The sequence below is a fragment of the Notamacropus eugenii genome, chromosome 3 (assembly GCF_028372415.1).
Source record: "Notamacropus eugenii isolate mMacEug1 chromosome 3, mMacEug1.pri_v2, whole genome shotgun sequence".
In the NCBI taxonomy this organism is placed as follows: Eukaryota; Metazoa; Chordata; class Mammalia; order Diprotodontia; family Macropodidae; genus Notamacropus; species Notamacropus eugenii.
The window spans coordinates 341,974,705-342,046,793 of record NC_092874.1 but is presented as its reverse complement, the minus strand read 5'-3'; the positions used below and the strand labels follow the sequence as shown (position 1 = coordinate 342,046,793).

Genomic DNA, 72,089 nt, shown 5'->3' with positions numbered 1-72,089 from the left:
GGAGATCTTTAGGCATATCCCATACGCTGCTCCTAAAGTGAGATCCCATCTGTTTTCTTGTTTTGTTTTCCTTACATTTTCCTGCTACCAAGGAGTCACTATCTGCTTTTGAGTCTGAAGAGCCACTGCATACATGATGTTGAGTGCTAACCTTTGCCTCTCTCTTCATGTAGGCATCTTTCAAAAGGTGCAGGTTTTGGATCCTAAAATAATGCTTGAAGTACACTTTTGTTAGCCCTGAACTGATTCTAGTCAGTGCTAAAACAGTAATCATAGTGGGTGGACTTGGACATACAAAAGCCATCATGTCTGCCACCAAATGACAACAAACCCTTAGGAAACTTCAAGTTTATACTGATGTATCTCAAATATGAGTTTTCTTTCTTACTCAATACAGCAAGTCTTTGTTTTCCTCAAATGCTCTCATGGAGTGACTCTCATGGAGTGGTCACTTGAGATCCATTTTCCAGGAAATCAATGCAATCCACATTCTCAACTTTTACTATTACTTCTGTCCAGGATCCTATGAATATGGATGGGAGAGACAGATATGGACACAATGATAGGGTCATGCTTATGCTTTTCTTGGCTACGCATATCTGTTACGAGAGTTTCCTATTTTTTATTTTCCCTATAATGGATGGAGATTGGAAGACAGAGAAAATAATTGCTTGTTATTTTCTTAAAGAATCAATTTAAAAGGATCAAAGCAATTAAGGAATATTTTGTAAGGAAGTAAGTTTGAGGAGGTGTTGGGGAACATCTGTTATGTCAAAAACAAATCAATAATATTTTTTTAAGTTAGAAATCTTTTGATCTTCCCTTGATTGGCTTATGAATGTCTTATAATAATCATTTAAAATTCCCATGTAAGAGAAAACTGCATTATGCAGCATTCTGTTCTTTCGTTCACTTACCTACATTATAATAGTATGTGTCATTGCTTTGATATTTATACCATCCCCCTACTAGACCATGAACTTCATAAGGGCCCAAATCTTATATTATCTATGTAAGATATTTCCCTGAATCTCTAGATTAAATTTATAAGGAATAAGTTTGCTCCACATGTAAAATTCAAGTGTCTCTTCTCTGGATACAGGACATCATTTTCAGAAAACCACATGCCATATCCCTGGAAGAAACAAGTGGCACCACTCCTTTGCCTGTCTCTAAATGTAATTTCAAAAATGTCTGGCATGCCTCACATCTCTAATTATATATTCCTATCATATTATTGGGGGCAGGTAGATGACACAGACCTGGAGTCAGGAAGATTCATCTTCCTGAGTTCAAATCTGTCCTCAGACACTTATTAATTGCATGACCCTGAGCAAATCCTTTAACCCTATTTGTCAAATGAGCTGGAGAAGGAAGTGGCAAACCACTCCAATATCTTTACCCAAAAACACTCAAATGGGGTCACAAAGAGTAAGACATGACTGAAAAAAAACAACAAAATTATACGATTGGTGTCCATGCATAAGAGCTTAAGAAATGTTTTTCTTCTCTATCCCATAAATAATCATAGTACAGTTCAAATTCCAGCAGGGTTCTTCTTTCATCCTAATAACCTTCCAACTTATTTATCCGTGGTAACTAAATTCATGCTACAATCATCTCGACCTGGTTCCTGCTGATTCGACATGCTTGTGAGCTTCTTGACTATATTTTCTTTTCCTATTGGTGATTCCTGTGGTGTTTGACCTGAAAATAATGATACTCATTCTTGCCTTTCATCCTGGTTCTCCAATACCCTTTTGATAGCATGTTTGAAACAGTATAGTCTTAAAACAAAATAAACAAGCTTATATTGGGAGGCAGCACAGCAGAGTGAATAGAGGGGAGTCAAAGAAGCCTGACTTCACATCCTCTGTCTGATTCATGCTGGTTGTTTGATAATGGAAAGTCATTTATCTTGTAATATCATAGGTAACTCTCTAAAGCTCAGGTTCCAGGTCAGTTCCTAATGTGGGCTGGTGGAGGGTTTTTTTTGCACTGGGAGTTCCCTAACCTGAAGAAATCACAGGTTCAAATAAAAAATAAAGCAAAACAAGAAAGAAAATTAAGAGTGTTACAAATACAATTGATGGGCTTTCTCCTTCACAACCTCATAACTGAATCAGCTTCTGCCTCATCCCCACATATCTCAGACCTTTCCCATTTTGACCTTTTTTACCCTTATGGGAGTGTTATCTAGTAAGTATATGACATATTTAAAATAATAATAACACTAACACAAGCAGAGCAAGATAAGTACTTGAATTACCATACAAAGCTATACACAATATGGAATAAAAACTATAATTAGGTGATATACAATTAACAATAATTTTCTCCAAAGAACAGGGAAAACTCTTAAAACACTGTCTACTACCAAATTTTCATCATAATTTTTTTAGTTTTTTATTGTATTTTTATGGCTACTTTTCTTGTTCCCTGTTGTGATGACCTTGAAAAATACCCTGCTCTGGATCCTTGGCTCCAACCTTTCCTCCTTATTGGAAAGATTCAGGTCTCTTCAGAACTTCACCTCAAAATTTAGGGAACTTTCTACTTTCCTATGGCTCCAGTTCAGGTAATTGATTTAGAGCATGAGTTTTTCCTACTTTTCAGAAAACAGAACCATTCTGGGCAATTAACATTGGCTCTTCAAAAGCATCATCAACATGGCTCCCCACTGGAAACTTGCTCATTGGGTTATCTCAAACCTAGCATCTGTCTCATCATTCCTAGCCACAAAACTGATGGGTACTGACATATCCTTCCTTCACTCACAATACTTGGACTATAAAAAGGAGTATGTTATAGTGGAAATAACCCTGGATTTGGATGCAGAAGAGTTGGGTGGACATTTTGGCTCAGCCATTTACTGTAACCTATGTGATCTTGGGAACCTCTTTGGACCTCAATTTCATCATCTGTAAAATGAAGGGGTGGGCTAAAACAATTTCTAAGATTTCCTTCTAGTTGTTGATCTCATTCACTTATGACTTGTGTTATATTAACTTCCTCCTGTCCTGACCCAGTTTTGGGGACTCCCAGAGAAGAAGCTATTATACTTTTCCACATCTTGACTTCAGTTCCTGTCTTAATTACCCAAGTGATGTCCAATGCTTCTAGTGATGCCCATGGTCCCCTTCCCCCCAATTATCTCACCTTTCACCTGTCTAGAATTCAGTTCAACAAACATTTAAACACCCACTTCATGCAAGGCAATGTGCTAGGTCCAATAGATACCAAAGGAAAAAAACCATAATCTACCCTGAAGGAACATTCCACTGGCATCTGGTAAATGCTGAAAAAACAGCCAAGTTGTCCAGTGGGAACTACTGCCCCACATTTCAGATCTATTCCTTTTATCCTCTTAATCCTTACCTCCTCATTTTCCCTGTTACCATCTGTCTTGCCTTCCTTTTTTTTTTTTTTTTTTTTTACAATGGGCTCCTTTTCTTTCCCAGACTAAAAGTGCAGCAGCCACTCATGGCCCCAACCCCAAAGCTGATTATCATGGCAGCTTTGATCATTTCTGACATGGACCAGTTTGCCCTTTCCTAAACAGCTCCTGGGGTCCTACCACATTGACACAGTACTTAGTGCACATACCTGATCAGTTTTAGTCCTACTGTAGCTTTGAACTCCTGTGTTTAAGTGATCCATCAGTCTCTCCAGCAGCAGATACTATAGGACTACCCCACCATACTCAGCTGTCCTGGCCCTCTTCACCCAAAACTCATATCCCACATCCTCAGACCTGCTCTAGTTTTCATATTCTGGCATTGGAAATACTAAATCCAAGAAGGGAAATCCAGTTAGGTGAAATTATTCATTTTTCTCTTAACTTGGGATCAAGCTAGTAAAAACCATTCTGTATCCTTTACTCCACATGACTATAAAAGTAGAATACTGCCCAAATGGTAAAATTATTCATCCCTCTGCTATCTGTACTAGAAAATTGTGAAAGTTGAGTTGAATACTTATTGTCATTTTCTTTTTTAATTGCATTGCATTTCATATATTTCATTTGCATAAAAATTCAGTCATATGAATAAGTGTCCTGGTCCAGGCACAGCAGGGTAGAGGAGGCTGAAATAGGATTCTGCTTTTCTTAGGAAAAGTCCTTTAATCCCACTGACCAAAAGAACCCTACTAGATAAAGAAGAGGGTAGAGTAACACAAAGAGAAGAATAGTCACCCTAATTTTTTTCCTAATCCTATCAATTTTAGCAGAACAGAAAATAGGAATTTCTTTCATCTATACAATGGTTCTTTAAGGTGGTCAATCATCATAATCCCTACTTTACAGATGAGGAAACTGAGGTTCAGAGAGAACAAACAACCTATTTGACAACACAAGATCAGTTAATGTCAATATTAGGAAGGAAACAAGAATTTATTGTTTCTTATATAGCAAGAACTATCTTAAATGCTTTAAAAACATAATATCGATCTTCACAACCCCTGGGAGATAGGTACTTCTATTACTCACATGTTACAACTAAGAAAACTGAGGGGGTGGTAGAGCCAAGATTTGCCAGAGTGCTCCTCCCAAGCCCAGCCAAATACCTGCAAAAAGTGATTCTAAACAAATTCTGGAGCTGCAGAACCCACAGAATGATGGAACGAAGCAGATCTCCAGCCCAAGACAGCCTGGAAGGTCAGCAGGAAACATCTATTGCACTGCAATGGGAGCAGAGTGCAGTCTAGCATGGGCCATGCCAGCACAAACAGGACCTGAGCAGGGGAATGAATCTCTGGCATGGTAGTTTCCAGTCTTCAGAACCCCAAAATTGAAAGGTGAGTGAAAAAAAACCTGTAGGACCTGTGTGAGAGAGTAGAGTGGTCTGGCCCCAGCCCCAGGACAGCAGAGGGGGCAGAGGAGCCCACAGCAGCACCGGGGGGGGCAGCAGTAGTGACTGTTTCCAAAGCTCTAGGCTCACAGACTGTGGGGGGATCGAGCAGCTGCTAGGATACCCCTCCATACCCTCACTGGAAGCAGAGAACTACCTTGAAAAGAACTCAAAAATCTAGTAAATTGTTGGGGAAATTAGTAAAAAAAAAAAAAACAGAAAAGGAATCAGACTATAGAATCTTACTTTGGTGACAAGGAAGACCAAAATGTACAAGCAGAAGACAACAAGGTCAAAGTTCCTACATCCAAAACCTACAAGAAAAATATGAATTAGTCTCAGGCAATGGAAGAACTCAAAAAGGATTTTGAAAATCAAATAAGAAAAGTAGGGGAAACTGAGGCAGAAGAGATTAAGTGAATTGTCCTTGATCACAAAGCTAATACATGTTTGAGGTTGGATTTGAACTCAGGTCTTCCTGACTCCAAACCTAGTGCTATATTCACCACACTTCCTCACTCACACTTCCTCACTCCCTCAGACTTGAGTCCTTCTCTGGCTCCAAGTCCAGTGAACTTTCCACTGCAGCTATTCTGCAGTTATCTCCTTCTTGGCTTCTTCTAAGACCTAATGCAAATGAGAAGAAAAGATCTTAAATCTAGGGCTAGAAAGAGCTACCCAATCCAACCCCTTCATTTTATAGATGAAGCTAAGGAATTTGAAAGTCCTGACTAAGGTCACACAGGTAATATTCACCAGAAGTGACCCCTGAAGCCAGATTTTCTCTCTTTCCAACTAGTGTTCTTTGCAGCCCAAGTCCTCATCTTTACCTCATTTTCCTGCAGTTACCCCAGGGACTTGTCAAATCTAAGGAAGGACTTCATTCACATACCTTAGCTCCTTCCCAAAAGCAGGCAATCTCAAAGAGCCTGTCCAGTCTTTTTCTCTTTCTCTCAGGTCATTTAGAGCTTTCATAATTTCACAGTTGATGAGAACATTTGAAAAAAAAATGCTAGCACAATAATGATCTACTGAACTGACAGTAGGCAGCAATTAAACATTTCTGACTTCAGAGATGCCTGACACATTAAATGAGCTGCATATTGAAAGGATTTATGAAGGATGCTGTATGAAAATTTGCAGTCATACCAGGATATCCAAGAGTTCTTTCCACATGATCCATCTGATAAAGGAAATTTTTAGTAATTGGGAAAAAAATCATCTGGAGTTTTCTCTTCCTATGCTTTAAAAGGAACTGAATTGGTACAGTTAGTGGGGGTGGGGGGAGGAAGGAAAGGGAAGAGAAAAGAGAGAAAAACAAGGTGGTTACTAAAGGTTCATCTCTTTCCAGTTGTGTTTATAGGTAAGTACATGGGAAGGTGGGTAGGTGTGCATGCTTGTGTGTGTGTGTGTGTGTGTGTCTGTGTGTGTATACACACACAGTATATGTACATCATATATGCATTATATACATATACACAGTATAGTATTCATAATATATGTGTTGTATCCATGTCAGTCAGGCAATTAACATTTATTAAACATCTACTGTGTGCAAGATGTTGTGCTAAGTAAACAAAGAATGCCAGAAGATCTTAAGGAGGTCAGTATAAAGGATGTGTGTGCATATTATTTGTAAGCATTAATTTTGACCTATAACACTTTCTCCTCTACCTAATAGAAAAGAGCTTTCTTCTTTACAGGAAGACAATACTATCCAGGAAGCTAAGCAACTTGAGTTAATTTTGCACTATTGGTGATGACTTTGCTTGAAATGAGATGTTCTCAACATGTAGTCTGGGAACACTTGGGCCTCCCTGAGACTTTTTAAGGGGATCCATGGGATCAAAACAATTTTCAACTATGCAGTGCAGCAAATAGAGTACTGGGTCTGGAATCAGGAAGATCTGAGTTCAAATATGGCTTCGGGCACTGGCTGTATGGCCCTGGGCAAATCACTCAACTACTGTTTGCCTCAGTTTCCTCTCTTATAAAATGGGGGATCATAATAGCACCTACCTCTCAGAGTTGTTACGAACAGCAAATGTAAACATAATTACAAAGTGCTTAACATAGCATCTGGCATATAGTAAGCACTATATAATGTTGGCTATTATTATTAATAAAGATAATAAAATAATAAGGTGTTTTGATTTTTAATGTAGTAAAAGCGATAGATATAACCTAAATAAACAAAAACTCTTGAGTTCAGGAGTCCTCAATAATTTTTAAGATCATAAAGAGACTTAAGGCCAAAAGATTTGAGAACTGCCTCTCCAAATCATACACATCTTCTCCTAGCTCTCTTTGTGACCAATAATATTTATTTGTGAAAAAATTAAGGGCTCTGAAAAGGAGAGAACTGGAATCTTTGTTGAATGAATCTCTATGACCTCATTACTATCAGGTTACAATCAACTAAACCAGCCATATTAGACATTGATGCTCAGAATAGATATTAAGAGCAAACACTTTAAAAGTTTTTGTTGATTAATTGATATATACTATTTTAAGGAAGCTCCTCAATTGCTAGATATGCGTAGTTGTTATTTGCTCCTATTTAGTTGAAATTATCATCTTTCATGAAGGTTTCATTTCTTTCCTTGAAACATTATTAACTACAACTGTAGTTTTTGAGATTTTTTATTATATCCTTTAAGATACAGCGTTTTTATTTTCCTAAGACTTCACTGTCTTAAAAGATTATGTCTACTCTTACCTGATAGATTAGTACTAAGTTATGGAAATGTATGGAAGGGACCCCAAGGAAGATAAGGGTCAAGCAATCTAGCCCCAAGTCTCACTGCCCCAGTTTTAGCCAATTCTTAGTTTATGATCTCTAAGAAACTGGATGACTGCCGAGAAATTGCCAACATATGTTTTATTCTTCTTCTCTGAGGCAAGCAAAATCAGACCCTTTTGTGTTGTTGTCATCTCTTAAAATAAATCTTCAGTCACTTGACATTTGTGCGGCCAATGACAATTGGCACAACATTCAATTTATAATTATAATAAAAGGACACATATCTTATCAGGAAGCATCTTAGAGAACCACAGCAATTGGGTTGCCAGCTCTTACTCTCTGCCAAAGACTCATTCAATTGTACCTTTATCCTTCAATAAATTTCACTAGATATATAAGTTCTGTGCTTGGGTTATCTTTTCGTTTCTTGTTTGAAGGCATATATCACATCCCCATTTGGAAAGGATTTGGTATTAAGTGATGGCAACCAGACGTGAAATGCTGGTTACTTCTTCATGCTCTATCCCATCCATCACTCACTGGGATTCTATAGTTCCAGTAGGCCAGTGGGACATCAGAATCAAATCCACTTCCAAGTTTTCATGTTCAAACCTCTTTCTCCAATGATAATAACATCTACCATATGCTGGGAATTCTGTCACGTGTTCTAAGTATATTCCAGGAAACATTAACCTTGCCTTCATCAGCCTCTTGGCCAGCATACATTGGGAAATTTCTATAGGATACATATGATTTCCTTCTGTTCCATTTCAGTCTTCCTTGAAGAACATTTTTCTTTCCCTTATAATTCTTGAAGTAGTCTGGTTTTCATTTGGCTGGGATCCCTTTTAATATTTCCTTGCACTACAGTATGGAATATCCCAGTCACATTTACATGAGATGAAAACAGGTTTTAAATATCCCAATATTTAAACTGATACATTATGGTAATTATTTAGCAACCACAGAAATGAACTTCATCAGCTTTGAAAGAGAAAATAGTTAGTGAAGAATATTGCTTGAAGGCAAGAATGGAAAAAATACTTTAGCCTTTAAATGTTTATTTTCAAAGCCGATGGCTGGTTCAAATCTCTATTTATATAAATGTGTTCATCTTAGCCCTGTGCACTAGCTTATTTCCTGAGTTTTTACATAATTTTTACATTCATTAACTTTTTAAAGACAAAGTGACTGTAGGCTTTTTCAATCTCTTTGTTCACAGAAAATACCAGGGGAAAATTGTTGTTCATTCTTCTCTAAATCTTTGTTATCCTACTTGGTGTTTTCTTGGCAAAGATAATGGAGTAGTTTGTCATTTCCTTCTCCAGCTCATTTTACAGATGAGAAACTGAGGTAAATGGGGTTAGAGGACTTGCCCAGAATCACACAGGTAGTAAATGTTTGAGGCCAGATTTGAACTCGGAAGATGAGTCTTCCAGTCTTCAGAGCTGGCACTGCATCCACTGTGCCACCTAGCTGCCTAAGGAAAGTTAGAAATGTTCCCTCAAAGTCTACCTCCATTTTACTCTTTCCTTTCTTTCTCCCTAAAGGATATGGAAATAACCTATTAGCTAAAATAAAAAAATGATTATGTGACAAAAAGTTTAATTATTTAAACATGCTTCCACGCAAAATATAGCCCCCATCCCCAACACTATTCCAAGTTCAAAGCACACTGTAATAGTGGATAAGAATATATTGAAACCCATAGTTCATGGACCTCATTGACGTGTTTCCCTTACCAATTAACTTTTAAAAAGCACCTGTTATGATGTTTCCTAGAAACAACACTAATTTCAGTTGACTATTAAGGAGGATGACTTATTCTTGTTGTCCACAGTTTTCCAACTTAAGGCTGAATATTTTTACACATACTTTCCATCAAAATAACCTTGTACAAGCTCAAAATTCAACATCTACATGGAACAAAAGACAAATTATATACTGGTTCCAAGGCTTTGACATGACATTTCAATCCCTAATTATGTTTTCCATTCTTTTTTCTCTATCACTTTGAATGCTTATTAACAAAGCACAATGATAGCTCAATAATAAAAAAAATCTCTTTATTCTTTTTCTATTCCCATACTTATTTATTAGATTTTTACAACTGAGCCCTTACTCAAAGCAAAATATTTGAGCAAAATATTTAAAGTCACCAACAGTGTCAATAATACCAAAATCAAAATTTAGCAAAACAAAACACATTTTTCCAGTCTTGCCTTCAAGCAATATTCTTCTCTAATTGTTTTCTGTTTTAAAGTTGATGAAATTCATTTCTGTGGTTGCTAAATAATTACAATACCAAAATATACTCTGGTATCACTCTAGCATTTTTAAAAGTTGAGTTTTAAATCTACATATCAAGTACAGGCTCACAAATAAAGACTTCTGTTCTATTAATGGCCCACTGACATATGCTTTACTTGTACTATCTTGGATGATCCATTTGTAAGACACAACATACCTATCCACAGAGGTGTGCTAGAGACTGCTTGTATAAAACTGTTAAGAATCAATTGTTACATTTTCGGCTTGAGTATTTACACCTGGAAATCAGCAAATGTTAAAAATTAGGAATGGATGTACTGATTTGTTGATTTCTAAACTTAAGAAAGCAATGAAGAAGATGTTAATAGTGCAGATTAATCATAAAACTGTATTGTGAGTAACTTTTTGTTAAACATTTGCAATAGAGATCAACTGTACCAAACTAAACTGGAAGCCTGCAAAACTCCCTAGCTATCATCTACTTTCAAAACTACCAAGTTCTTTGCCAGCTGAAACTTTGGAGGGGTTTCTTACTTAGTTCTTCTTTAAAGTACATTGCAGTACTTCAGTTTAATATGATATGTTTATTAAGCACTTTCTATATTTAAGGTACTGGAGATACAAAGAAAAAAATGAAAAAATCCCTGCCCTCAAATTTCTTGCATTCTGTTTATGGGTTTGGGGGGATACAACATGAACCCAAGTAAAGATAAAAAATGTACTGGCTGTGTGACCCTGGGCAAGTCACTTAAACCTGATTGCCTCCAAAAATAAAGACAAAGAATATATAAATTTATACATCATAAAAAAATAATTTAATTTCAAGAATCCTATAGTGCTAATGCCTAGAAGAATTAAGAAGAGTCTATGTAGGAAGTGGCACTTGAGTTTTCCATTGAAGGAAGCTGGAGAGACAATCATTATCAGAGCAAGGTAAAGTAGTAACAGCAAAAAAAAGTTGCTCAAATATTTGGGGTTTCTTTAAGATTCTTTCTTTGCAATTAAAAATGAGTTTCCACGTATCTACGACAGCTAAGAGGTAAAGTGGTTAAAGGACTGAGCCTGGAGTCAGGAAGACTTGAGTTTAAACCTATTTTCAGATACTTCTTGGCCTCAGTTTCCTATTCTGTGAAATTTGGATAATAATAGCTGCCTATCTACCTTATATTACCAACCTCCTAGGCTTACTGGGGACAAAATGAAATAAGATTTATAAAGCAATTTACAAATCTTAAAGGACTATGTAAGTGCTAGCTATGCTGCTGCTGCTGGTGGTGATGGATGATGATGATGATACTGAAATACTGATTGATCTATTATTAAGCCATTAAATACTTTACAGATGTTTTATCAATGGATGCTCACAACAACCCTGTGAAGTAAATGCTATTATGATCACCATGTTACAGGTGAAGAAACTGAGGCAGGCAGGGGTTAAGTGACTCTCTCAGAATCACACAGTTCGGCAATGTCTGAGACTGAGTTTGAACTAAGTTCTTCCTGACTCCAGGCCCAGAACTCATCACCTTGCTGCCTAATGGACAATGTTATATGTAGTGAGAGGTTGATCAGGAGTGTCCTTGGATAACTCTATCAGACATCTTTTGTTAGCTATTATCTCTGAGAAGTTCTCAGTAGATTTGCTAATGGGAAATTTCTTCTCTGTCAAGTAATAAAAGACAAGAGTATAAATATAATGCTGCTTGAATGTACAGCTTAATAAATATGTATTTAAATATATATATATATGCCCCATATCTGAAAAAGGAGCTCTATAGAGTGGTACAAATCATCATATAAGTCAGACTCCACAAATTCAGCTCCTCATTGTATAAGATGACATCATGACATGAATCAATCAAGCATATGTTGGTTAGAATTATGACATTTTATTTTTCAGAGCATATTTTCCTCCTCTCAAACCAAGTATTTAAACATGTCCACATTTTTCTTTATTTTATCTTGATTTATGAGGAATTTACTTGCTCATCAAAGGTAACATCAAATTGACTCTTTTGCTTTTTAAGGCAGTAATCATAACATGAAAATGATTTTTTCATTTATTATCTTTAGTGTCATTTGTTTATCTCTGCTCATTCCCATTGAACCTTTCCTTGAAACTTCTGGAAGCAGAAAAAATTCACTTGCTTCCAAAATCAACCTCTCAACCCTTGAGCCAGTGAGAGTTTAAAGTAACAAGTACTTGTTGTAACACCAATTTCAGAGGGGTTAGAGTGTTAGAGCTAGAAACGTCCTGGGAAATCATCTAATCCAATCTTCTCATTTTATATATGTGGAAACTGAGATTTCTGAAATGATTTTCTCAACATTCAGGACAGAGCTGGTTTAAACACAAAAGTCTCCTAACTCCCAAAAGTCCAACACTCTTTCACTGCTCCGCTGATTCACCAGTCTTCCAAGATATGCTGTAATAATTCACTCCCTAAGGAAATTATCCTCTTCTATAGGTGATAAATTCCAAATGAGCCAGACTTCCACAAGAACATATCCATAAATTTTCTCAGAAGATGGGAGATATATACATATTCATGCTTTTTAAATAAACTTTACTTAATAAACTTATAAACATAGAATTCCCTCCCAAATCAAACCTTTGTCACTGGCATCATTTGTGAATTGGTTTCTCTATACTTCTTTTTTTTTTACTTTCCTTGTATGAACCAAGAGCAGTGAGTAGAAATTGAAAAAATAAATAAAAAGATACATTTAGACTTGATGTCAGTAAACTCTTCTTAACAATTATAACTATCCAAAAATGGAATAGGCAGTATTAGGGAGTTAGTGGGTTAGAAATGGTCATTAGAAATGTTAAAGCTAGGGTAGCTAAGTGGCATAGTGAATACAGCATAGCACTGGAGCCAGGAAGTCCTGAGTTCAAATCTAGCCTCAAACACTTGATGCTTGACACTTACTAGCAGTATGACCTTGGGCAAGTCACTTAACTCTTATTGCTTTGCCTCCCCCCTACAAAAAAAAAAAAAAGAAGGAAAAGTTTAAGCAGTGGTAGATGACCACCTTTGGGGATATTACAGTAAGAAATTTCTGTTTTGGCATGTGTTGCACTCAATGGCCCTGGGACACCTTCCAACTCAATAATTCTATGAGTCTATGAAACAACACTATGATATGGTAGTCATTAGTGATGCAATTTTGGGTTGTATTAAGAAAAGCATGCTGTCCAGAAATAAGGTAGTGACCACACTGCGTTACCCTGCACTGGTTAGATCACATCATGAGTACTATGTTCAATTTGGGGCACCACAGTTTAGGAAGGACACTGATAAGCTGGGGAGCATTCTTTGGAGGGCAACCTGGATGATAAACCTCAAATCCCCATTTTACAAGGATTAGTTGGAAAAACAAGATGCTTCTTAGTCCAGAGAAGAGAAAATTCAATTGAAATGTGACTACTGTTTTCAAGTAGTAAAGGACTTTCTCTGGAAAGAGCAATGACCTACTCTGCTAGCTCCCAGAGGGCAGAATCAGGAGTGATGGAGAAGAAGTTGCAAAGAGGAAAGCTTGTGATTGATGCTTCTGTCTTCATGATTTATTTCTAAAAGCTTCCTTCTTTTTCAGTTGCCTCTAATCGAGCAAAATGGTATTAAAGGCAACAGGGTGGTATTATAGATAGAGTGCTGCACCTGGAGACCGAAAACTCAAGTCCAAATCTAGTCTCAGACACTACCTTTGTGACCCTGGGCAAGTCACCTAATCTTTCTCTGCCTCAGTTTCCTTATTGTGAAATAGAGATAATGATAGCACCTATACCACAGGATCATTTTGAGGGGAAAATGAGGTGATATTTGTAAAGCACTTTGCAAACCTTAAAACAAGGAAGGGAGGAAGGGAGGAAGGGAGGAAGAGAGAAAAGACAAGATAAAGGAAGGGAAAAAGAAAAAGAGGTAGGGTGGGAGGAAGTAAAGAAGTATTAAGTCATCTACTATGTGCCAGGCACCGTGCGATGCACTGTACAAATATCACCTTGCTTAATCCTCACAAAATCCCAAGAGATAAGTACTATTACATTTGAGGAAACTGAGGCTTACAGAGATTAAGTAATTTACCTAGGGTCACACAGCTAGGAAGTATCTGAGGTCAGATTTGAATTCAGGTCTTTCTGACTTCAGGTCCAGTATTCTACCTATATAAATGCTAGCTATTCAAGATATCTCCTGCAAAAATAGTTAGCTATTTCTGCCACCTTGCAATGCCTTTCTGTGCATCTTGAGTAGCTCTTTCAAATTGCTTCTGCAACTTGATATTTGATGTTGACTTTTAAGGGTATTCCTTGGTAGTCCCATCTTTCTTTCTTTGAGGAACCTTATCATGTCAACATCCAAATACCATGGAAGAAAGCATTCATGTATGATGATATTACAGATGCCAGCAGTATCATTTTCAATTATTTTGCTTTGATATAATTGGTCATCTAGTTGAGTTTAAGATGTTATGCTAAAAAAGGGGTTTCCACAATTCTGTACTGTGTGCCCATATCATTTTCAAAGTTATTTCAGACTTTAATGATGTTTTTGCCATCTCTTAATTATTGGGGTAATTTCTGGATTTTGTATTAATTGGAGATTTTCAATTACGTGGGGTTTCTTCAGATTTTCCCTGTTCAAACTTTAATAGTTCCTCAATATCATCTCTTATTTTGTCTAAATGAGGATCAAGGTTAGGGTAAGTTTCATGATTGGCCTGTACTAGTCAACAAGTTGCTTTGTGAACTCAGGGTACCATTGAAAAGGGACAGATTAAGCCCTTGCTGGTAAGATGTGTTTCAGATTGTTATGAAATATTTTGGTATTGGTTCATAATAAAAAGATTCATGCCTTCAGACTATCTCATGAACATGAATAGTGTACTCACTTTAATAGTCAATTCTGTCTACATTGAAATGTTTTCAGGAGCTGGGATATTAGCATTTCTGATTTGCTGCAGTGTTTCTTGCTTTCTTTTGATATTAGAATCTTAGGGAAGCCACTCCCTCCACTATCCTATGTCAAGGAGATCATTAGAAAGGATTTGGTTAGGGTTAACCTGAAACCCTACTCTACCATATTTATTTCTTTGACTCTTAGAAGTAGCTATTTCACATTGTCTGTAGTGCTTAATACAATCAATGGCATTGCCAAGGCTTAATTTGCTAGCATTTCAGTGTTCTTTTATTTCCAGACCTTCATGGCTATTATGACAATCTTAGAGCACATGAAATCTCTACTGGCTGGCCTTCTCTGTCTTTATAATTGCTTGTCCCCAAATCCCTCACATCATGGACAATGAGTTAGATTCTGAGGAAGCAATAATGATGTTGATTGAAATCAAGACTTTTAACATTTTTTTTAATTTATTGAAAGTAAATAGAGATATTGCATAATATTGTGGATAAAGATCTAGGTTTCGCATCAAGAAGACATTGTTTCATATTTTGCCTCTCACAATTATCAGCCATGTGACATTGGGCAAATAATTTAACCTCCTTTTGACTCAAGCAGCCACCTTAGCCTTAGCTACTTACTTTCTACTGCTTTGTTGCAGATACTTGCCATAATGGCGCTTCCCTATATGAGGAATCCACAGATCCTTTGTATAAAAGTCACTCAGGCAAAAAGAAAAATAGATAATAACTAGTATTTATATAGTGCTTAAAATTTACAAAGCACTGTACATATGTTATCTCATTTGATTCTCACAACAACCATGGCAGGTGGGTGCTATTATTATCCTTATTTTGCTGATGAGGAAACTGAAGGTGAGAGGGATTAAGTGATCTGAAACAGGATTTATATTTGGATCTTACTGATTCCAAGTCCCTTGATCTACCCACTGAGCCACCTAAAGCATCGGTGGTTAGAAACTTCCAGTTCAAGGATTTATCCACACAAAGCCATTCAATAATCAATCAATCAATAAATGCTAAGCACTATCCTAGTCACTGGGGATACCAGTGAAAAAATAAAACAATCTCTGCTCTCAAGGAGCTGAGTGAAGCTGGTAATGGTCACAGAGAAGTACTCATGACATTGGCACTGTTTGACATCAATGTAAGCAGAAGTGAAATTTCGCTCTTGAATGTTTTTACATATGCTGCCTCTTGTAACAGCACGTTCTAATCACACAGTCAAGGTAGCTGTCAGAGCTAAAAAGAGTCGGCGGTGGATCCAGAAGCATCCATGAAAAGCAATTAATTATAAATGCTTTTCAACTGATCATACAAAAATGGTTGGACTTTGTCAGTGAATCAGATACCTGTCAATCTCTCATCTCCAATGTAATGCTTCTGTTCTAATGTAGCTAGTTCAAAATGTATGTTTGGTTTTCAGTTAAAAATTTCTTTCAAAGGAAAATGATGAGGCTACAGGGTAACAACTACTTTCCGTCTTTCTCTGTCATGCTGTTGGAAATTGATGTTAAACTTTTATCAGAAAATATTTTAATTTGCATGTAATTAAGAACAAAATGCAAAGGTCTATGCCTTCATTCAAGCTGAAAACCATGGACAAGTTTCACTACAGAGAATATGGTGGATATGCTGAACGCTCAGATAAAGGCTCGCTTCTAAAGGCCCTCTGCCAGTCCATCATCTAAGTCAAAGCTGACCTTCAGTTCTTAAAGCCTTCACCAGTGAAGCTCCAGCTGTGACAGATCCCACCAGCTTGAAAGACTTAAATAAAGGCCCAGTAATGAGGTATGAATCAGTCTTGCTTCTAATATAGAAAAACATTATGACCAAAAGGTTGGACCCTGAGTATTAAGGCACAGAAACTCTCAAAAGACTGTTTACTAAGACATGGAAAATCTATTAAAGGAATGAAATCATAGGTCCTGAAAGTATATAAATATGTAAATTAAGAATGATACTGTGATCAGTCATGATATTTGGAAGAGTTATAAGGTCACTATAAAGGTACTATGAAAACCATTTAAGAAATATTCAAAAAAGATTTTCCTACTGCAATTTACAATACAAAGGCCACTCATAACTAACTGAAATGTTAACACTTTAAAAAAAAAATGTTTCCTTCTTTCTTTTCTCTTCTCCAATTATCACCTTCCAAGACCAATCTCAAGACCTCCACTGAATTTTTTTCGGTCTGTTCTCCTTCCAATTTTCATAGCACTTTACAGTTGTCACTATCCACAATCATTTGAGTGTTGACCATACATAGGGCACCGGAAATACAAAGACATGGTTCCTACTCTGAATGGGGTTTTTAGTCATTAGGCAGAGAGGATGTGTACATACAAATGGTTTTCTTAAAATACTGTTCTGGCTACAGTCCCCCTCTCCTCCCATAAAAATTTGAACTCACTTCACCAATTAGTTTATTTCAGCTAAGATGCATAGCAACATAACAAAAAAATATATTTTTACATACGTTGTAAAAAGCTGTATAATTACAACTTTATTAATAATTCTAATGCCCTTGACTAACCAGAAAATATCTACAAGACATGAAAAATAGAATTCTCTGGTCCTAAAAATATGTATAATCTTGGAATGTTAAAAGTCCTTTTGTGAACCTTCTTCCCCATAGAGTTGCATGTAGGGTGGCTACCTACTTTGACAACAATTAAAAATTGTGTTAATTAATATTGTTCCTTATACGCTTCATTTGGAAGGGAAGTCATTGGTTGGTATGATTGGAGAAAGTTCCCATATCAATGAGATCATCAGTTCAGATACAAACAGAATTATTGCTCTTGTCTGCTTAACTAAATCAAAGATCCCTAAGATCAGGGAACGAGGATCATATTTCTTTTCTGGCACAGAAAGTAAAGAAAGAGACAGCATAGTAGGATTGGAAGAGTGCTATATTTGGAGCCAAGAGATTACAGTTTAAATTCTATCTTTGACACTAATTATTTGACCTTCAGTAAGTCATTTAATCTTTTTGAGATTCATTTTCCTGGTGTGTAAAATGTAAGCTATAAATTTCCATAGAAATATGAACCATTCTTAAAGGTGTGTCTCGGCATTTAAGCCAGCCACATTTGCATAAGAATCTCCTCCCTGGTAGAGCAAATGGCTACTCAATACTTTGTGCCTTCATAAAGGGCAAAGTTAGTGAAAGATTAGGAGAAGGGAAGGGCAGCTGGGTAGCACAATGGATAGAGGATGGGACTTGAAATCAGAAAAACTCATCTTCATGAGTTCAAATCCAGCCTCACGCACTTATTAGATATGTGATCCTGGGCAAGTCACTTAACTCAATCAGCCTCAGTTTTCTCATCTGTAAAATGAGCTAGAGGAAAGAAATGGCAAACCACTCCAATATCTTTGCCAGGAAAACCACAAATGAGGTCAACAAGAGTCAGAGATAACTGAAAAGACTGAACAATAAAAGAAGTTCCTTCTTGCTTCTGACTTCAAGAGAGGAAACCTGGGTTCAGGCTCTCTTCAGGGAGAGATGTACCTAGAGAAGAATCAGAAGAAGGAAGCAGCACTTCAACATGTTCCTGATTTCCAGCTTGCCACACTAGAGACTGTGGAGAATTTCCCCTTGGGTAAGTCCTAGGAACTCTTGGTTGAGATCATTCATTTTGTGTGTTTTCCAGCATACTCTAATCTATATAGCTTCTCTGATTTTCAGCTTGGATAAATAAGTTTATTCACTATTTGCTTTTATTATAGTCTTTGTGTAACTGGCATTTGGTGAACAAGGAGTCAAACCTTTGGATAAAGTTTGGAACTCTTCTTCTCTGTTAAGGAATAACAACCAAGAAAATAGATTGAGCCAAGAAATTATTTCCCCTGGATTAGCATTACTTAAATTTTAGTTAGATATAATTGCAGACTAGTATGCCCTCTCTAAAGAGAGCAGAGCAGTCAGCCTACTGGCCCCAAAGTCTCTTAGGGAGAGGTTGATAAGATTTCAGAGATATTTATCAATTCAGACCTGCCTATGAGTCACATTTAGATAAATCCCTGTAGACATATACATAACCTACATGAACAACACACACCCTAAATCTGTCTGTCTGTATTCATCCTTTGTTTTCAAAGAAGACCACAACATTAGAGAAATGATGACATGATTTGCACTTGACTTTGTTTTAAGTGAGGGAGGGCTGTGCAAGGTCACCAGCCTCACTTTTCCTCCTGGGTCATCTGGATCCAGTGAGCAGATATTCATCAGGATGAGTGGAAAAGACCCAGGAGGTGCTGGGAGAACTTGGCCTATTCAGGTACTCACTTAGAGTGAGGTAATGCAGGGATGGCCTCTTTAATGAACCAAAGGAAAAATAAATAAATTCAGCTGGGAGGGAAAGTGCAACAATTACTATTGATAGTTACTCTGAAGCCTAGAGGGGACCCAAAAGAAGCATTAAGTAGAGTCTGGGCAAGGATCTATATGCAATGTATGGGCTTCAAAGTGTACTGTGTTTAAGGTTTTGACAAAGGGAAGGAAAGAAGGAAGGAAGGAAGGAAGGAAGGAAGGAAGGAAGGAAGGAAGGAAGGAAGGAAGGAAGGAAGGAAGGAAGGAAGGAAGGAAGGAAGGAAGGAAGGAAGGAAGGGAGTCTGGCCCATAAAACAATTTCACCAAAGGGGAGTTTGGTTTTGTAAAAAGAGACTTGAACTCTGAGTTAGACCTGAATTCAAGTCCCAGTTTTTCTCTCGTGCTCCAAGTAACCAAAAGCATGTTACTTTTACATCTCTATGTCTTTAATTTCTTACTGAAAATGTAGAGATAAGAGACCATATGGCACAACAGGTAGATAGAGTGTTGAACCTGATATCAGGAGGACCAACATTCAAATACCACATTTGATCTTAGTCTTGTGCTCCCAAGCAAGTCACTTAACTCCCTAGGGAAGCCTTGTATTTACTTAATCAGAGGTAGGATGCTATTTGGTGGCATAAGGCATTCCGACAAGTTCCCTATACTAAGAAAATCTCAGATTTCTCAAATATTTTATTGCTGAAGTGTGGAAATAGGATATAGATATAGATACACATACGCATACACACATATATATACATATATATACATGTGCATGTGTGTATGTATGTGTATATGTGTGGGTGTACACATATACACATACATATATGTATACATATGTGTGTGTGTGTGTAAAAGCAAGGATCTCAAAATACACAGAAGGGTCTGCTGTGCAGTTTCTTAAATCTGTTTTTTCTAAAAGGAAAGGCAACTTTTGAGAGGTCCACAATCACTTCAGTCAAGCACATATATCATTCCCTTATTTCAGGGAAAAAGTCAGCACCACGAACTTCAGGGAAAATACAAAGAAATAGTAATCAACAGACAAGGATTCCAGCTGTCTGACCTTAAGCAATACATACATCACAGATCAACAGACGGATAACTGTCTGATCATACAATACATAGTTACCAGAGAAAGAAGCACCAACATCTGTGTTTTCAGACCCTAGGAGTCTCCTTAGTAGTTGTCCAGATTCTCATCTGGACAAACACTTCCATTGAGTAAGCCCCAAAGTAAAACCTTACCTCAGTGTATACATACACTTTTCAGAGCCAGAGGGCATCAGAACCCTTGAGAACCAGTGCTTTACTATCAAAAGATGTGGACCTTCCTATAAATCTCCGCTAATCAAACTGCCCTTAATGGGCAGGCCCATTAATGGGTGGGGAAGATCTTTAATCTCATTAGTGCTACAATATGCATATTGTACACATGTATGTATGTATGTATCTTCACAGGATTGTTTAAAATTCAGTGCTTGAAGTTGAAAAAGTAAGTTGTTTTTTATTATTATTGCCATGGGCTTAGATAATGATGAATATCTCATAAAATAAGTGTCTTGAGAAGGGGGTAGGACTCACATAAATGGAATTTGAATTGTGATTGAATTTGAATTGTGTTCCAAATGCAATGTAAAATGAATACTGTTTCAGATGACGTCTGGAAGCTGTTTTTCTGTAGTTGCCCTGTTTTAGTGCTTTACCGCCCAACCTGAGCTAAGTACCATCAGAGGCTGTATAACCTTCAGAATGAATTCCAGTTAGAGGAATTGACCTAGAAGGGTTTTGATGCAGAACCCAAGGATGCAGAATGCATACTATGGCAAGATTGACTTTGCAAGGAGTCAGGAGCTGGAATGTACCTGGAAAACTTTTGGTCATGCCCTTTTGGTTTTGGATTATTGACATTGAGAATTCAGCTTGCCTGTGTACTGATAGTAGCAGAAGACTGAAAGGAAGGAGGTGGAGATTCTTGCTATCCCTACCTGCCACTCAGTGGAAGATGACAAATTTTCAGTAGAGTTATCTGGTTTCAAAGTCAATTCTATCATACTTCCAACAATTTCCTAAACAACATAATAAGTTACTAAACTAATAAGCTACTAAACTAAATGAATTACTCAACAGATTTAGTATTATAAGACATTGACTGCCACTTTTCCCTTTCATTAAGGAAACAGCAGAAGCGTGGGGTAATAGATGATCAGACTCATAATCTTCCATCCTAGGGGGTTAAGACGAGAGGAGGTGACTTGCTCAGGCCATGGGTGTTAGTACTGCTGCTGATCTATTTTCTTGATATCACAATGCTTATTATTTTAACTAAAATTGTTCTTGTATCTTATTACTGAGATGAAGTATTATATTTGTTAATACAGCTGGAACAAATAGGAAGCAAGAAATTTCAACTGGGATAAAAGCAACAAAAAAATGATATTTCAAGCCAAGGAGTACTAGGGGATACCAGTCTTCTTAGTAAGGGCCTCATACCATCCCCAGTACATCAAATTTAAAAAGTTAGAATTTTTCCTGTGAACAATATACCACACAATTTAGTAATAAATTATGTAGAGCCACTAACTTCTTAGTGCAAGATCAACTGTACACACACAGCTGACTTGGAAATAATTTTTAAAAAATTTTTAGTAATATTGCTAACTATTCATTTCCAAACTACTGTTATATAATTATTTTTATATGTTATATATTACTCACCACATCTTTTATCTTCTAACTCTCCTCTTGAGGAAAGTAATCCTAGCATATAGGATTGAAACAGATATTTGTAATCCATAAGTCATTGGCATTTGTCATGACTCACTTGTGTATCATATTTTCCAATGTATTTGAAACATCTTCAAAAACTTACCTTTTCTTTGAAGCCATCAAGTATCAAAATATATGTGATTTCATTTGATCATTTGAGGAGTTTTATCAAATTGTTCATAAAATGTCTTTACCCTGTCATACTCTATTTATAAAAGGTACATATATTCTATACATAGTTTATACTCTATGTACAAAATATAGCATGTATGGTTATGTGTAGTTGGTCCATAAACTGCAATTATCTTCATGGTTATCTTTTTCAAATTTCTGATCATAAGCACTAAACTTGATGGGCAGGTGAAAAAATGGAAAATAGACAAAAGAAAAAAATTGACATAATCTCTCATGATTACCCAAGAAAGTTTAAAAAATGTAAATCAATCATCACAATGAAGAAGCAAAAAGAACCTAGAAATGCTTCAGAGAGCAAACATTTTTCTCCTTACTAAGCAGTAAAATATGTCAGACAAGAAACAATGCCAGTTTAGAATATTTGTTAAATATAATGGAAGAGGATAATGAAAGATTTAAACAGTACCACCTCACAGAATGGTCAGCAGCAGGGAAAAGAAAAATAGACAGAAAGGGTGGTAAAAGGCCTAACTAATCCAGACTATTTAAGTAGGGAACTGGAAGGAAGAAAAATAACAGGACAGAAAGAGTGGAAAAGATTCACTGGGATTTCTACAACATTTTTCTCCATTAGTGACAATGGAGCTGCCATATTTGTACTATTAATGTCATACCTTCAATATGCTGTATTGCAGAAGTGAAAATAGCAATAAAACAAATGAGGATGATGAGAGCAATTTGACAAGACAGAGTAGAATCATGTTGGAGATTACATAATTTTGAGGAATTGTGTCAGCATTTGAGATTTATTTAGAAATTGATCCTTAGTTATTTGAAAGAAGCAAGGCTCCCAAAGGTATGGAAATAAACATGGTTCTCAGTAGGACTCAAAAAGGAATATGCAGAGAATAAAAGATCCCCCATTGTACTTGTTATTTTAAGTATTTATTGTTTGCCTTAAAAATTATACTTATTGTTTTTTTAATGAAGAAGTATTTGATTCAGAAGGGCAAAACTTGATTTGGCAGTTTTCCTGCAAAAAGACAATTCCCAGGTATCTGTTAAAAATATCATAGGTGATTTATTGAAAAATGCAGCAACTATTCTTACTTTAATGTACTATGAGTGTTAATATAAAATGCATAAATTCAAGATGTATGGTTTCCAAAAAGAGTTTACCACTGTCATAAAAGACATCAGGCATAGAGTACATATAGAAGCAGGATTCCCTAGATGATGAGGTCTTCCAGATGTTTCTGTTTATGCATGACATTACAATAACTATATCAAGACTCTGAATATTATAGTTTCCTCAATAAGATCCCTAATCATTCAGGAAGAAAAGTATATAAAGAGTATCTATTGTTCAGGAGATGATATGAAATTAGATGAATAACACATAGAATTAGTACAGCAGTACATATATCTTATACAGATCCTGAAGACTGACATTGAACTGATTGTAGAATTAAAAAAGAATTAGAGAAAGGGTTGAATTACCTTTGTGAGATTATGCAGTCCTTTTGCGATCCAAAGCTTCACCCCCAAAAAAGTCCCATTCTTTTAATAACATGATGATATTGTGCAATTATGAGTTATTGAATATCAAGGCCTATGAAAAATTAAAGTTATAGATCATCCAAATGGAAAATGAGAGAAGTATGGTAGGTGGAAGATGAAATATTTTACCAATGATAGATTATGCAGGAGAAATAGACTAAAAGATGTCATCAGAGAGATGTGTGACTAAGAAAGGAAGTGATAAAATAACAAAACAAGAGCAAGGCACAGCTTGTGTTACGCCCGTGTTCCCTTTGTTTTCATGAATTTTCTAGACAACTAAAAAAAGTGGGGGACGCCAGACCACCAGCCCCTATGGAAAATTTATGAGTGGATATGGAAAGAATAAAAAAAAATGAAAAGATGTGGGAACATAGACTCATGGAGAGTATTACAGAACAATTAAAATACCTCCTATGTTCAGCTAATACAAATAGGCTACAACAACATATTAGAAAGATTATACATTACAACTAGTTTGGATTTATACCACGAATGCAGAGTTGGTTCAACATCAGGGAGACTATAAACATGTTAAATCATGTTAAAATATAAGCAATGAAAACCACGATTACTGAAAAGACTAAAAAAATTCAATACCTGTTTCTATTAAAAACCATACAAAGCATAAAAATCAATGGGCTTTTCCTTTAAATTAGTAAATAATAGCTATCTAAAACAAAAGCAAACATTAAAAACTTAGTGGTCTTTCAATCAACTGATAAATCAATAAACATTTATTAACTATCTCCTATACATCTAGCACTGTTCTAAATACTTTGCAATAAGATCAGAGATAAAGTAAAGCTACCTGTTATTACCACCACTATTTAGTATTGTCTTAGAAATTATATCTATAACAATAAGACAAGAAAGAAAAATTGAGGAAATAAACGTAGGCAGAGGAAATAAAATCAACACTTTTGTAGATAATATGATGATTTATTTAGAGAGCACTAAAAAACCAACTAAAAAGCCGACCAAAAAATGAATTGAAACAATTAATAAAGTGTAGTATATGTGATATATCCACATATTTCACGAGCATCCCTGTATATCACCAAAAAACTCAACAAGGAAAACTAGAAAGAAAAATTACATTCAAAATAAGTACAGAAAGTATAAAATACTGGAGAATGTGACTACCAAGAAATATCCAGGAGTGATATGAATTGAATTATAAAACACTCTCTGCTCAAAGACAGACCTAAATATTAAGAGAAATATTAATTGCTTATGGACAGATTGAAACAATACAATAAAAATAATACTGACTACATTGATTTACTTATCCAATGTCATATTGATCAAACTACTAAAGAAATACTTCTATAGAGTTAGAAAAATAATAATAACATCACAAGGAAATATCTCAGATGGCAAAACCAATGGTCAAAAATCTAAAGTGTAATAACGAAAGTAGCAAGCAAGGAAAACAAGAGTGGCTTACAGTACCAGGAAAATGAATAAAGGGACAATTTTGACACGGGGTATCCTAAGTACCAGATCTCAAACTACATTACAGAACAACAATTATTTTTTTTTAATTGGTACTGGTTAAAAATTAGATCAATCATCAGAACACATTAGATGCACAACATACAGAAAGAAGTGAACACAGTAGCATAGTATTCAATAAATTCAATGAGTCTAGGTTTTGCATTAAGGACTATTTGACAAAAAATACTGAGAAAACTAAAATTTTGCTTGGCAGAAACTAGGTGTTGACTGACATTTCACACCACAGGCCAAGATAAACTCTAAATTCAGCTAATATTCAAATGATTGACTGGAACTAAGTAAACAACTCTTCAAATTTAATGTCTAGTTTTAAAGAAACTTCATTCAATAAAGCTTTGTTTTACCCAAGCTATAGAATTCACACAGATCAGAGAAAGAAAGCAAATTGAATAGTTACCAGTATGAATTTGAGGAATTCATTTGCATGAAATGAAGATGTTAGATTAAAGGTTGACCTCTACTGTAGGCTGCTTCAATGGTGGTGGTTGTTGTCTGTTCTCAAAGAGGACCAAAATGACATCATTATGATAAAGTCAAGTTTCAATGTGTACAACTGTGGCTGATCAGACCAATAAAGACTTGATATGTTCTACCACAGACTGGACACAAATAGGCCATATGAACATTTGGAGTAGGTACTCTAAATCTGTGCATTCTGTGTTTCTTTTGAGCTGTTTCAATTCTGCTTTGCTCATAGAGCACAGCACCTTCTTTGATGTGGGCATGATATGCTAAGAAACCCTGTGCCACTATCTCTCATGTCATTCAGCTTCAAAGTTCTTGAGAGTATCCTTGTATTACTTCTGACGAACGTGTAATCCATGTGAGTTCTCCATAAAATAGTCTTTTTGGCAAGCATACATTTCGCACTCAAAAAATATGGCCAGTCCATCTCTGAAGCAGCGTTTGAATGCTTGGCAATTTGTTTTGAGTAAGGATCTCAGTGTTTGGTACCTTATCCTGCCAAGTGATTTTCAGAATCTTCCTAAGACAATTCAAATGGAAGTGATTCAATTTCCTGGCATGGCGCTGGTAGACCGTCCGTGTTTCACAGTCACACAACAGTGAAGTCAGCACAATGGCTCTGTAGACCTTCAGCTTGGTAGTCAGTTTAATACCTCTTTTCTTCCATTCTTTCCTTCATAGACTCTCAAATACTGAGCTAGCTCTGGCAATATGTGCATCAACCTTTGTCATGTCTCAGGGCTTCTTTAACTCACAGGGCCATGTTTGCCAACAATTTTCAAGTTTGGGGCAGAAAAAAAGAAAATAATGCTATACACATGCCAAACCTTTCCTCAATCTTCTTCTTTAAGAGATTTTTTTTCCCTTTCTGCTAAAGTGCTCAGAAGTTAAAGAGGCAACACAGATTATGAGAAAAAGAATAATACTTCAAATTTCGTGTAGCTAAAGTATTTATATTTTTTATATCTTATAAAAGTCATGTAAATGAGTGATTGTATTCTGTTTACAGGAAAGTGAGTTAAGGGGCATATAGTAGCCTAAATTGTCTGGGAACATATTGCAAGAGGCTGAGAAAAGAATGAAATCAGTCCCCTGATTGGCCCATAATTCCACATTGTAAATACTATGGTATTTCAATTAAGGTCTGGCAGTATCCTTTTGCCATTCAATGCCAGGGAGAAAAGAAAACTGGATGAGTTCCAACTGCACGATTAGCATGCGACAACCCTTTGAGACTTAGCTGAAACTCAATCCTACACTAAAGTAGGTCCTTTAAACTGTAATTTGTTCATTTTATTTTTTTTTTGTTTTGTTTTTATTCTTGTTGCTTGACCTGTCAGCCTGTATTCTTCATTCTTTAGGCTGGTTGTTCTTCTTTAAAAGCCACGCTTTATAATTCAGAGTATGCCTCAAAAACCACAGAATACTAGCAAATTTTCAAATGTCAATAACACATCTCAAACTACATCCAAAAGGGTTGCTACTTCCAGTAGGAAATTCCCAAAGTTTTTATTGAATGTAAGGGTGGAACTATAGATGATTCTTACTTCAGATTTAGACACTCCTTCCCAATATACTAATAAAATGTTAAAAGAGTATACTGGGTCAAGAACTCCACAAGTTATAAAGACCCTGCTACTCTTGACCTTACTTGATTTTTATCCAAAATTATTCATCTTTTTCTTCCATTTTCCTTACCTCAACCATACCAATGAAAAAAATCTAGAAATCTCAGAAATTAAAATTTTACTTCTAAAAGTATCTTCTTTTTAACCTAATCTTTCAGCCTTGAGTCTAGTTAGTCTGTGTTGTGTTTTGCCAACAATCAAATAGAATTTAATTAGGATTGGATTGCATAAATGTCTTCAATTTATGTTTTTCATTTCAATGTAATAATAACTTAATCAGTGTCTTGCTTTTTCCTTAAAGAAAAAGAGAGAAGAAAGATAAGAGAAAGGAGAAGGGGGGTTATGTACAAAATGATCATTAAGTATAACCCAAGAAGTACTTTCCAAGGAAAATAGAAATGTTGTGAGCAGGGGAATGTGTGTGGTCATACATATTCAAGAGTTCTTGGATCAATGACTTATTTTATCATAATTTCAAGATAGACAAGGTGACAAATCACCCCACACCTCCATGTTCCTCCTTCTGGAACCATATCTACAAACCCACCATCCAGTTTGATTCCTTCTGCTAAATTGATCTGTCATTTCAATCTTGTGGTAGAGTGGTGGAGAGGGTCATACCACCTGCTTGGTTATCTGCAGGATAATCAAAATGGGGATGGAAATGACTGTAATTCATTTGGAGCCTGCTATTTGAAATATTGCATTATTACTTATTTGGATTCTCATACTAAGTATGTCAATAAAATACTTTACTATTAGCAATTAATTATCAAATCCTATGAATTCAAACTCATGATTTAGAAAAAGCCTTGGGAAAAGAGGCATTTGAGTCATGTGAGAAAAGAGTAAGCATTTTTAATATATTCCAGACTATAACTCTAGACTGTCATTGAGCCTGTATCAATTTGGGATGAGGTAGCTTGAGCCCTATATGATCTTAAGATACAAAGGGATACAGTTGCCATTTAGTGTGCCTATTAGTCCTCCATCAAAAACCACTAATTTATTACTACACAAATATTATAAACAAACAAAATTAAGTGAAAAAGGGAACAGCTAATAATAATGTTTTGGCCTAATTTGTCAAAGAATAAATGGAGGGAGAGGAAAGAGTAAATCAACTGTTCAAGGGGTGGAGCCAAGATGGTGGAGTAGAAAGACTCACATACACCAGCTCCGAACCCACAGCCCATAGAATATCTGTAAAAAAGAACTACCAACAAATTCTGGAGCAGCAAAAGCCACAGAACAACGGAGCAGAGGAGATTTCTGTTCCAGAGAGCCTGAAAACCTCTTGCAAATGGTCCTTTGCACTACAGACCTGGAGCGGAGCCCAGCCCTGCCTTGGCTGCACGGTGCCCAGAGGAGCGGATCCAAGCAGGCTTCAGGGACAGAATCTCCAGCAACCACGCGGGTCCCCCCACCCACAGGTGACAAGGGTCGGTGAGAGGGTCTCTTTGGTGGGTCCAGAGGGGAGTGGGGTGCCCCCATAACTCAGGCCCCCTCGGGAGGCAGCAGCTGAGGCAGGAGCAGATCGGGGTTCCCAGAGCAGGCAGGAGCCCAGATCCATTGTTGAAGGTCTCTGCATAAACCCCCTGAGGGAATTGAGCCTGTGAAGCGGCCCTGCCCCCACCTGAGCACCTGAACTTGATCTCACACTGAATAGCAGCCCTGCCCCAGCCCAAAGCCCTGAGGCTGGGAAGCTGCATTTGAATCTCAGACCCCAAGCACTGGCTGGGCGGATCTGGAGGTGAAGTGGGTGCGAAGAGAATATTCAGAAGTCAAGTCACTGGCTGGGAAAATGCCCAGAAAAGAGAAGAAAAAAATAAGACTATAGAAGGCTACATTCTTGGTGAACAGGTATTTCCTCCCTTCCTTTCTGATGAGGAAGAACAATGCTTACCATCAGGGAAAGACACAGAAGTCAAGGCTTCTGTATCCCAGCCCACTCAATGGGCTCATGGAAGAGCTCAAAAAGGATTTTGAAAATCAAGTTAGAGAGGTGAAGCAAAAACTGGGAAGAGAAATGAGTGACATGCAAGCAAAGCATGAAAAACAGGTAAACACCCTGCTAAAGGAGACCCAAAAAAAATGCTGAAGAAAACAACACCTTGAAAAATAGGCTAACTCAATTGGCAAAAGAGGTTCAAAAAGCCAATGAGGAGAAGAATGCTTTCAAAAGTAAATCAACTGTTCACTCCATTCAACAAATATTCAAGTGTCTTCTGAGCTCACGCTCTGTATTCAAATAATCAACTAGACAGAAACAGAACAAACAACTCAAGTGCTTTGAGGTTTTAAAGAAGTGTTACAGTAAACAGCATTTCTGAATACAGGCAAACAAAGAAAAGAAACAATTATCAAACACAGATGGGCGGATAGACACAGAGAAATAAAACAAAAGACCCATATTGTAACAGTGGCCATATCTACAAACCCACCACCCAGTTTGATTCCTTCAGCTAGCCTGATCAGTCACTTCAGTCAAGAAATCAGTCAAGACATCACTTTGTCAACTGTCATCCAAATTTGTTGTGTTCAGACAAAGTATAAATCTGAATGCATAAAACATTTAGTCACACTATTCAAAAAAAGAGGAGCTTAAGGAACTTTAGCTCAAATTCTTTTTTTCAACAGATGAGATCAAAGCCCAGAAAGACTACATATTAGTTATATAAGGTTACACAGCTTGGATTTAAACCTGCATTATCCAATGTCAAGACCAGTGCTCTTACAGCCCCACAAGGCTTATGTTTTCCTAATGACACTAATTTTGCTGATCATAGATTGAGGGATCTCAGGGATAATGAGACTGATAATAACTAATCATTTCAGCCACTGTAGCCGTGTGCATGTGTTTATTTGGAACAGGTGTGTGTGTGTTTTGTGTGCACATGCATGTGTGCATTTGGCTATGCAGCACAGGGAATTCAACACATTCAAAATACATTTTGATGGGGAGAAATGGAAATTGTGAAAGACTAAATTTGAACAACTTAAGGAGAAAAAGGGAGTGGGATAATTGCATGATATATTCAAGTCTATAGGGGTAACTAAGTAGTACATCGAATGGAATGTTCGCTTTGGAGGCAGGAAGAAGAGTTCAAATTCTGCTTTTAACTTTTATTAGCTGGGTGACCCTGGGAAAAATCACTTCATGTCCCACAGCCTCAGTTTTCTCACCTGTAAAATGATGACACTATTTTCTTACAGAGTTGTTAGAATCAAATGAGACAACATATATAAAGTTTTTGCAAATCATAAAGTGCAACATAAATGCTATGTTTTTTTAATACTTAGCATGGAAAGGAAATATGGTCAAAGACTTTCCCTTGTGACATTAATGATCAATCATATTGTCACCAGTTAGCCATACTGCTTAGTAAATTTATAATGTATAACCATTAAGCAACAAATAAATTGGGCCATCCTGATTTACTTCTGATGAGATATTTAAAGAAGTAAAGAGGTATTTGCTTACCCTACGTTTGATGCTTGTGAAGAAAAACATACTGGTTTGCTTTGTTTACTCTTATGTACAAAAGTAACTCCCAATCTTTGAAGTGATGGTCAGGCCGAGCTGGTCAATTCCTGCTTGGACCTCATATGCTTGACATGTACTAGAATAAGGGAAAATGTAACCCAGGGTGTCTAGGTCACAGAAAGTATATGTGTCTTTATGATATCCTTTATTATTAGACAAATAAATTATAACTAAGTTTATTAGGCATGAGTATATGTTTCTCTCTCTGGTACCCAGAAAATCAATTGCTTTATGTTTGGCCTTTGCAAAAGATTTACCAACTCATTCAAAATGCACTTTTAAAAATTCTTTCAATAAATATTCTTTTTGTAAACTGTTAAATTTTGTAATACTCGCAACCAATTTCAATAAGCATTTAGCAAAGAAATAATCTTGTCTCATTCTGGTTAAAGCTTCCCTTCTCCAATATGATAGGCTCATGAAAAGACCAGATGATCTCTAAGATTCTTCCAATTCTAAATCTGATGATCCTGTGAAATGTCATCCTTCATGTCCAGGGGGCTTCAGAAAGACAAAAAGTGATATGTTAAATGTTTTTTTCCATAAATGTTAGAAATTTTCAATAATGAAAAAGAAAAGGGAACCATAGTGTTAATGTCTTTTGAGTTACTATGACTCCTTAATAATATTGTTCTTAGAAACTTGCATAATTTTTATGAGAAAACTTTTATGTTTTTTAAACTACATGTAAAAACAACTTTTACTTTTCATTAAAAAAAATTCTTTTCCTCTCTCTTTATTCTCTGACCTCCATGAAATGTCAAGCAGTTAGATATGGTTTATGCAAGTACAATCATGCAAAACATTTTCCATATTAGCCATTTTGAAAAGGAAGGAAGGAAAGAAGGAAGGAAGGAAGGAAGGAAGGAAGGAAGGAAGGAAGGAAGGAAGGAAGGAAGGAAGGAAGGAAGGAAGGAAGGAATGCTTTGATCTACATTCAGACTCCATCAGTTTTTCTCTGGAGGTGAATAGCAGTTTCATCATGAATTCTAGTGTTATTTCCTCATTGTCTAGTCTAATTTCTTTGGTTTCTTTCTCTTGTTTCATTTCTAGCACAATATTTAATAATAATAATGGTGATGATGGACATCATTGCTTCACCCCATCTTATTGGGAAGGCTTCTAGCTTATCTGCATTACAAATAATGCTTGTTGATGATTTTGGATAGATACTACTTCGCATTTTAAGGAAAACTCCATTTACTTCTATGCTTTCTAGTATACTCAGTAGGAATAAGTGTAACATTTTATCTAAAGTCTTCTCTGCATTTTTAAAGATAATCACATAATTTTGTTAGATTTGTTATATTATATCGTCAATTATGCTGATAGTTTTCCTAATATTGAATCAGTCCTACATTCCCGGTATAAATCCCAGCTGATCATAGTGTATGATCTTTGTGCTGTATTATCTTACTAGTATTTTATTTAAAATTTTTATACTGATATTCATTAAGGAATTGGTCTATAGTTTTCTTCTTCTGTTTTTGCTCATACTGGTTTACATATCAGCACCATATTTGTGTCATAAAAGGAATTTGATAGGACTCCTTTTCCTATTTTTAAAAAACATAATATTTAAAAAATACTACATAAAAATATAGTATTTGAATTAATTTTAAATGCTTCATAGAATCCACTTGTAAATCCATGTGATTCTGGAAATATTGTCTTGAGCAGCTCACTGATAGCTTCTTTGATTTATTTTTCTAAGATGGGGTTATTTAAGTATTCTGTTTCTTCTGTTAATCTGGACAAATTCTATTTTGATAAAAAAATCATCCATTTCATTTAGAGTGCCAGATTTGTTGGCATGTAATTGGACAAAATAGCTCTAATAATTGTTTAATATTTCATCTTCATTGTTAGTGAGTTTACCCTTTTCACTTTTTGATACTGACAATTTGTTTTATCTTCTTTTTAAAGTCAAATTAATCAATTGTTTATTTTATTTTTTCATAAAACCAGTTCCTAGTTTTATTTATTAGTACAATGATTTTCTTACATTCAGTTTTATTAGGCTTTCCTTGGATTTTTGATTTAGTAGATGACTGGGAATTTTTGATTTGTTATTTTTGTAGGTATTTTTAGTTGCATGACCAATTCATTTATCTGCTCTTTCTCTATTTTCTTGATGCAGGATTTTAAAGATATAAATTTTCTCATAAGTAAGTACTACTTTGGCTTCATACTACATATTTTGCTATACTGTCTTGTTTTCATTCTCTTTAATGAAATTATTATTGTTTTTATGATTTGTTCTTTGATTCAGTCATTCTTTAGAATTAGATTATTTACTTTCTAATTAATTTTTAATCTATCTTTCCATGGTCCTTTATTGGATGTATTTTTTTTTTGCATTGTGACCTGATGATTTATTAATATTTCTCCTCTGCATTTAGTTGCCCTGACATATGGTCAGTTTTTGTGTTGGTGCCAACTATCACTGGAAAAGAAGTAGATTCTTTTCTATTCCCATTCAGTTTTGTCCAGAGGTCTATCAAATTTAACTTTTCTAAAATTCTATTCATCTTAAGAACAGTCTTTTTTTTGTTGTTAGATTTGTCTAATTCTGAAGGGTGAAAGGTGAGATCCCCCACTAGTATAGTTTTACTATCTTTTCTTTTCCTTCTGTAACTAATTTAACTTGTTCTTTAAGAATTTGGATGCTATACCTTTTGGTACATATATGTATTGGATTGATATTACTTCGTGCTCTGTGGTGCCTTTTAGCTAAATGTAGTTTTCCTGCTTATCTCTTTTAATTAGATTGAATTTTGCTTTTGCTTTGTCTGATATGATTGCTAACTCTTCTTTTGTTTTTTTACCTCAGCTGAAATGTAATATAATCTGCTCCAGACTCTGTGTCCTTTACTCTGTATGTATCTCTCTGTTTCAAGTGTGTTTTTTGTAAATAATATATTGTTGGATTCTAAGTTTTAATCCATTCTGCTATCCACTTCCATTTTATAGGTGAGTTCATCCCATAATATTCAGTTATGTTTACTAATTGTGTTTACCTCCATCCATTTTCCCCCTGTTATCCTTCTCTCTCTCTCTCTCTGTCTCTCTCTCTGTCTCTCTCTCTGTCTCTCTCTCTCTCTCTCTCTCTCTCTCTCTCTCTCTCTCTCTCTCTCTCTCTCTCTCTCTCTCTCTCTCTCTCTCTCCTTTTACCCTGACCCTCTTCAAAAATCTTTTGCTTCTGTCCACCATCTCCCCCAACCCACCCTCCCTTTTATTATTCTATCTCCTCTTTTTTTAATCCCCTTCATTTCCTAATTTTTGTGCCTCTTTTACCAAGCAGTTGACTCTCTTTTCATGATTTTCTTGTATCATTCTAATTTCTTTTCCCACTTTTTCCTCTACCTTTTTCATTTGACTTTTAAATTTTTTAGTTCTTCCAGGAATACCATTTAGGTCTGTGTCCATTTCCTATTCTTTTTCTTTCAGGCTTTACATGTAACTGCTTTGATTTTATTGTCTTCTTCTGGGTTTATATCTTGATATTCCTTGTCACCTAGTAACTTTCTATGGTCAGGTTCTTTTTTGTTGTTGCTGTTCTCTTATTTTTTCAACATATTTCTTGACTTTTATTTTTATGTTAAAGTTGGGATCTGCTCCCAGGGTGGAGGGAGCACTGTTCCAAGCTTCAATTTTTTCATGCTGCTGTTTTCAGAGCTAACTCTGGGCACCTGTAAGTTTTCAATTCTTCCAAGGTGTTATGATCTAAGGAGAAGTGTGAGCACTGCTTCCTAATCTGTGCTCTGGTTTGGGTGTGACCACAAGCAATCTTCCAACCTGGAATTGCGACACAGTTGTCCAAACCTTTACCCTCTGTAGACTGAGAACTCCAGAAGCTGCCACCAATGCCCACACCCTCAATCCCTGCTCCCGGCTTTCCTGGGCACCATACTGTGCTTCACTCTTATCCCGGTGAAAAAGACGTTTCCTGTCAATGTTCTAAGTTCTCTTGGGCTAGTAAATTACTACACCTCAATTTTTTGTTGTTTCTACCACTCCAAAAACTCATTTTGAGACATTATTTTTAAAATTGTTTGAAGGGGAATTGGGGAGAACTCAGGTGAATCCCTTCCTTTATTCCACCACCTTGACTCTGCTCTTCCAGAAATGTGCACAATTAATATCTGCTAGAATGTCTTATTATTGAAATAAGCTGAAAATTTGTTCATTCTTATCTGAGTGTTTCTGGAGCATTAATCACTAGTGTTTGAACTTCACAATAGTGTAGGACACTTTGAGACCAATATTTTATCTAGATTTGAGTAGAAGTGTTACAATCAAATTGAGGATCAGACTGTCCAAATATAGTTATGCCCTGAAATATATCAGTGAAACTGGAGACTCTCCCAATGGATATGGAGTCTGGAGAATCAAGTTGACCTGTCTGGCAAAAGTAGCTGAACACTGGTAAGTGCTCATCTCCAGATTTGCCAATCCAGTTCAGTGTATCAGTTACCTGCCCTCCAAAGCAGGAACTTTTATTTTTACTTTAAGGAACTACTCTTAACAGATCTATTTGAAGTTGATTCTGGACTTGATTTATCTCCCTAGTCAGAGAATAGTCAGAACCAATGCAATTAACTGCTATTCACTTAAGGGAACACCAAGAACAAGAAATAGAAGCAAATATTCCTATCAGAAGTCTCTTGTTCCTAAATCAGACCTCTGCCTATGAAGGAAGGATCATAGGATAACAGATTTATAGTTGGAAGAGACCTTAGAAGAGACTGAATTTAACCACATCATTTTACAATTTGAGGAAACTAAAGTCCAAAGAAGTTAAGTGAAGGTCACAATTCTAGTAAGGTTAGATTTGAACACAGTTCTTCCAAATTTCAAGTCCAACATTTGATAAATTATGCTTCTTCTAAGGAACTGCCTAAACTTAGACTGCCTTAGAATTGTTTCAACTTATTTAGACACATGCCAAATCTGAGCTTAGGGCTGATAGAATCAGAGTATGACCACAACTGATTCAAGTCTCTCAAAGAATCTATCCCCACAATCCACAGACAGACAAAACTAGAGGAGGCTCTTCAAAGACCCTCAGTTTCCTCAAGGTATATGTAAGCAAATTAGTTCCCTATAAATCCAGAAAGGACACACAAGGACCCACACAATGCATATAAGGCCAACTAGAGAGATATAAAGTTCACTAACTTTCCTGGTTCACTTTTCTCTGGATGAAATATAGTTTGTCAGGGTCCTCCTTAAATGTGGTCGAACCAAGACTAACAGCAATATTCCAGATGTTCTCTGACTAGGACAGAATACACAGGGGCTATCACTTGTCATATCTAGGATACTGTGCCTCTGCTAATGGCAGCCATATCACACTGTTGACTCACAATGGACTTGAAGTTCACTCTTACTCCCAGTTTATTCACAAGAAACTGCACATTTCTTCAATTGCTCTTTTCACCCAAGTGCAGGATATTACATTTATCCCTATTCAAATTCATCTTAATAGGTTCTTAACTACTTAGATTTTTTTTGAATACTTCTAATATCATTCAATGAGTTAGCTTCTTGTAATCTACAAATTTGATAGACACGTTATCTATTTCTGAATACAAGTTATCAATAAGACTGAAATAGAATGGGACTGAAGGTGGATCTCTTTCTTTTGAATAAGATGTAGCCTTCCATTTTCATAAAATAACTATAGAACCATAGCATTTAGAGCTAGAAAGGGTAATATAGTAAAATACCTTTATATCAAAAATCAGGAAACTGAGATTCATAGGAATATGTATCATGAGCACATCACATCAAATGAAATAATTCGGGTAAAGCACTTTGGAAACCTTAAAGTGCAATATAAATGCTAGCAATTATCACGAGTCACGTTCCACAAACTCGCAGTGATAACAATAAGGCAATAGTTATCTCCTTGTATTAATATGTTTAGTTCATTTTTTCAATTAACTGTATGAGTCAACATGACATACAGTTTTAAAACTTGCTCTTTAAGTTAAGAAATCCTAAGTTCAACTCCTGGTTCTGATACCTACTAGATGTATCACCAAGGGCAAGCAATTTAATTTCTCGATTCCCAAGATGTCTCTAATTCTCTAATTCATAGAAGAGATGTTGATCTGCCTTGATGAGAGGATTTTTCATACCAGTACTTTCCCCACGGTGATCAAGTCACTAGTCAAAACCAAAATACAACATAGATATATACACATATATGCATATATATACATAATATTTCATATATATGTATATAGGTACATATATCTATATACATATACAAGACTTTTCTTTATATATGAGGCCATGATTATCTTAATGATCCTATTATTAACTTTTTCCCATGATTTACTGAACCTCTCCATTGATCTTCTATGCTATTCTCTATGGCATCTGCTTTAGTAAAAGCAAAGTAAATGAGTAGCTTTCTTCTTCCCTCTATTTCTAGATTAAAGCCCTCTTGATAAAATCTACAAGTCTTCAGGCAAATAAAGCTTTACCTATCTTGTTAGATACACTTGATTCTTATCATTCCTCCATCTTAAACCCTAGTCCAGAAACCCAAATCCTATTCTCAGACATCATCATCTTAAAGAGGCTATTAAATCTCTTTACAATGAAATCCCCTAGGAACACAATCAGCTCTCTTTCCCTAGTACCTACCAGAAATAAGGAAAAAAATCTTCTTCTATAAATGTTCTGAAATCTTTTTATTCTAAAACAGCATGGAGTAGCATTTCTCAAAGATTGCAGACCCGTAACAGTTCCCTGAAACTTTTTCAGGCATACATAAGGTCAAAACTATTTTCGTAAGAATATTAAGATACTGTTTTTTTCTTAAAATGCTCCTCCTTTTTCCAACTATATCTGTGTGAAGCTATTCTCTTCATATATTTCACCAAAACAACAGATTGAATATAGAAACAAATATGAGAATCCAGTCCATTACTTAAGCTAGATATTAAAGAAATTTTTAAATATGTAAAACAGTGCCACTTCTCATTATATTTTATTTTTTAATATTATGTGCAATTCATATTATTGTAATGAGTTTATTATTTTTAAACAAACTAATCAATAGATATTTCAGATTTTTATTGGTTTCAATATCTAATAGAGTAAATAATGATAGCTGTAAGTCCTATAAACAAAAGGTTTTAGGAGTCATCAACAATTTTTAGGAGTATAAAAGAACCTTCAACAAATTGCAAAATTGTAAAGGAGTCCTAAAACGAAACGTTTGAGAACCCATAAAGTAACACAAGAGGACGTTGCTCCCCAGATTCATTATACTGCTAGCTGAAGAAGATGACCCATCTCTTTCCCCATCACTCCCAGGCTATTGCTAGTTTTACTGATTCATTTTCCTTTAACTAGGAATTCTGTGAAGTAAATAAATAAAATAAAAAGTAAAAGTAAATAAATAAATAACTGAAGACACTGAATTACTTCTCCAAATTACTCCTCCAAAGAACTTCTTTGTTCACTCTTTTATGTAATATTCTACTCAACACAACTGTTATCTTGGTGAAATTGTATGGTTTTGAATCATGGAGCACTATAATCTTTGAAGTATCATTGGCAACTCCAAAGTTAATGGATGGGTCCAAACAGGGTCATGTGAATGCAAATGGTCTGAAACATAGTTCTGATAATGTACAATAAGCAAAGTAAAGCATATAATTCTAATTCATGATTGAGAAAGGAAATGAGAGAAAAATGAAAACAGATGGCCAGTTCATTTGCTGAAGTAATGCCTATACAATATGAAGTATCTTGGATAGACACTCTGTGGATGCCTGCAGGAGAATATGAGTAAGAATCATGTGTGTTCATGTGTATGTTCATCCTTCGTAGCCAAAGAAGACCATGCCATCAGAGAAGTAATGACATGACTTGCATTTGACTTTGTTTTGAGTGAGAAAGGGCTGTGCAGGTCATCAGCCTCACTTCTCTTCCAGAGCCATCTGGATCCAGTGACCAGATATTCATCAGGATGACTGGAGATGACCCAGGATGAGGCAATTGGAGTTAAGTGGCTTGTCAAAGGTCACACAGCTAGTGAGTGTCAAGTGTCTGAGGTGAGATTTGAACTCAGTTCCTCCTCATTCCTGCACTGGTGCTCTATCCACTGCACCACCTAGCTGCCCCATGAGTAAGAATCACCCAGGCTAATAAGGCCTTATTGGATTTCAATTTGCCACAAACGATGGAATATTCATTCTGATGACAGCGCAAATCTATTGGAGCTATTTGAAACTAAACTAGTAACAAGGAGGAAGTTGTTATACCCCTAGATCTAGACTGAGGAGATCAGAGAAGGAGGGCTGGATTATACATCTGGATTCCAATTCTAGTTCATCCTCATACTAACTGGGTAATGGACTTTACATCTCTAGGACTCAACTCCCTCATTTTTCAGATAACATAATAAAAACAATAATAATTCTCAAACTTGCCTCACAGATTTACTACAGGGAAAGTACTTTATAAATCTTGGAATGTTATATAAATGTATCACTACTAGATAGAATACTCTTCTGGTTTAAGATGTACACTGTACAAATACTTAGCAATATTGAAAGATTAAATGGAAAAACCAGTGGACTTGGAATCAGAACCCTTGTACCACAATTTACTAACAGTATTGTCTGATTTAGCTCACTTAATCCAGGTAAACCTTGTTCTTTATCCATAAAGTGAAATAAAAACTACTTACCTGCCCCACAGGATTTTATAAGGAAAACATTAAAGCATTATAGAAATGTAAACTATGATTAGAACTCCAGAATTGTTCCAGGGTATGTTTTAACTTGACCAGACATATTTCCCATTAGGAGAAATGATTGGATTTTAATCCAGCACTTAGAGACAGCCAGACTCTAAAGAAAAATTGTAAAGAATTATATAGTACCAGGTTAGTGAGGCAAGTTTAAGGATTTAAAGTATTCATTAGACAGGAGATAGAAGACATAATGAAAGGTAAATATTATTGACAATTTATTATGCTAGATACACACAAATGAAAGAAAGAGGCTTTTGAGATCTCCTTAAAACTTTTAAAAGTGTCATTTAATAAAAATGTTAGCATAGGAGCTCAACTTTTTAAAAAGAAACATTAATACTTGCTTTGCTTTTTTGTAAAAAACAAAATGTTCTGTCTGAATTTCTACCTGAAGGTTGTAAAATTCTTTAAGTTGCCATAATAAATGACCTGAATTTGAAAGAAAGTCTCCTAGTGGTATTGCTTCTATATCTGAACATATTTGTTATTAATTATTATTAATTAAATGTATCCTTTACTTCTCATTCAATATTAAAATAATCTAATGTAAAATTCAAGAGAAAGTGGCCTTATGGAAGGGGAAGAGGAAGCGGAAGGATGTTATGAAAAAATGTGGTGATATAAAAACAAAAGATACCAATAACTTCTTTAATGAAAAAATTGAGGGAAAGGTACTACTCCAGTTGCTAGAGATACAAATTGTTCCAACAATTATGGAAAGAAATTTATAATTATGTTTTATAAGTGACCATAATATCAGTACGAATACTAATTTAGCACTAAATAACTAACATATTTAATACTAATACTAAAATATTAGTAATTCCTTGAATATTGGTTGATTACTAGTTGTTTCATAAGTGCTTATTAAATTGATTTTAATTCAGAATTTGCTTCCTAAGACAAATATATTTGGGTCCCATCCACATTTTCTTCCTGGTATAAAACAGGAACATTGAGAAATTTTTGTAATTCTCTCAGAAATTAAAAAGAAATTAGAGGTGAGAAGTTGGGACCATCTCCTACACTGCTAAGTTCTGATCAGAGTGCCTTTGGTATTTGCGTGGAAGTATAACGTTTTTTAGTTTTCTTTATACTTATCCCCTAAGGTCATCCCATCACTTGGCTAGTCAGATATTTGTTTCTGACTCCTTCCATCTCAGAATTATACAACTTAACCTACTAGTTAACTCACTTAACACTCTATGTTAAACTCAAGAATTTAGTCCTCCTAAAATGCTCTAAATATATAGATTCTCCTTGATCCAACTCTGCTAGCTAGAAGAGACTAGTGCCTAGGAAGTAGGTGAATGACTATTTTCTATATTTATACAGTTTCATAGACTGCTACATTGCAATTCTACTAAAAACTACGCAATTGAGAAACATTGCCTACCAATGTAGGATTCTGCTTTTGACAATGTATAGAAAATTAACCCTAGGTACTATTGTGCAAAGAGAAATATGGTTTAAGCAAATTCATCAAACATTTTTTAATCACCTACTATGTGCTGGGGGTACACAGACAAAAATGAAAAACATGCTTTTTATTTAAGGAGTTTACATTTATTTTATGGATATATAACATTGGCTTATTTCTATGAGGTAGATTTACAAAATATGACCCAAATTCATCCTAATTTGGTGCTTTAAAGGATAGTTATAAAAACTTGTCATGTTTATGGCCCCAGTTATAGTTCAAAAACTTTCTGACAATGAGCTAGGGATTAAGAGCCCTCTCTTGAATGTGACTCCCATTGTTCCTTTATCCACAAACAAAGGGACACCAGCCCCACAAGGTCTTGTTCAACCACAGGTGTTTATAACAAATAATGTTAAATCGAGCAAGTGTATTCTTTAACGGAAAAAAATTTATTTTTTTTTATACTGGTTAAATTTCTATTTATTTATTTATTTAACTTTTAACATTCATTTTAACAAAATTTTGGGTTCCAAATTTTCTCCCCTTTTGTCCCCTCCCCCCACCCCAAAACACCAAGCATTCTAATTGCCCCTATCACCAATCTGCTCTCTCTTCTATCATCCCTCTCTGCCCTTGTCTCCATCTTCTCTTTTGTCTTGTAGGGCCAAATAGCTTTCTATACCCCTTTACCTGTATTTCTTATTTCCTAGTGGCAAGAACAATACTCGACAGTTGTTCCTACAACTTAGAGTTCCAACTTCTTTTCCTCCCTCCCTCCCCACCCCCTCCCTTTGGAAGGCAAGCAATTCAATATAGGCCAAATCTGTGTAGTTTTGCAAATGACTTCCATAATAGTCCCGTTGTATAAGACTAACTATATTTCCCTCCATCCTATCCTGCCCCCAATTACTTCTATTCTCTCTTTTGATCCTATCCCTCCCCATGATTGTTGACCTCAAATTGCTCCCTCCTCCCCATTCCCTCCCTTCCATCATCCCCCCCACCCTGCTTATCCCCTTATCCCCCATTTTCCTGTATTGTAAGATAGGTTTTCATATCAAAATGAGTGTGCATTTTATTCCTTCCTTTAGTGGAATGTGATGAGAGTAAACTTCATGTTTTTCTCTCACCTCCCCTCTTTTTCCCTCCACTAAAAAGTCTTTTGCTTGCCTCTTTTATGAGAGACAATTTGCCCCATTCCATTTCTCCCTTTCTCCTCCCAATATATTTCTCTCTCACTGCTTGATTTCATTTTTTTAAGATATGATCCCATCCTCTTCAACTCACTCTGTGCTCTCTGTCTCTATGTGTGTGTGTAATCCCACCCAGTACCCAGATACTGAATAGTTTCAAGAGTTACAAATATTGTCTTTCCATGTAGGAATATAAACAGTTCAATTTTTATAAGTCCTTTATGACTTCCCTTTGCTGTTTACCTTTTCATGGTTCTCTTCATTCTTGTGTTTGAAAGTCAAATTTTCTTTTCAGCTCTGGTCTTTTCATCAAGAATGCTTGAAAGTCCTCCACTTCATTGAAAGACCAATTTTTCCCCTGAAGTATTATACTTAGTTTTGCTGGGTAGGTGATTCTTGGTTTTAGTCCTAGTTCCTTTGACTTCTGGAATATCCTATTCCACACCCTTCAATCCCTTAACGTAGAAGCTGCTGGATCTTGTGTTATCCTGATTGTACGTCCACAGTACTTGATTTGTTTCTTTCTAGCTGCTTGCAATATTTTCTCCTTGACCTGGGAACTCTGGAATTTGGCCACAATGTTCCTAGGATTTTCTCTTTTTGGATCTCCTTCAGGCAGTGTTCTGTGGATTCCCTGAAGACTTATTTTGCCCTCTGGTTCTAGAATCTCAGGGCAGTTTTCCTTGATAATTTCATGAAAGATGATGTCTAGGCTCTTTTTTTGATCATGGCTTTCAGGTAGGCCCATAATTTTTAAATTGTCTCTCCTGGATCTATTTTCCAGGTCAGTTGTTTTTCCAATGAGACATTTAACATTATCTTCCATTTTTTCATTCTTTTGGTTTTGCTTTGTGATTTCTTGGTTTCTCATAAAGTCATTAGCCTCCATCTGTTCCATTCTAATTTTGAAAGAACTATTTTCTTCAGTGAGCTTTTGAACCTCTTTTTCCATTTGGCTAATACTGCTTTTGAAAGCGTTCTTCTCCTCATTGGCTTTTTGAACCTCTTTTGCCAATTGAGTTACCCTATTTTTCAGGGTGTTATTTTCTTCAGCATTTTTTTGGGTCTTCTTTAGCAGGGTGTTTACTTGTTTTTCATGCTTTGCTTGCATGTCTCTCATTGCTCTTCCCAGTGTTTCCTCCACCTCTCTAACTTGATTTTCAAAATCCTTTTTGAGCTCTTCCATGGCCTGAGCCCATTGGGTAGGCTGGGATACAGAAGCCTTGACTTCTGTGTCTTTCCCTGATGGTAAGCATTGTTCTTCCTCCTCAGAAAGGAAGGAAGGAATTATCTGTTCACCAAGAAAGTAACCTTCTATGGTCTTATTTTTTTTCCCTTTTCTGGGCATTTTCCCAGCCAGTGACTTGACTTCTGAGTTTTCTTTCCACACCCACCTTGCCTCCAGATCTGCCCAGCCAGCACTTGGGGTCTGAGATTCAGATGCTGCTTCCTAGCCTCAGGGCTTCTGCCAGGGCAGGGCTGCTATTCAGTGTGAGATTAAGTTCAGGTGCTCAGGTGGGGGCAGGGCCGCCACACAGGGCTCAGTCCCCTCAAGGGGTTTATGCAGAGACCTTCAACAATGGATCCCAGCTCCTGCCTGCTTGGGGAGCCCGGGTCTGCTCCCACCTCCACTGCTACCTCTTGAGAGGGCCTGAGTTATGGGGGCACCCCACTCTCCTCTCGACCCCTCCAAAGAGACCCTCTCACCAACCCTTGTCACCTGTGGATGGAGGGACCCGCGTGGCTGCTGGAGATTCCGTCCCTGAAGCCTGCTCAGATCCGCTCCTCTCGGCGCCACGCGGCCAATGCTCGGACCTTTTGCGAGAGGTTTTCAGGCTCTCTGGAACAGAAATCTCCTCTGCTCCATTGTTCTGTGGCTTCTGCTTCTCCAGAATTTGTTGGTAGTTCTTTTTTAGAGATATTTTATGGGCTGTGGGTTAGGAGCTAGTGTATATGTGTCTTTCTACTCCGCCATCTTGGCTCTGCCCCTAACAGAATAAATTTTAAAAGCACAATTAAGTAGAAGACCAATGTAGGATAGAGCCTGCTCATTCATTCTTCCCATCTGACTTGTTTCTCACAGTGCTCTGCTACTAGAGTGAGTACCTACAATAAAAATACACAGTCACACACATTTCCCAGCTTGTCCATTTTGATGCCATCTCTGCATGCTCTAAGAAAGAGAACTGAAGATATGGGAGACACAGGCTCCTTCCATGGTCACTCTGCTGTCTTGGAATGACTGGTCACCTCTTTCTTCTCCTCATTCTCCTTAAAAGTCTCCAAAGGTCTGGTTGCTACCATGCATGAAAACTTCATCCCATCTGAAGGCTTCTCTTGGAAATAGGGTTTTCTGTCTCTCCAAACTGGAAAGAAATAAACATTTCAAGGGTTTTATGGCCAACTAGCTCCTTGCCAAAAGTTATTACAGATACAACAAGTAAACAAATTAACTAGGAGAATCAGAAAAGACTTCATGGAAGAAGCAGACACCTATATTGAATCTGAAAAGGAAGCCAAAGTCAAATAGGACCAAGTTTTCAGAGGAAGGTGAAAGGAAGCCCAACTTTGTGTGCAAGTCAAGGTTTGTGTACTAATGTTGCAAAGATGGGGCTTCAGTTATTACTTCAGGCTTTATTTAGGCAGAGTGATTCCTGGGATTTAAACCTGCCCAGGGCTTCCTCCTTTAGCTAAGTGGTGAGGTTACTAACTTTACAAGCTCCCAAAAGAAATTTCCAAAGGAATCCAGTATCTTACTCCTTAAGATTTTAAAGAGCATGAAAATCATTGTTGATTAAGCAGCTTTGGGAAGGAGGGAGAGGAGGATAAAGAGGAGCAGTTCTGGACACCATTTCCATCCCAACCTCCTAGCCTTTGCTGTACCCTATAGTGCACCCAATAGTCACCCTATTAACTGTAAATTTGAAAGGGAAGTAACTCAAGGGGAAAAGATCAATTGTGTGCCTATTATAATAGTCCAAGAAGTAATAAGACCTAAACTAGAGTGGTGGTTATGTGAGCAGAGAGGAGAAGAGAGTATGTGATGTTTGGACAAGGTTTGGCTACTAAAAGGAGAGGGAAGAATTACAAATGATTCAGAGATTTTAAACCTTAGGAGAATGTTGGTACCTCAATTAAAATAAGAAAGTTTGAAGAAGGGGTAAGTTCAGGAGGGAAAAGGAGTTCCATTTTGACATGTCAAACTTGAAATGCCTATGGAACATTTAAGAAGAGCTCTTCGACAGGCATTTGTTGATGTGGGATGATTGCTCAGGAGAGAAATTAAAATTAGAAATTCATACTTGGAAATCATTTCCATGGAAAACATAATCAAACTCATGAGAGATGGTAAGAACTCTCATGAAAAATGTAAAACCTACATAAGATTTTTATTTTTGTCTTTGTCAATCTAACACTGTACCTGAGAACTTAGTAGGTGTTTAATAAATGCTTGAAGATTGATTGAAAAGAGAAATAGATCCAGGACAAAGTCATAAAGGGCATCCATCAAAAGGGGATATGAGACCAGTTCAGCAAAGGAAACAATTCCACATGGTGATATTATCTGACAAATTCACTTCAGTGTTTGGATTCCTCAACAGTAAAATTAATGGCATCCTAATTTAGGTCATTTTAAAAACTCATCTTGCCACTAACTATCAGTAGATCTGCAGATATACATTTAAATAGGCTATCTAGTTCTAATTAGATCTAAAATGAGAAGGGAAAGAGCTGAATTGTCCACAATTTATGCTCTATAAACTATAGTAATTAAATTATCTAAATAGGTCTTTGTCTAGAGAAGAGCTTCCTATTAAAAATGATGTGTCCCTTCTTGATCTAAGGCAATCGTAAAGGCTCCAAATAACTACTAATAAAGTCATTTGTTATCTACATATGACACAAACTGGGCACAAACTGTTTGAACTCATTTCACCTCTAACCTGGATGTCTTACCAACAGATTACAACATCTTCAATGGCTATTACCGATATAGTCTTTATTTCTCATTTGCTATGATGATTTTTTTCAAAAATCCTAATAAGAAGTGTGCCCTTATTTTAGGTCAGAGAAGTAAAAGATAAATGTAGGCTTTCCAACTTGTTTGTCATGTACTTTGCATTGCCTCCGAAGGGATTTTCATCACACATGCTTTTCCTTCATTTATTCTAATGTTCTTACAAGATTCAAACTCTCTCCTATTTGCATATTTTACCTCCACTATTCCAATTCCTGTCAAATTCCAAATTAATTCCATTCAGCATTGTTATTTTCTACAGTCAAACAATGCCAGAATATTGTCTAAATGCTAATCTGCTGTTTATTCATAGACTTCTTGTAGCTTCAGAACCCCTAAGAGAGTGACATTTCAATAAATCTTTTGAAAGACATAAAATGCCTCTTTGCTATATTTTATTTTCCCAAAGAAAATAAACCAGGAAACTTCTCCACCTTTAACCCTTCAAAAATTAGAAAGAAGAATACTTTTCTTCTCCTAGAAAATGGTTTTGGGGTTTCATTCATTGTAAGTACCTGGATTATAAGAAGTCTCATGATAACCAAGGATGATTTCAGTGGATTCTGAAAGTATTTTTTTCTATGACTTGTTTCCATCAAAACAACTTGATCAACCCTCTTCGTAGGATACTGAAAACAGGGAGCCCTTTTACTTTACATAATATTTAAGCATCCTTGAATTATTCTGTGGTTTTAACTTCAGCCCTTCAATTTCTCTATTGTACTGTCAGTCATGAGGGCTTATGGAAAATTATGGCAAAATTTGGTTGCCCAGGAAAGTTCATCTGCATTTTACATTAATTTAATGATGGCATGCTTGCCCGGATTCTGGATAATGGACAATGCTCTCATGCTTCCCTAGTCATCAGTGGAGTCAAATAAGACTGTGTGTTTGCTCCCATGCTTTTTAGCATCATGTTTTCAGCCATGTTGTCAAATGTCTTCAAAGAGGACAAACACAGCACCAAAGTCAGCTACCACACTGATGGTAAATTCTTCACCTTGAAAAGGCTAGAAGTCAAGACTAAATAAAAGGAGTGTTGGTGCATGAATTTTTGTTTGTAGATGATTGTGCACTCAATACATCCTCTGAGGCTGAGGTGCAATGGAATATAGATTTCTGCTGCTTGTGCTCCATCACCACACTATCCATAGGTGGAACCACCAGTTCCAGAAAATGGAGAAGTTTTGAATGTTGTGGATAAGGTCATTTACCTTGGTAGTGTACTTTCTAGGGATGTACACATTGATATTGAGGTTGACACATATGTTGCCATAGCTAGTTCGATGTTTGAGAGGCTCTGAAAGAAATTATGGGAGAGAAGAGGTATTAGACTTACTACCAAACTGAAAGTTTATGAGCCATCATGCTGATCTCATTCACATGCCTGTGAAATGTGGACATTATAATAGCACCATGCCAGAAAAAATGTATCGCTTCCATTTGAACTGTCTTTGAAAGCTTCTGAAGATCACCTGACAGGATAAGATAGCAGACAACTGAAGTCCTTTCCCAAACTAAACTGCCAAACATTCAAACTCTACTTCAGAGAGTGCAACTCCAATGTGCTGGTCATGTTGTTTGAATGCAAAACATACTCTTGCCAAAAAGACTGTTTTTATGGAGAATTTACATAGAGCAAGTGTTCACATGGTGGTCAGAAGAAGTGATCTCTCTTTAGAACTTTGGAATTGTGTGACATGGGAGACACTGGCACAGAACCACTCAGCATGGAGTGCCCACATCAGAGAAGGTGCTATACTTTATGAGCAAAGCACAATTTAAATAGCTCAAAAGAAACACAAGTTGCACAAATTTAGAGAATCTACCCCAAATGCTCATATGGACTATTTGTGTCTGACCTGTGGTAGAGCCTCCTGAGCTCATCAGATCAGCCACAGTCAGACATACTGAAACTTGATTCTACCATAGTGATATCATGTGAGTCCTCTTCAAGAATGAAGGACAACCACCTTCAAACTGTGCACATGCAAGCTGTGCCAAGAAGTACAAGATTTGTTTCATCATCAGTCTTTCAAGATCATCTTTGGTCACTGATTTAAGTCAAAGTTCTGAAGTCTTTCAGTACTATCCTCACATTGGTCAGGTTTTCATATTATTCCCCTGGTTCTGTTCAGTTTGCTTTATATGGGTTCAAATAAGTTTTTCCAAATTTTTTCTGTCATGTGCATCATTTCTTAAGTAATAGAATTACACTGCATTCATATACTATAATTTGCTTACCCATTTCCCAGTTGATGGACAACCATTTTGTTTCCAGGATTGATTGGTTTACTCATTTTTGCAACAACAAAATGAGTCACTATAAATATTGTTGAACATACAGTGAGTCCCAAAAATGTTAATGCATTTTTAAGCTACTAATGTTTAAAATTGCACTGAGACTTTGGGGACACACTATTTCCATCTATCCCTGACCTCCTTTGGATACAAGCCTAATAGCAGCATAACTGAATCAAAGAATTTGTATAGTTGTATATATAGTTTAGTCACCTTTACAGAATGCTTAAACCAATGTACTATTCTACCAAGAATGTGTTAATATTCCTGTTTTCCTATACCTCCTTCAATAATAGCTAAATTCTTTTTTTGTCACATTTGCCTGTCTAATAGGTATGAGATGAAATCAAAGATTTGTTTTCATCTGTATTTCTCTAATTATTAGTGATCTTGGAACATTTTTCTATGTTGTCATTGTTGAGAGTCTGCATTTCTTCATTTGAAAACTGCCCATTTCTTTTGGCAACCTTTCTGTTCGATAATGGCTCTTATCCTTATATTTTTGTATCAGTTTTATGTATCTTGTATATTAGAGCCTCGTTAGAGAAATTTGCTGTGAATTGTTTTCAAAATGAATTATTTCTCTTTTTATTATAACTGCATTTATTTTGCTTGTGCAGATACTATTCAATTTTATGTAATAAAATTGAATTTTATCTTTATGATCATTTTTATCCCTTGTTTAAGTAAGAATATTCTCCCTTGCCATAGGTGCAAAATATATCTTCCTCTCCCTTCCAATTTTTTTATGACATAACCTTTTATGTTATGTTACACTTTCATGTGGAATTTATTGTGGTATACAGCATAAGATTTTACTCTAAGTCTAGTTTCAGCAGACTGCTTTCCCATTTTCCCAGAAATTTTTATCAGATCATTCCTTTACCCAGTAAGTAAAGTATTTCCAGTTGATCAAATACTATAATATTATGCTTGAATGCTTCTGAGTTTTATTTATCTATTCCACTGATATAATTTCCCATTTTTAACCAGTACCAAATTGTTTTAATAATGTTCACTTCACATTATAATTTTAAGTCTGGTTCTGCTAAGCCCCTTAATATTTTTTTTCTTTTTTCCCATGAAATCCTTGACATTGCTTTCCAGGTAAATTTTGTTTTTATTTTGTATGGCACCTGATCTATAACATAAATCTAAGTAAAATAATTTTTATTAATATATTGGTATGGCCCAGCCATGAGCAATTAACATCTCTCCAATCAGTTGTCTTCTTTTATGTCTAAAATAAAATCATTTTCAGCTGTATTCCTAAGCCCTGGGAATGTCTTGAGATATTGACTCCCAGACATGTCATATATTCTACTATAGTTACAGAAGGGATTTATTTTTCATCTCTTCCTTTTGGATTTTGTTAGTAATATCAAGACAGCTATTGATTTTTGTGAGTTTTTTTTATATTTTGCTACATTACTTAAGTTATTAATTATTCAACTTGTTTTAGTTGAATCCCTAGAGTATCCTAGGTAGATATCATCTGTAATTTTGACAATTTTGTTTCCAATTTGCTATATATGTATTCCCTGAATTTCTTTTTCTTTCCCTATTACTATAGCTAGCATTTCCAAACTTTTTAAACAACAGTAGTTATCATGGACATCACTGATTTATTTTTGATGATAATGGAAAGGCCTGTAGTGTTTCTCCTTTGCAGATAATTCTTGCTCTAGATGTTTGATAAACACTGTTTACCATTTTGAAAAGAAAGTCCACTTATTTCTATGTTCTCTAGTGTTTTTAAAATGAATAAATAAGCCTTTTATTTAAAACATTTTCTGCATCTATAGATATAATCATGAGATTTTTATTGTTTTTATTATTGATGATATTTACTATTTCATTATGAATAATTATTGCATTTAAATTTTTCTTAACGTTGAACCATCCTTCCATTCCTAGTACAAATCAACTTAATAAGAGTGGATATCATATCTTGAATATGTTGCAGCAGTCAGAGTTTATTATTTAATGGGGGAGGGAGAGACCTAAACATTCCATCCATAATTATAACTCAAGTCAATGAATATTTTCTAAGCACCAACTATGTATTGTGTTCAGCCTTCTGGATAAAAGGAAGAAAAACAGCACAGTTCCTGTCCTCAAGAAGTATACAACCTGTTAGGGAGTTGATAAATGTACATCATCAAATAGATAAATGGGTGAATGCATAGGTAGATCATAGATAGACAGATAGCTGGATGGATGGATAGATGATAGATAGATAGATAGATAGATAGATAGATAGATAGATAGATAGATAGACAGACAGACAGACAGACAGACAGACAGACAGACAGACAGACAGATAGACAGATAGATAGATAGATAGATAGATAGATAGATAGATAGATAGATAGATAGATAGATAGATAGATAGATAGATAGATGATAGGTAGGTAGATTTACATGCTATATTTGTATATATAATACAAGGTAAAAAGTGACAAGTACAAGGACTCATTCAAAGTGTTCAGTGCAAATTTCAGGAAAGAGATACTACTTTCAGCTAAGAATGTTTTGCACAATTGCACATGCATAATCTATATCAAATTATTTACCGTTTAGGGGAGAGGGGAGATAATTTGGAACACAAATTTTTCAAATGTTAAAAATTGTTTCTACTTACAATTGGAAAAAATATTATTTTTTTAAAAGAATATCTGGTACCTGAGATGAGCTTTGAATGAAAGAAAGGATTTTCAGAGATGGAGCTGAGGAAAATGTATATTGCAGATTTGAGGTATGGCCCACATAAATACAAAGATGTAGGAGTGAAAAAATAGATTGAGAATCAATCAAAGCAACCTGTTAAATTTTATTAGAATTATAGAATGCATGAAATCACACTAGAAAATAAGAACTAGGTTGTGTAGGGTCCTAAATTTCAGGGTCTCGACTTTGCATTTTATCCTATAGACAAAAGAAAACTACTAGAGGGTTTTTGTTTTTTTTTAAGAAATAGTGTAATATAGCTAAATCTATTCTCCAAGAGAATTGTTCTGGCAATTATGTAAAGGAAGGACTAGAGGCAAATATATCAATTAAGAAGCAATTATAATGGCTCAAGAGATAAGGACATGAGCTAAGATACTATCTAGGTGAGTATTAAAAAATCCTTTTTTTAAGGGAAGTTTCTCAGATTAAATTTATAGTGTTTGGCAACTGATAGGATGTTAGAGAGTAAGTTAGAATTAAGGGAGAGGGTGTAGAAGAGTCAAGGATGACTCTAAGATTTAGAGTGCAGGTGAGTGGTAGTGTCATCAAATGGTTAGATGCAATAAGGGCAAATGGTGGGTTGGGGATGATTGAGTTCATTTTTCAACGTTTTGGGTTTAAAGTTATGGTAGAACATCTAAGTGGATATGTCCTTCAATGTGATTTACACAATCACAGAAGGTTAATCATGTCGAATTTTGTTGTTGGAAAGAGGCTAGGTCAAAGAACCTGGGAACTGAGTGACAGGATCAGATGCAATGGGAGAGCAAAGGGTCAAGAACCCAGGCACAAAACATCTGGGCCACAAGAGGACAGAACTCAAGCTCTGGGATACTTATGCTCCTTAATTCATTTGGGCTGAAAATTATAAAGTGCAGTACGAATACAGTATATCTTTACTATTCTACTTTGTGGCCAAAGAAATAGAAATTTTTTCCCTCTTCTCCAAGGGTCTGTCATCAGACTATACTGGCTGAGGACCAGCCTCACTATGTATAGAGAGCCTCATCATCAGTACACTGGATTGTATAGGATGTTCAGGGAAGACTAGCACCTCTGGCGTAAGGACTTACCAAGCCCTTTTCAAGGTTTCTCATTCACCTTTGGTGTCCTCCTTTCATTCAACCCTCTCACCTGTGGCTCTAAGAAGCTATAGAATGTCCAGTGGTCATACCCTGGTTCAACTTGGTCAACAGATAGGCTAAATGAGTTTGAGCATAATTGACAGGCTTCAAACCCATTAGTGAATTAGGATAATGTCTACTCACAAGCATGTGAAGACTTTCCCTGGAAGAATAAGCAGATGAGTACAAATTGTTCAAAAAGTTACAAAGGGTCCTGAAGCAAGTTTTGTGGAGTGTGTACAGCTTGGTAGACACTGCCAAGGTCATCCACTTCATCCTGGGTCATCACCAGTTGTCCTGACTTTTGTCTCCCCACTGGACTTTGATGAATCTGGGAGAGAGTGAGGCTGATGACTTGTGCAACTCTGCCACACTTAAATCCAATTCGTGTGCAAGTCAATATATCACCCTGAGATATCATTAATCATCTTTGAAAAATGAAGGACAACAGATTGACCAGAAGGTGATGAATTTTTTGGCCATACCAAACCATAAGTCACAGAATCTCAAAGATCACCTTGTCTAACCTATACCTGAACAAGAATTCCCTTTGTGACATCCCCAGCAAGCAGTCATTGAGCCACTGCTTGAAGATCTCCAGGGAGGAGGAAGCCTCTATTTTCCAAAGCAGTTCATTGTCCTCTTAGACAGTTCTACTTATTAGAAAGATTTTCCCATACTCAAAAAATAATTTTAACTCTTATAGCAACCTAATTGACCATAAAGAAAGTTAAAGTTAGTTCACTCTAGACTTGCTTTGCAATATGGAAAGTACACTGCTTTTGATGTCCTCTAACTTTTACTTCACAGAAATATTTAATAAGTAGAATGTCATGCTCTTGCTTGCTTTTTATCACTTCACACATGAATGCTGCATAACTATCCCACTGTCACTTTTCCTATTCACATAATGATTATTTTCTCTCTTTCAAAAGGAAGAAAGGAGGATGAAAGCTTTTCAGTTAACTGCTTATTTGCTTAAAAATATAATTTTCCAAGATGAACACAATAAGTAGCATCCCAAACAGTGGAAGTAGACTTCAATAAATTTTTCATATTTTAATCAGAGAAGATGATGTAAATAGCCAAGATACCATAGCTACTTTTTAAGCATACACAAATTCTTTATAAGGTTCTTTTGTAATTTTTAAACTTTACAGGTCAATAATGTAAACTGTTATGAAACAGGGTGGCCTAGAGGATGAAGAACTACTTTTGGAGAAAGTAAGACTGGAGGGCAAGTGACACATCAGCACTGTGTGACCCTGGGCTAGTCATTTAACTTCTCCATGCCCCAGACAATTTCTAACACTATAACTTACTGAAAAAGTTGTGGATTTGCACTCATAGAGGGTGTCCCTTAACATCTGTACAATCATAGGTGCATATCCTATCCCCAAATTATTACATTGATAAGAGTTTAGAACTAGAAGTTCTCAGAAGTCTTCTATTTCAATCTTCTCATTTTACAGTTGATGAAACTGAGATCCAAAGTAGTAAATGGTTTGCCCAAGGTCAAAGAGGTGGTAAATGGTACCTAAGATTCAAGCATAGATCTGCAGACCACAGAGCCAGAATTCTTTGCTTTACTCCACTGGAAACAATTTGGAATCTTTCTGGCAATTAACAGTGAATTTTTCCCATAAGTGTTATGAACTTCATATACACTATATTCTCTATCCCTTGGGTTTTTTTCTCTTTTCCCTCACTTTTTATCCATATCCGACTTCCAATTATGGAATGGAAATCAAAGTTTTCTGCATAATATTTCTCCTGTGGTGTCTACTCTTAACAGCTGCAGCAGCAGTAGTCACAGAGATCTGAAGTAAGACTTCTATACTCTCTGTCTCTTTAACACCAGAACATAGAAGTTTAATGTTCCTTAGTGTCTCAATGAATACCTGAAAACAATCTAATTTTCTTTTGCTTATAAGTAAAAATATTTTTCAACACCATAGAAAAGGTTCTGATGTGTGTGCATTCCTCTAGGCAAGCTACTTTTCTTATGCCCTGCTATTCACCTGAGCTACAGGACTTCAGAATAAGTGATCACCCTTTATTACCACCATTTGAAATAGGATTAACACTGCAGCAGTTTTCTCCTATTCAAATAATCTTTTCCATGGGGCTTCAGTGCCATCTCTGAGACACCATATGGCAGCTTTTATTTTCCAGCTTCAAAGTCTGTTTGTTTAGTTTTTAAAAAATAAGTGTGTTTTCCATGAAATTCTGAAGATAGGAATCTGGGGGGGGGGGGGGTTCAAAATTTCTTTTAAAACTTTTAAGTCTGTCAAATTCAGAGTCTAGGGACTTAAGTTAAAAAAATCCTTTTCCTCTTTAGAACCTATTGAGGAAACAATGGCTTGTCTTTTCTGTAGTTAGAGACTCATAGTGGGTTTTCCAAGATTTTTTTTTAAGTAGACAGGTATAGACTACTGATAACCACTATTACTATCCCACAGTGCTTAAAGGTTATATTTGACATGAATTTTTTTTAATTCTAGATTCCTCATCCCCTAGGCTCCAAATAAAATACCATTCTTTAGTCGATTTGGTCCATTATTAAGAAGAAACGAAAAATAAGGGAATGTTCAAACAATTTTAAAACTTTTATATTATTATTTTATTTATTATTATTATTATTTTATACCTTTATATCTTCTTATGAGATTTTCATTTATCAACAGAGATATTCACAATATTTCTAGAGGGAAATGATGGTCTAGTTGGCAACAATAACAAGGTAATGAACACTTCAATATATAACAAGTATAGGTCTTTCCTTAGTGGATACAGAGCTCAACCTTATTCGAACTTAGTAGACGTGCATCAAAACTCATGGTGAACAACGTCATTCATCGTACTGTAACCGATGTTGTGAAGTACTTCTCTGTAGAGAACCTTGAGGGGTTTGAAAGAGCCCCTATCAAGAGTTCCGCTCCTCCAAGGGAGAGTAGCTGACTTTAGAAGTTAAGTGATATATTGTTCTCAGGTGCACATCCTTGAATTCGTGTGTTGAAGTTCCAGGAAACAAGGCCCCTGCCATACAGGATAACATTCCGATATAGAGGCCTTGAGGCCTCCCTTTCTCCTTATCACAATCTGTTTTGTTTCATGCTTCAATCGCTACCTTTATGGTTTTTTACTATTTAAGCATCCCGATTCCCTGATTTATTGGCTCAGTATGTCTAGAATAAACTCAGCTTGTTCAGACTGCTGTGTCCCACCTGTCTTTTCAATCCTCGCTCTGTGAGCCCCGTAAACACCCCGGACCTGCTGGACTGCGCTGACCGCAGCACCTCTCCAAACATAATCCAGCTTATCCTTGGACAATAACCAGGTAATACACACTATCATGGCCTACATTCAAAACCTTTCCATCTTGTGTTCTGCTGTTCTAGGCTGTGAGAATACAGGAGCACCTCCATACTATTCTGAGGCATTGCCAAAGTGATGTAACCTCTCTACAAGGATCTATAACTTTAGTTGAATACTAAAAGTATTCATGACAGAAGGAACAGATCATGCAAGGCAACGTACCATATATGTGTATGTGCACTTATATGTGTGTATGTATGTATGTATACGTGTATATATATATATGTATATGAGGTCTATACATGGAAATTCTCAAAAATTTGTTCACATTCTTTAATCACTTATCCATTGAATGGATAACTCCTGTTGCTAAATATTTGTGTTAATTTCCTGCATATCTTGGATGGATGGATGGATGGATGGATGGATGGATGGATGGATGGATGGATTGATAGATGGGTGGATGAATGGATGGATGGGTGGAAGAAGCATTTTTATGGTGCCTAAGATACGTCAGGCATTGTACTACAAATATGATTTCATTTGGTCTTCACAACAGCCCTGGAAGAAAAGTGTTGTTGTCTCCCTTAAGAGTCAAAGAAATTGAAGAAAAGGAAGGCCAAGTAATTTGTCCAGAGAGGGGGAAACCAGGAAAACATCTCCTGTAGAAGATATTGTTTGAACTGAGTCATGAAGGAACCCAAAGATTCTAAGAGGTGGAGATGAGGGAAGAAAGCATTCTCAGATGGGGGAGAACCCAGTATGGAGCATCGTATGTGAAAAGGAGTAAGTAAACCAGTTTATTTAGACCACATAAGATTGGGAATACTGGAAAGATAGGAAGGTGATAGTTTATGAAGAGTTTTAAATGCCTAATACAGGAGTCTGCAGTTTGCTTTAAGATTGCAAAGTGCTTTATATTATTTATTATATATTTATATCTGGATATTATTTATTTATTTGAATAATTAGAATAAATAATTATTTATTATAATAAATAATTAGAATAAATAACTCTTTATTATAATAAAATATATTTATTATATATTTATATCTGGGGATCATTTGATCCCCAGAACATTCTCTTGAGATAGGGGGTTATTATTATCTTCATTTGACAAATAAAGAAACTGAGGGCAAGGAGAGCTACATAATTTGTCCAGAAACATAAAACCAATGTGTCTGAGACAGGATTTGAATTCTGACTCCAATTGCAGAACTCTATCCACTACATCATACTATCATACTAAAGAACTAAGGGTAAGGGAAAGGAAAAGACAAATTAACTTTGCTCAAAATGATCAAAGATAGGGTTAATCTTTTAGAGCACAGGCAATTCTCAGTTTAAAGAGAATGAAAAGATTCTTCAATAATGACAAACTTTGAAAAAAGAGGTGACAGACTACTCCCATACCAAGGATGGAAAGGACTTATGTCTCACCTTTAAGGGTACTTTGTCATACATGAAGAAAAACACACTCAGAATCTTCATAACTCTCAAGCTTTATAAATATCATGATTCAGAGCTACAATGAATCTCAAAGTTTTCTAGACAGACTTCCTCATTTTTCAGGTCTGGAAACAGGTTTGAAAAACTTAAATGACTCCTCAGGTCACAGATAGCAAATACAGAACAGGATTCTTGAATCGCTCATTCATTGACTCCAAATTCAGTGCTCTTTCCACTACGCCATTAAGAAAAGTACAGCTGACTCAAATAATAACTAAGATCCCTTCAATCAGTCCAAAAGGTGCATTTGTGCATGTAAATTCTAAGTAGAAAATTAATGCCAAGACAACAAAAGTGAAACAGAAGACATCCAGTCATTTAAGTTTGTGTAGGGAACTGATCCTTTCATATTTTGACAATTTTGATGATGACAGGGGTAAAAAAAATAAATGCAAGGCTTACCCTAGAAAAGTAATTAAAGTGACAATGCATTTACGCAAGATAAAGCCTGCCTCAAGTTTCTGTGTTTCAGTTGTTTGCATTTGTCAAACTATAGAACTTTGAAGTCGGTAGCTAGAAAAATCTGATTCACTTCTATTTTCACACCTGCATATGACTGGCTGGAATATGTTGGCAATATACTGGGGCATCCTGAACATCAAAACTATTATATAACTATTGGGTAAATGCACCTTGCCAAGTTATATCAAATGGGATTTTGGTTGCTCATCATTAGCTAACATTTCTCGAAGTGAAAATCCATTTCTGAAGGAGGTAGAATAGGAAGACAGAAGAACAGATTTCAGAACTGTGAAAATTTATATAGTTTTCTGGCTTGGAATTAGAGAAGAGATCTCACTGTAAGAAGAAGGGAAGACTAGAGGTCTCCTCATGGACACCTGTTACAGGTAAGAAGTGTCTGGCTCATGGAAGGTTACATCTCTCTTTGCACTGCTATCTCCTGTCAAGGAGTTGGAAAGGAAGAGAAAAGTAGGCACTTTGCATTGGTACCTCAAGGTCACTGCAGATAGAATTAGAAGGGAAATAGTGAAAAGATACTCAAAAGAAGTAAGGCAAGATATCAACACCATATTAAAAAATACTACAAATTCCTACCAATAAGATAAATACGAATTAAAACAACTCTAAGTTCCACTTCACATCCATCAGATTGGAAAAATGATTTTTAAAAAAAAAGGAAAATTAGATTTATTGGAGATGATGTGGGAGGACAGGCACACCAATTGAGTGTCGGTATAGTCAACAATTCAGTGTTAGTATAGATGTGTGGTCATTCAAGCATTCTGGAAAACAATTTGGAACTAGACCCAAAAAAAGTCACTAAACATGCTGTTTTATACACAGATGGCATTGTGAAGATTACATTAAGCCCCAGAATATTTCTAAACTTCCTGAAAGAAATCTTTAATTATTTAGATTGGCTTGTCTATTCACACAGAAAAGATCAAGTGAATGAGGAATTTCTCTTGCCCAGATTTCAACATGCATTTCTGTGGATACGCTATGGAGTTTTCCCAACATTAAGCATATCTTGAATCAACAGTATAGATCTAAAATAACATTTTTTATGCTTCCCATAAAAGCAAAGGTACATGCTTTCAAAACTGACATTTTACCTCTTTTAATATATGACAGTGAAATGGAGAACAACACTATCTCCAAACTAGATAAGTAAGAGTGCAATGGGAAGGCATGCTGTGGATGTGACAGGTTTTAAGATATAGCCAATGAGGAATTGCAAAGAACAAGGGTGTGTTTCTCTGCTTCATCTCCATCCACCCTACATTGATTAGGAAAATGGTGACCAAGGCAGTATTTGATTAGCCCTGAAGTGGAGTTCAAGCTTCCTACTGGATACAGTTTCCTATTGTTGATATTTTCCTCTGTTGTCATGGCTTCCAGTAACTGAGAGGTATAAAAGGTCCATATGGGATTCTCCAACTTGGTCAATGTCTGGAAACTGTGTGAGTCACCACATTTTACCCTAGTAAACAGACATATGGAGATGAGGGAAAGGGGTGAAGAGGGTTGGGTCTATAAGTATTGGATCAACTGTATCTTTGTTATATATCCTTTCAATTTTAGAGCTAAGTAAAGTTCCTCTTTTTCAAAACTATTCAGTGACCTACAAGCACTATCCCATCATCAAACCCGAATTGAGAGAGTGCTACTGTCAGTCCTGCCTTTAACAAGTAGCAAAGAAAATCATCAAGGCAGAAAGAAAAGATGGGTTGGTCAAATCGTAAGGTAAGAGATAGCAAGTAAAGAACCAGAGTCATGTTCCCATGGTATCTTCATGATGTTAGGAGTAAGTGAGGAAAGTCTCTAACTAGTTGCATGGACCTTCTGAAGTGAACTTTTGAAAGAGCAGTGACAATAATCCCATAGCATGAGTAAATGAGTTTCCATTTGTATCATTGTAGGGAACTCAGATCTATGAGATCATAGATGCATTTGAAGATTTGATCAGTTCTCATAATCTTCCAACATTCAACCACTTCAGCCTCTACAAAATAATGATATTCAACATGATGACTTCAAAGGTCCCTTCCAGCTCCAAATGTATAATATTCTTGGCTTTATAAGCCTTAGAAATGAACAGCCCCTCCTTCTCTCTTATCTATCTATCACAACTAGGGACCCTACCCCTTTTTCAGGCCATTTCCTGGGCTATCGCTTTAGAAAACAACAATAAATGGGACTAAATAATTTTATGCTAAAAAATTGGTATCATATAAATGGTAACCCAACCAAAGAAAAATAGACTGAATAAGACAACATACAAAAAGTTTTTAATCTGGCCAAATTAGTCCTTAGGGGAAATTTTGTATCTCTAGACACTTTACCAATAAAAATAGAAAATACAAATCAATGAATTGGGCATGCAACTTTTAAAAAATCTCAAACAAATAAAAAAATAGAAATATCAATAGAGCAACATCACTACTTAACTGATAAATAGAAATAAGAGCTATTATTTTGTGGAAAAGAAAAACATAGACATACAGCTAATTTGATTTTTTTAAGGAAAGCCAATTAGCAATAAAAAGTGGAAAAGACCAATGCATAACAATTGAAAAATAATTAGAAATAGTTTTACCAGTTACATGTCAAGAAAACAGATAAATAAGATGGATGAATATTTATGGAAATATTAAATATTTAGATCAACAGAATAAGAAATAAAGAGGTTAAATAACCTAACCTCAGAAAAAGAAATTGAACAAGTCATAAATGGAATCATAAAGGGATGAGGGCAGGAACAGTACTAAATAGATTTGTAGTTTAATTCTATCAAAAATTCAAAGAATAATTCATTCCAATATTATTTAAATTATTTGCAAAAGTAGAGAGATGGAGAATGCTACCAAACTTCTATTATACAAATATGGTTATGCAGCATTAATAAATAAATCAGTGATATAAAAGTAAGAGAAAGTATACACCAATATCTCTAATGAATATCAGTGTTTAAATACTGAAATATTAACAAAAAGATTACATTAATATATTTTTTGAATTATATACAATGAACAACTTAGACTTAGATCAAGAATTCAGGGTTAGTTCAATATAAAAAAACTACATATATAATAAAACACAATAGCAACAAAAATGAGAATAAATCATATGACTATATTATTAGAAGCAAAAAAAGATTTTAACAGAATAAAGATTCCTTTATGTTAAAAAAATTTCATATGAATAGATAGATCTTTCCTTTGTAGGTTAAATGATCATACCCTCTAACCTTAGGTGTCCCTTAGGGTTCTGTTCTCTTCTCTCTTCCTTCTATACTATTTCACTTGGTAAGCTCATCAACTTCATATATTTAATTACCATCTCTATGCTGATGATTTTCAAACCTACCTATCCTGTAGGTATCCACACTCTCTGTTGTCCTCCAATCTCACATCTCCAACTTTCTTACAGACATTTCAAATTGGATATCCAGTAGACATCTTAAACTCTGTATGTCCAAAACAGAACTCATTTTCTTCCCTCCACCCCAAAACCCTTCCCAACTCCTACCTCCATTATTACTGTAGAGGGGAATAGAATCCTCCTAGTGTCATCCTGGATTCTTTACTACCTCTCACCTTCTATATTGAATCAGTCACCAAGGTCTATCAATTTCACCTTTGCAACATCTTACATATATGACCCCTTCTCTCCTCTGACACTACCACACTCTGAAGGAGGCCTTCATTATCCCATACCTGGATTATTGAAATAGCCTTCTGGTTGGTTTGCCGATCTCAAGTCTCTCCCCAGTTGAATCCATCCTCCATTCTGCCACTAAAGTGATTTTCCTAAAGCAGGGGTTTAATCATGTTGCCCCCACCCCCTCCTCAATAAACTCTATTGATTTTCTGTTGCCTCCAGGATCAAATACAGAGTGATCTTTGATATTCAAAGAACTTCATACCTAGCACTCTCCTACTTTTATTCTTATACCTTACTACCTGACAGTTACTCTTTGATCCAGTGACACTGATCTCCTTGCTATTCCAAGAATAATATCATGAAGATACCGTGGCTCTTGGCCTCAGCCATTTTCTCTGGCTGTCCCTCATCTCTTCTTGGTTCCAACTATTGACCTCCATAGCTTACTTTACATCACAACTTAAATCCCATTATCTACTTCCTCAGCCCCCCTTAATTCTGGTGCCTTCTCTCTGTTAATTATTCCCTATTTATCCTGTACATAGACTGCTTTGTATGTACTTATTTACATGTTATCTCCCCCAATAGATCGTAAGCTCCTTGAATGCAGGGACTATTTTTTGCCTTATTTTACATCCCCAGTGCTTAGCATAGTGCCTGATACATAGCAGGCATTTAATAAATGTTTACCGATTGATTGATTGTTTAAAATCAAGAGTTAACATTACTTTCAATGGAATATACTAAAGGCATTTTCAATAAATCAGTAGTAATTCAAAGATGTCCGTTGTCACCACTATTATTTGCTGTCATTCTACTGACTTAAAAGTGTGAGCATAGAAGTAATAGCTGAAGTTGTCCACTGCCCTGCCCCAATCTCCATCCTATAAGTAGAGAGATATGACTTCAAATACTGTCTTCCAGACTTATTTATACTGTGACCATGGATATGATCACTTTAATTGAATCATATTAAGAAAACTGCCATTGTTACTAAATAGGGTGTATTAAACTACTCCCCTGTAACTCCCAAGTGTCCCTATACCTTCCGAAACCAAGACACATTGACCTGGCCATCATTGCCTTATGTGTGCTGTTCCTTCAGCTTCTTGAGGGTAGGAACAATTTCCTTTTTGCATTTGTATCCTAAAATCTCAGCACAGTGCTTGGAATACTCAAGTAAGTGCTTAATATATGATTTTTTTGTTCATTTCTTAATTTAAAAACACTTCCCTGAAAATCAAAGTGTAGAGTGACTATTAGATAATTAAATGTTATTAACATGTCAAATATATTGCAGTTATGCTCATGCAGGGGCTTCTTTCTAAGCTCTAAGAGCCACAGTAAGATAAAGTTTAACACCAGATCTATTGCTTTTATGAAATAGGATACAATTGTGAATTTTTTTCCTATACTAATTTAGTTAATTTCAACATCCAAACTTAAAAACATTGGATATGAATACTTACAGATTTTGACACACAAAATAAGTATAACTTGGCTTTGAGCATGCTCAGTTTGCCTAACACGGATTTCTCTACTACTCCAACATGTGGGTTGACTCCTTGCATAGTTTTCTGTGTCCTTAAAAAGCAGGGCCACTGAGTTATTTAGGATCTCTTTCTACTCACAGAACAGATGCCATGTCTGAACCAGTGAGAGGGGGAAATGATTAACCCTTCCCCTGCGCTCTCTCTCTCTCTCTCTCTCTCTCTCTCTCTCTCTCTCTCTCTCTCTCTCTCTCTCTCTCTCTCTTTCTTTCCTTCTCTCTCCCGAGATCCCAGAAATGGCCTGGGAGTATTTGTTTCTTCTTTCTGTTATTTGTCCTTTGTTTCAGGTACCAGTAGTGATCTCCACTAGACCAGGAGATAGAGCCATGGAGACCTTGGAGCCAGGATCTCAGGCAGCCATGTCAGCTTGAAAGTCATGAGAAGTCAGAGTGTCTGGACTTGAGCCCCAGAGAGAATAGGATATGAGACTGTGTGCTATGGGAGCTGAGTTAAACTTTGAACTTAATCCTCTTCTCTCTTCCCCATCAGAAACTGAAATGGTTCAGGAGAGAAGAGTGATTATGTCTCCCACATGTTGGAGTGGGAGGAGTATATTTATGATTATCTTTTGAAGTATTCCTCTTTGTAAAAGCTCCACTGTGTTACGTATATGTAATGATCCTGTATGGGCTCACTCTTCCATCTTCAACTCACATTAGCAGTTTGGGTCTTCTAAAGGGGCTACTTTAGAGTTGTAGGGGTATATCATGGGTCCTCATTCATGAGGAAGATTTAGGGTAGAGGAGTAGAAGGAGAGAATGGAAGGGAGGAAAGATGAGAAGTAAAGCATGGCAGCCTCTTTAAATTATTGGTCTTTGAAATCTGTCACCAATTAGGAGAGCAGGACCACAGAGCAAGAGTTTGTCAATGATGAAGACTGAACTATTCTTCGGTTTCCAATAGAAAATGACAAACTACTTCTCAGGATGATTGGGGCAGCTAGGGAGCGTATTGGGTAGAGTGCCAGGCCAAAAGTCAGAAAGAACTGAGTTCAAATCTGGCCTCAGACACTTAGTAACTATGTTCCCTTGGGCAGGTCACTTAACTCTCCGTGCCTCAGTTTTCTTAACTGTAAAATGAACTAGAGAAGGAAATGGCAAACACCTCTAGTATCTTTACCAGAAAAATGCCAAATGGGGTCACAGAAATCAGACACAATTGAAATGACTGAACCACAACTTATTTATATTGATCAAAGGATATTTTTATGTCTTTCTAAGGTGGAAATATACCATGGATAATCAATCTAGGTCAAATTTCTAAAACTTAAAGTAGTTACTGAATTTTCAAGTCCCCATTCACTCTAGGTTCATAGAAACATTCATAACAATAAAAATATTATTTTTGCCATGAGAATAAATAAAGTCCAGGGTTAAAAGAAACAAGGCTAGGGTACATAAAGTACTGCACACTAAATGAGACAGATTTTCAGAACTATTTTTCTTTAGGAAACAATCAGTCCCAAGTTGAAATTCAATTTATCTAAATTTGTTGTTCTGAAAAATAAGGCTAACGACATAAACTTCTGGAAAATTGTCCATGATTTTGAGAAGTTTAAAACTATGAATACCCCTTCTGGGAAATTATATCTAGAATGACACTATACTACCTTTTCAATTTGCAACCTCATGTGATTGGACACATTGAAATGCCTCTAAATTCAGAGTTAATAGAGAAATATAATCATTCTATCTAAATGAGGAATGATTTGATACATTTATTTTAATTATTTGATTTATCATAATTTGGCAGCATATATGTGGAAATGACATCATGCCACCTATTCAACACCAAGAAACTAATACTATAGCATATTCATTAATAGCATCTATAAATTCATTTGACTTTACCAATTTGAAATGTGTGATAATCAAAATAAAGATGATGGACATCTCTATATATTTTATGACCAATTGTTTGTAAGATGAATGAATAGTGTACACAAATTAAGAGCCAAAGACTTGGATTCAAATCCCAGGTTGGTTACCTGCTACTTTTGTGGCCTAGAGCCAGTCATAAGCTTTCTGTGCCTTGGTGTCCTTAATTATGAAATTAAGGGAACTCAACTAAATATGTGATCCTAAAGATCTTAAAATATATGATCAAGGTGAATTCCTCACTCTGGAATATTTGAACTTTTATGCTACTTCCTCTGTTTCTTAGATTCACAGAAGCATCTATATCACACAGGCTAGTATGCTAACCCTATGGCCACCCAGTAGTTCAGGGTTCTTTCAGGCCTTCATAGGTCCCCTAAATGAATCAAGGAACACATAATCCCTGCCGTAAACCCTGATGATTGGCATTCCTTTACTACAATACTGTTCTCCACTCGTAAAACATGAACAATCAGAAAATCAGTTAGGCTTTGAGATGATCATATCATATCATCATCATCATCATCATCATCATCATCATCATCATCATCATTCCTCAATCATATCAGTTGTTAATGATCTTTTCCTCTTTACATTGTTATACATTTGCCTACATGTTGTATGTCCTCCCCTCTCCAGAATGCAAACTCTTTGAAGGTCAGGTCTTTGTATCCTTATTTCACAATACCTTGTACATAGTAAGCACTGAATGTTTGTTGAAATCGAGTTGAATATCATTCAAGTCATCCATACATGAAGAATTTATTCCACCTACCAAGTAAACCTCTTCATGACCCTAGTTATATTAGATTGTGGAATGAAAAATTCATTAATGGATAAAGGAGACTTCTTAAATACTACTTAATGCAAAAACTATAACTTGTAAATGATGACTCCAATATTCAAGGTAATGTCATTTATTCATTCAACAAGCATTTATTGAGCACCAACCATTTCCAAGTCATTGCATTAAGTTGCTTTTCATAATGGACGGATGAATGGATGGAGATACATGTATTTGTTATTAAGCTCCTTCTAAGTGATGAGTGTAGAAAGGCAAGATGGAACTCAAGGAGCTCATCTTCTAATAGAGAGAGACAAAATATGCAGGAGGTTTCATGAAAGTCAGATGCAAAGGTTTGATAGTCGTTAGGGCATATTGGCAAAATAAGTGTTATCAAATCTCCTATAATATCATTATCATTGCTAAATGCCTTCCTTTTTTTGAACCATTCTTATTCAGTTTTTAGCATCTATAACTCCTGAGGGTAAAGAGATGAAGGGAGGGAGACCTGTAACACTGACAGAGGTAATTGCCAGGTCACATAGTCATAAGGGTTGCTTCTCTTAATGATAGGAATGGGGCTAAGGTTGAAAGCAATAGCAGTCATCAACAGGCATCAACTCTTCCTGTAGTCCTCAGGTTGACTGATCCATTGCTAGCAGTTGGCCAGATTTGGTGGGAGTAGTGGGCACTTTTTCCACAAGAGTAGTTTTTTTAAACGATGACTAAGATGGGATCAGATGCTTGGGAACAGTAACCCAGAGTGCTAGTATCTAATCTTTGGAATGATGAAAGATGGGTAGAGCCTTGCCCTGGCACTTCAGCAATACCTTCAGGGTAGAATAGTGGGACAGAGTTGATGTGAAATTCTCTTCTTGGGCCTTATTTTGTAAAGGAGGGACCTGCTTTTTGGCCAAGTCATTTAATCTGCCTCAACCTTGGTTTTCTCAGTTATAAAATGAAGGAATTGAATAAGGTAAACAGCTCAAACCTGTGATTCATTCTATGGTCTCAATATATTAGGAATACTCCTTGAGAGGAGTGTTTAATAAAGCCTTTCAAGTACATAGACTTAGAGGAAAATTTATAGCACGATAAAACATGTAAATCTATCAAAAATGACTTCTATAAATTGAGGCTATAATTCTTAAAAATAACCCAAAAGATACAGACACACAAGTGGCGTGAATAGAATTTTCTATCTAACTCATAGGAAGGAAACAGACAGTAAATTCACTAGTGTTCCTCAATCCCAGTAGGCTTGGATTTACTTAATATAAAGTCATATAGTCCATCAGCACCAAACCAAGGTGGGAGAAAGAGAAGAAAGAAAGAAAAAGCCAATGTGCTTTGACTAGAAACCATTCACAACAGAATAATGCCACCTCTGGTCTAGTAATAAGAGAGAAAAAGAGCTGAAGATAAGAGGGGAAGGGGAAAGCAGAAAGCGAAAGCTGAATCATTACTCTGTCAATAAAAAGAGGGCATCCAAGAAGAATAATGTGTCTTCTGGGAGAAAATTAGAGGAAAAGTGATATGATATAGACATGTAATCTGTGAATAAGGTGTAAAAAGAGGGAGGGGGTAGAGAGAGAAAGAGATACAGACAGACAGAGAGAAAGAAGAAAGAAAGGAAGAAGGGAGGAAGGGAGAAAAAAGACTATGTGTGTGGTTCCTATATATTATTCCTATCACTTCTGATCTAGTCACGTCATGTATAAGTTACCTTGCCCCTTGGCAGGGTCTGTTCCTCAGCATTCTCTAAGGGTTGTAGGGAAATTCCAGAATTGAAGTGTATTTTCACATTCATTGAATGAATAATCTTAAAAAAAAAAAATGAACCAGTTAGGGTACAAGAAGTTCTAACCTTGTTAACAACAAAGAGCCATCACTTTAATCTAGGTCTAGGCACATAATCTATTGCTATCTACTTCCCCAATCAGTCAGTCTAGAACTTGAGTGCTTCCTATGTGTCTGGTACTGTTTCTAAGACCACTGTTAGGGCAAGATTATTGAAAGGCAAATTATTTAATACCATTCCAAAAAACTATAAGAAAGAATGGCATTAGTCAATAACGAAATTGACTGACAGGCATTTAACAAGAGGCTTATTCACAAAACTGTTAAGGTACTCCTCCTTATAGATGTTGGCACACCTATTGTTTTGTAATTATTAATGTTGGATTACCTGAACTACATAACTAAACCAGGAGTTTTGTCTTCTGGTTTTGTTTTTGTTTGTTTTGCCTCCTCTTTTAATTACAGTAAGGATCTATAAATGCTAATAAAATCATTGTTTCAAATGATCAATGTTAGTATCTTCATCTACCACAAAGTGTTGGGGGAGGAGCCAAGATGATGGAGTAGAAAGACACACATATGCTAATTCTGAACCCACAGCCCATAAAATACCTGTAAAGAAGAACTCCCAACAAATTCTGGAGCAGCAGAAGCCACAGAACAATGGAGTGGAGGAGATTTCTGTTCCAGAAAGCCGTGAAAAACCAACACCAAAGATCAATCGCGCACCAGACCCAGAGCGCAGCCCAGCCCTGCCTTGGCCACTGGGTACTGCGAGGAGCAGATGCGAGCAGGCTTCAGGGACAGAATCTCCAGCAGCTGTGCAGGTCCCTCCACCCACGGGCGCTAAAGGTCAGTGAGAGAGTCTTTTTGGCTAGCCAAGAAAGGAGCGGGGTGTCTCCGTGACTCAGGCCCCCTCAGGAGGCAGCAGCAGGGTCGGCGGCAGACAGGGGCTCCCAAAGCAGGCAGGAGCTGGGATCCATTGTTGAAGGTCTCTGCATAAACCCCCTGAGGGAACTGAGCCCTGTGTGGTGGCCCTGCCCCACCTGAGCACCTAAACTTAATCTCACACTGAATAGCAGGCCCACCCCAACCAAAAGCCCTGAGGCTGGGAAGCAGTATTTGAATCTCAGACCCCAAGCACTGGCTGGGTGGATCTGGAGGCAAAGTGGGTGTGGAGAGGACACTCAGAAGTCAAGACACTGGCTGGGAAAATGCCCAAAAAAGGGAAAAAAACAAGACCATAGAAGATTACTTTCTTGGTGAACAGATACCTCCTCCCATCCTTTCTGATGAGGAAGAACAAGGCTTACCAGCAGGGAAAGACACAGAAGTCAAGGCTTCTGTATCCCAAACATCCAGAATAAATGTTCAATGGTCTCAGGCCATGGAAGAGCTCAAAAAGGATTTTGAAAATCAAGTTAGAGAGGTGGAGGAAAAACTGGGAAGAGAAATGAGAGACATGCAAGAAAAGCATGAAAGCAGGTCAACACCTTGCTAAAGGAGACCCAAAAAATGCTGAAGAAAATAACATCCTGAAAAATAGGCTAACTCAATCGGCAAAAGAGGTTCAAAAAGCCAATGAGGAGAAGAATGCTTTCAAAAGCAGAATTAGCCAAATGGAAAAGGAGGTTCAAAAGCTCACTGAAGAAAATAGTTCTTTCAAAATTAGAATGGAACAGATGGAGGCTAATGACTTTATGAGAAACCAAGAAATCACAAAACCAAACCAAAAGAATGAAAAAATGGAAGATAATGTGAAATATCTCATTGGAAAAACAACTGACCTGAAAATAGATCCAGGAGAGACAATTTAAAAATTATGGGACTACCACAAAGTGTTCTGGTACAAAGTTCACAGGCAAAGGCAGAATACCAGAGGCCATCATCACAGAGGGATGTCAAGGAAAGGCATTCCCAAATAACTCAGTGAGTTAGGGCCAGTACTAATGAGGCCAAGGTTCTGGATTTTACCCAAATGAGGGTCAATTAACTTCACTCCATTTCGTGATCCCACTTAGCACACAAATTCATGCCATTCATGACAAAGGAGACTGGGTAAGGAAATATCAGATCAACACACCCCTTCACTGGTATTGGGTGAGGGAGGAGTTGGATGCAGCCAGAGTGTGGGGGGAGGTAAGAAAACAACTCAGAAGTTTCCTACTGCTGGGGATCAGGACAATAATCTCCACATCTATGAAAGACAATGCTTTATAGGCAGTACATTACGTTCAGAAGGGAGACAGGTGTTATTCAGGCAAAGAATGTACTTTCTTATACAGTTCAAGGCCTGGGTTTCCATTTCACAATGCATCTGGATTCTTATAGCTCTCAGGAGGTTTGTTATTTCTCCAAGATAGCAGACTCCCTCATTTAAGAAATTCAAATAATATAGATTTTACTCCCTATTTGAAGTAACAACTTGATTTCAGCTGTATTTTTAAGTATGTGACTGTGTTTGTGTGTATGTGTGTAAAGGAATATTCCAAACGAGCCACTTTTCAAGGACTCCTAGGAGCATCTGAGGGAAGTTTCCTTAGCAGGAAACTCATAGTGCTTAAATTCATCAGGTAGCACAAGATTGCTTATTTGTTTTGATGCTTGTGTACAAGTTATATCTTCGACTAGAGAGAATTGATGCTAAAAACTTTAAAAACAAGATGCAGAGGAATAATATTTGGACATGGAAAAAGGTGAAGAGGAGGAATGTAATATTAGCATCCTATCTTACGTGCTATTATGTGATTTCCTTAGGGTTTCCAGTACAATGACATCCTACAATCCCTCTTCTTACTCAACTCCTTTAGGAGACACACGGGGAAAAAATAGTCATCTCATCTAGTGTCTCATAAAAAGAGATAGGACTGCAAAAGACCAGAATACAGTAACTCATTCTGCAAAGTCAGAGAGCTGTATGTCTGCTCATTCACCCATAGTCCAAAAAGGGCAAATTACTCTCAGCTCTTAAAAAGGTAATGAGTGGGCCAATTATTTTCTCAGGGGATAGGACCAGGATGAAGAGTAACTGCTTTGTGTATAATGAAGATAAGCAAAGTGACTTAGAAATGTCATCTTCAAGTAGCCTCTCTTACTTGATGGGAGAAATGTTCACAGGTGTCTTGCCTGGTGGCTCCACCACTGAAAAAGTCAAGATTCACATTTGGTTGAGGCATGGTGGTCTCAAATATACGATAAACTAATCTGAATTGACTATAAATTTTTTGATAACCAATCCTGCTGTGTATTTGAACTTGCCGACAGCAAGTCTGCTTTTGTCTTTAATGACGAATCAATTTTTATAGGAGCCATCAGAAATCAGAAAAAAGATAATTGTTTTTGAGTAGGCCATGAATACATGTTGCTACATAGTAGGACTTTTGATATGGGAATGATTGCTATTTACTTTACACATTTCATAATAATTTTCAATCCTACATATAAAATATTATTTTTGATTAAGATTTATTTTTTTTTACAGATTTACAGATAACCAGGTACTAACACTGTCCTGCTCTTTAGTTCACTTAACTTTTATGTGCTTCTAATACATTGATTTCAGAAATGATCCCCTGCCTTCTACACAGGAATGTTGCAAAGATCAGTGTGGTAAAGCATTAAACACTTTGAGTTACTTGTAGAAAATTTTAAAAATTTTATCAGTTTAAGGTATTCTAATCAAAAGTATTGTCTGGTACTTTCTTTACAAAGAAACCAAGTATTGGATAATTTCATAAATTTCATAAATTTACATGAGCAAGGCCAATACTTCATCATTTTAAAAACTCACTTAAGAAAAGCCAGAGAACCTTTATTTTGTTTTTTCATGATATCAGAAAGCCCATCAAACTAAAAGATTTTGTATTCCTTTCTTAATTAGGAATCATGGTTATTCACAAAGTTCTTCTATATTCAGTCTCATTGAGGAGCAACTGATTCATTAACTCCATTTAATGAAAACAATAATAGGTTGACACCACTGATGGGAAGAAAGAGGATCTTTGTGGGGGGAGTCAAAACTGTAATACTGAGTGTGAAGATCTAAAAGTGTGGGATTTCATAAATTCATTTTGGTATTAGAAATTGAGCACAAAATGATTTACATGGAAGAAAATAGTTGTCCAAAAGGTTCTGGTTTTAAGCAAGTCAGCACAAATGTTTCGGCTGTGCTGGTTTGACTTTTTAAGTTCGAACAGTAGAGAGAGGTCATCCAAGATACTTCGCAGCCAAATGAATAGTAGTGGACAGACTATTATTAAATCCAAAAGGCCAAGTACATGATGAATGTAGAATTTAAAGCAGGTATGCCTGAGGCACATTCTCACAATGATATCATTCTACAAAAACACAGGAGTAACTTCATGGTCAGTGAAGTGGTAAGAAGTATTGAGTTGCATGGGGAGGGTGGGAGAGTGGCTGTTTAGCCTGGGCTGAGGTAGGATTCTTCTGACTCAATTTCCCCACTGATACCTGACAGACTTTAAGCTTGACTGAATGCAAGTTGACAATCCTGCCTGGTACTGACATGAAGTTGGAGAGATATTGTTTCCCTGCAATGTCCCTACTCTTAGTGGCAATTTCCTATAGTCAAAAGATTTGTAAACTTGATACCAGATTCATTAAATTATAGATTGTTGGTAGGGGAACATCCGAGGTTAAGTCAAAAATTAAGCTATTAGGTTTAGGACTTTAGACCAACAACAAAAAGTTAGGGTCCTTTAATTCTTAGTAATAATGTGGAGATAATTAGGTCAAGGGCTTGTGAAGTTAGCATGCATAGTTATTATTTGTGTCTCAGTTGGTTAATGTTAAAA

General features: G+C 36.2%; 1 long non-coding RNA gene across 1 annotated transcript; it reads right to left on the bottom strand.

Moving 5' to 3' along the window:
- Positions 1–41,988: 41,988 nt before the first annotated feature.
- LOC140531621 (uncharacterized) lies at positions 41,989–67,340 on the bottom strand. Its single transcript, XR_011976388.1, has 3 exons — positions 67,202–67,340; positions 47,365–47,450; positions 41,989–44,498 (listed from the first exon to the last, which is right to left on the bottom strand). It is a non-coding gene; the product is annotated as an uncharacterized lncRNA (long non-coding RNA).
- Between the last annotated feature and the right edge of the window lie 4,749 nt (positions 67,341–72,089).